The sequence below is a fragment of the Phaseolus vulgaris genome, chromosome 5, assembly GCF_051622355.1.
Source record: "Phaseolus vulgaris cultivar YP4 chromosome 5, ASM5162235v1, whole genome shotgun sequence".
NCBI classification, from domain to species: Eukaryota; Viridiplantae; Streptophyta; class Magnoliopsida; order Fabales; family Fabaceae; genus Phaseolus; species Phaseolus vulgaris.
In genome coordinates, this window is record NC_143502.1 from 43,222,257 (window position 1) to 43,283,204 (window position 60,948).

At 33.4% G+C, this 60,948-nt stretch overlaps 9 protein-coding genes across 14 annotated transcripts in view; 5 read left to right on the forward strand and 4 right to left on the reverse strand.

Annotated features, from left to right (window-relative positions):
- Positions 1 to 2,622, forward strand: part of LOC137836043 (PTI1-like tyrosine-protein kinase At3g15890) — a 3,029-nt gene extending 407 nt beyond the window's left edge. Inside the window, exons 1-4 of the mRNA XM_068644856.2 lie at positions 1 to 12; positions 439 to 586; positions 1,322 to 1,584; positions 1,662 to 2,622. The exon at positions 1 to 12 is cut by the window's left edge and continues 407 nt beyond it. Coding sequence (XP_068500957.2) covers positions 1 to 12; positions 439 to 586; positions 1,322 to 1,584; positions 1,662 to 2,307 — 1,069 coding nt within the window. The 3' untranslated portion in view covers positions 2,308 to 2,622. The remainder of the gene's footprint in view (positions 13 to 438; positions 587 to 1,321; positions 1,585 to 1,661) is intronic.
- A 475-nt stretch (positions 2,623 to 3,097) lies between these two features.
- Positions 3,098 to 15,184, reverse strand: SUS2 (Pre-mRNA-processing-splicing factor). The gene is made up of 26 exons (XM_068644857.2): positions 14,626 to 15,184; positions 13,939 to 14,062; positions 13,727 to 13,819; positions 13,248 to 13,638; positions 12,507 to 12,993; positions 11,610 to 12,400; positions 11,407 to 11,492; positions 10,443 to 10,625; positions 9,987 to 10,301; positions 9,589 to 9,893; positions 9,060 to 9,514; positions 8,842 to 8,968; positions 8,278 to 8,519; positions 8,079 to 8,202; positions 7,780 to 7,969; positions 7,551 to 7,658; positions 7,149 to 7,402; positions 6,406 to 7,022; positions 6,218 to 6,324; positions 5,775 to 6,029; positions 5,214 to 5,687; positions 4,911 to 5,072; positions 4,567 to 4,764; positions 4,207 to 4,485; positions 3,788 to 4,030; positions 3,098 to 3,628 (listed from the first exon to the last, which is right to left on the reverse strand). The coding sequence occupies exons 1-26, from the start codon at positions 14,895 to 14,897 to the stop codon at positions 3,434 to 3,436; spliced, it is 7,077 nt and encodes a 2,358-aa protein (XP_068500958.1). The 5' UTR covers positions 14,898 to 15,184; the 3' UTR covers positions 3,098 to 3,433.
- A 4,215-nt stretch (positions 15,185 to 19,399) lies between these two features.
- LOC137836045 (uncharacterized) lies at positions 19,400 to 21,819 on the forward strand. 2 transcript variants are annotated; one of them, XM_068644859.2, is made up of 6 exons: positions 19,400 to 19,871; positions 19,973 to 20,108; positions 20,535 to 20,758; positions 21,013 to 21,186; positions 21,394 to 21,488; positions 21,598 to 21,819. In XM_068644859.2, exons 1-5 carry the CDS (start codon positions 19,710 to 19,712, stop codon positions 21,478 to 21,480), a joined length of 783 nt encoding a protein of 260 aa, XP_068500960.1. In that variant the 5' UTR covers positions 19,400 to 19,709; the 3' UTR covers positions 21,481 to 21,488; positions 21,598 to 21,819. The 2 variants fall into 2 exon arrangements, with proteins under 2 accessions (XP_068500960.1, XP_068500959.1); XM_068644858.2 differs by having other exon boundaries at positions 21,394 to 21,819.
- Positions 21,820 to 25,104: 3,285 nt separating this feature from the next.
- Positions 25,105 to 32,383, forward strand: LOC137836048 (Molecular chaperone Hsp40/DnaJ family protein). 2 transcript variants are annotated; one of them, XM_068644861.2, is made up of 11 exons: positions 25,105 to 25,682; positions 25,908 to 25,976; positions 26,969 to 27,061; positions 27,302 to 27,423; positions 28,667 to 28,862; positions 29,200 to 29,375; positions 29,902 to 30,031; positions 30,690 to 30,850; positions 30,941 to 31,029; positions 31,249 to 31,369; positions 32,022 to 32,383. In XM_068644861.2, exons 1-11 carry the CDS (start codon positions 25,404 to 25,406, stop codon positions 32,065 to 32,067), a joined length of 1,482 nt encoding a protein of 493 aa, XP_068500962.2. In that variant the 5' UTR covers positions 25,105 to 25,403; the 3' UTR covers positions 32,068 to 32,383. The 2 variants fall into 2 exon arrangements, with proteins under 2 accessions (XP_068500962.2, XP_068500963.2); XM_068644862.2 differs by having other exon boundaries at positions 25,127 to 25,682; positions 31,252 to 31,369.
- A 708-nt stretch (positions 32,384 to 33,091) lies between these two features.
- Positions 33,092 to 33,748, reverse strand: LOC150027663 (homoserine O-acetyltransferase). Its single transcript, XM_090302374.1, has 2 exons — positions 33,495 to 33,748; positions 33,092 to 33,413 (listed from the first exon to the last, which is right to left on the reverse strand). The coding sequence occupies exons 1-2, from the start codon at positions 33,678 to 33,680 to the stop codon at positions 33,228 to 33,230; spliced, it is 372 nt and encodes a 123-aa protein (XP_090158500.1). The 5' UTR covers positions 33,681 to 33,748; the 3' UTR covers positions 33,092 to 33,227.
- Positions 33,749 to 34,886: 1,138 nt separating this feature from the next.
- Positions 34,887 to 38,592, forward strand: LOC137836047 (signal recognition particle subunit SRP54 2). Its single transcript, XM_068644860.2, has 9 exons — positions 34,887 to 35,192; positions 35,307 to 35,406; positions 35,565 to 35,718; positions 36,595 to 36,745; positions 36,823 to 36,971; positions 37,371 to 37,471; positions 37,588 to 37,745; positions 37,865 to 37,979; positions 38,094 to 38,592. The coding sequence occupies exons 1-9, from the start codon at positions 34,962 to 34,964 to the stop codon at positions 38,429 to 38,431; spliced, it is 1,497 nt and encodes a 498-aa protein (XP_068500961.1). The 5' UTR covers positions 34,887 to 34,961; the 3' UTR covers positions 38,432 to 38,592.
- A 584-nt stretch (positions 38,593 to 39,176) lies between these two features.
- LOC137836049 (Phox (PX) domain-containing protein) lies at positions 39,177 to 43,852 on the reverse strand. Its single transcript, XM_068644864.2, has 9 exons — positions 43,365 to 43,852; positions 43,179 to 43,277; positions 43,008 to 43,094; positions 42,798 to 42,906; positions 41,970 to 42,634; positions 40,617 to 40,781; positions 40,289 to 40,531; positions 39,842 to 40,057; positions 39,177 to 39,525 (listed from the first exon to the last, which is right to left on the reverse strand). The coding sequence occupies exons 1-9, from the start codon at positions 43,692 to 43,694 to the stop codon at positions 39,274 to 39,276; spliced, it is 2,166 nt and encodes a 721-aa protein (XP_068500965.2). The 5' UTR covers positions 43,695 to 43,852; the 3' UTR covers positions 39,177 to 39,273.
- Positions 43,853 to 49,413: 5,561 nt separating this feature from the next.
- On the forward strand, positions 49,414 to 53,340 carry LOC137836050 (zinc finger BED domain-containing protein DAYSLEEPER). Its single transcript, XM_068644865.2, has 2 exons — positions 49,414 to 49,543; positions 51,082 to 53,340. The coding sequence occupies exon 2, from the start codon at positions 51,102 to 51,104 to the stop codon at positions 53,076 to 53,078; it is 1,977 nt and encodes a 658-aa protein (XP_068500966.2). The 5' UTR covers positions 49,414 to 49,543; positions 51,082 to 51,101; the 3' UTR covers positions 53,079 to 53,340.
- Positions 53,341 to 54,785: 1,445 nt separating this feature from the next.
- Positions 54,786 to 60,597, reverse strand: MMH-1 (MUTM homolog-1). 4 transcript variants are annotated; one of them, XM_068644868.2, is made up of 11 exons: positions 60,265 to 60,586; positions 59,844 to 59,895; positions 58,998 to 59,055; positions 58,093 to 58,161; positions 57,877 to 58,002; positions 57,379 to 57,429; positions 56,519 to 56,596; positions 56,333 to 56,432; positions 56,178 to 56,264; positions 55,463 to 55,497; positions 54,855 to 55,370 (listed from the first exon to the last, which is right to left on the reverse strand). In XM_068644868.2, the coding sequence occupies exons 1-11, from the start codon at positions 60,491 to 60,493 to the stop codon at positions 54,999 to 55,001; spliced, it is 1,257 nt and encodes a 418-aa protein (XP_068500969.1). In that variant the 5' UTR covers positions 60,494 to 60,586; the 3' UTR covers positions 54,855 to 54,998. The 4 variants fall into 4 exon arrangements, 3 of the variants coding, with proteins under 3 accessions (XP_068500967.1, XP_068500968.1, XP_068500969.1); XM_068644866.1 differs by lacking the exon at positions 56,333 to 56,432 and having other exon boundaries at positions 54,786 to 55,370; positions 56,178 to 56,280; positions 60,265 to 60,597; XM_068644867.1 differs by lacking the exon at positions 56,178 to 56,264 and having other exon boundaries at positions 54,786 to 55,370.
- Between the last annotated feature and the right edge of the window lie 351 nt (positions 60,598 to 60,948).

Sequence of the window (60,948 nt, forward strand, 5' to 3'; positions counted from 1 at the left end):
TGGTTCGGATCGGTAAGACAGTGTTTCAGTAGTCTATAGTTTGTAATGATTTTGTCGTTATTGTTCTTTGGATCAGATATGAATAGTTGCGTCACTCACCTCACTTTCATTTTTTTTTTACTTTTTTGGGGGGAATTACTTATAGAAAGGGATTTAGATTCTGGTTTAGCTCAGATTCTAGGTATCAGTCAAGCTGTTTTCTGCAACAAAACTACTAAAAGTCGTTAGTTTGGTTGGTAAAATGTCAGGCGAAAATAGTGATGGAAGATTGTGAGATTGAGTTTGTTCTTATCACTTAGTTAACATAACATGCAAAGCTATCGTTGTTATGAGTATACTAAGGTGCAGATTTTTTTACTTCCGGTTTTAGATAGAAACTTTTTTGTGAATTATGCTGTTTTGGATGGATGGTTTTGATATTAGTCTCTTTCAATGCAGAAAAGGAAGAGGGAAGAAACAACCTCCTTGGCGGGTGTTTTCTTTGAAGGAATTGCACTCAGCTACTAATAATTTCAACTATGATAACAAGCTAGGAGAAGGGGGATTTGGCAGTGTGTACTGGGGCCAGCTTTGGGATGGATCGCAGGTAGGACTTTACATTTGTTAATTCTGTTTTAATACCAAATCAGCTTCGATTTATGGTTGTTCATGATCATTCTAGTTTTGATTATTATTGTTGTGTTCTTTGTAATGGTTAATTATGTTATTTTAATTCTCAATGGTGTGTCTCCAAATATATGGCTCAGTTGACATGCTAGTGGCATATAGGATCTGATTTCAGAGATTGAACGAACTCACTAAGAAATTCCTTTTAAATGACTTAGTTAAGATGGTTTTATCATGTAACACTGAGAGGGATCAGATTATGAGGAATTGGTTCGGAAGTTTTCTTCTCTCAATCAAATTAGGGATAGATTGGACTACACTAGAGTTTTTTTTGGCAGCAATTCAATGCAAGTACGAAAGATTTTTTATAATAACTTGTAAGTAAAGGAAAATCAATTTGGTTTGCCTTCTTAATAGGATCTCCCCTACTTAATTTGGTTGTTAATTCTAGTGTTGAGTTACGATGATTATTGCCTAAATCTGATAAAAGTGAACTAGTACGATGGATTTGCACCTATAATGCATTTTATGAAACAAAATATCAACTTTCAAAGCTGCAAAAAACTGTGTCTAAAACATTTTAGCTGGTGCCTGTGAAACAAACCTTTTTGTAAATTTTGCTGATGGCTGACTTGGTAACCTGTTTCCTTCTTCCAACAACTTTTTATGATGGCTACTTGCAATTCTATGCATATCTATGTGCGTACACATGCAGATTGCAGTGAAAAGATTGAAAGTTTGGAGCAACAAAGCAGACATGGAATTTGCTGTTGAAGTTGAGATATTGGCTAGAGTCCGTCACAAGAATCTTCTCAGCCTACGTGGCTATTGTGCTGAAGGTCAGGAACGGTTAATTGTATATGATTATATGCCAAATTTGAGCTTGCTCTCTCATCTTCATGGACAGCACTCAGCAGAATCCCTTCTTGATTGGAACCGGCGGATGATCATCGCAATCGGGTCTGCCGAGGGAATTGCGTAAGTGCCACTGTGGTTTTCCATATGCTCTTCCACCTCTATCATTTTGTTAATGCTATGATTCAATTTCCTTTCAGATATCTTCACCTCCAGGCAACACCACACATCATCCACAGAGATATCAAGGCAAGCAATGTGTTGTTGGATTCAGATTTTCAGGCACGAGTTGCTGATTTTGGTTTTGCAAAGTTGATCCCTGATGGGGCAACACATGTGACTACTAGAGTTAAGGGCACCCTAGGCTACCTTGCACCTGAATATGCTATGCTAGGTAAAGCAAATGAGAGTTGTGATGTCTACAGTTTCGGAATTCTCCTTCTAGAACTTGCTAGTGGGAAAAAGCCACTTGAAAAACTTAGTTCTACGGTAAAGAGATCAATAAATGACTGGGCACTTCCATTGGCTTGTGAGAAGAAGTTTAGTGAGCTAGCAGATCCAAAACTGGAGGGTAACTATGTGGAGGAAGAGCTTAAAAGGGTCGTTTTAATTGCTCTATTATGTGCTCAGAGTCAGGCAGAGAAGAGGCCCACCATACTTGAGGTTGTAGAACTACTGAAGGGAGAATCCAAAGATAAGTTAGTTCAGCTGGAAAATAATGAAATCTTTAAGAACCCTCCTGCAGCACATACTGATGATGAGAACTTTGCAGCTGAAGGCAGTTCAGATTTCATCTCAGAAGAGAAAGAATCAAAACCTGAGGTGGAAGACAAAACTGGGGCATGAACAACTATTTGAAAGAGATAGAACTTTGAATTTGATGTGTTAAATACAGATTGTGAATCTGCGTGTTTTTTTTGTATTACTATATTTATTACTTGTGCAGGGAAAGACTGGGCTGGGCGCCTATTTATTAGAGAGAGGGGGCTGCTTGTCTCTCCTTCCCACACTATGAATGTGGCTAGCTGTGAATCATGCAGAGTTGCTGAAGTCTCAAACTAGGAATTTGTTAAATACACATTGTGAAGTTCTCAAAATTTATAACTTTTTGTTTGGAAACACTTTCTTTCGCGGGGGTATAATGTATAGAGCCGTTGTCTATAGGTTGTTTTGTAATACTCATTACTCGTGCTCATAAGTAAAAGTCATGCCATAAGCAAAAATAAAGAAAGCGTTCACCTTACTAATTATTTTTAGATCCTGAAATTTCAATAAACTAAAATATTTTAATACTTTTATTTAAATATACAGCTTAACATATAAATTATCATATACTTTTTATGACTTTCATCGATGTTTATCACTTTGGTTTCTTTTAGGTATTTACACTCATTTATCATGTCAGAATTTCGTACGACTGCATTTTCCTTTTAGACTAACTTAATGTAACAGTTAAATTAAGCGAAAGATACGGAGTAACTTACTTGGACTTCACATTCTAAGTATATCTATCTCGTATCCCATGAATGCGTAAATACCTACGTAGTGCAAAATTACCAAAGCTTTGATTTTAGATATGAAATGAGACCATCTAAAAACACTGAAAAATTATTCATAACTATTAAAAAATAGATCCTGAAAATAAAAAGAGAAGTTTATATATTAGAGAGGATTTTGACCCTCATAATATTGTTCTAAAAATAATATTTAGCACGCGTACGAGTTCACAATCATCTGCTTGGGCTATTAATGGAGCTGCTTTTGCTTGGAAAAAATACTAGGCGCCATACATATGCCAAAGCAGGTAAATGTTGTGTCTGTTAACTATTTACAAAGCTATGATATACCGTTATTACAAAACCCCTAGGATCAGTAGGATGCACAAACAATACACAATACAACATATTCTGACGTGTTTCAAAAATGAAAGGATCTGCCACTTTGTATATTTTCGAACAAAAATATTTTTATCTCAAGAGAATGTATCCTCGCGATCTCCCTCGGCAACTGTCTCCCCTTCCTCCATATTGCTGAACTCTAAGAAATGAGTTGGTCTATGATCCTCGTGGTAATATTCCCTTGGAGTTCCAAGCTTCACTCCATATTTCATCCCCGACGCGTGTCTCACTCCCATGAAGTTATAATTCCATGGTCCATTATCAGGAACCTACAAAATTTTAACAAAAAAACACTAAATCAAGATGATGATGAACATAATTTTAATTAAAAATTATAATCACTTCTAAAAGATAATGAATCAACGTGATTATCTAACACAACTACACGCTAACAAACTAGACAAGTTCGAGCAGGCAGGAAAACTTACCATATAGAAACCAAGGAAGCGATCACTGAGAAGCATCTGCACCTTTTCATAATGAGTGGGAAGGTAACCATGTGGATTGCTTCCCGTATCCTTATTGACACGCCCCCATTCATAACCAGATGGAGTGAGCTTATATGCAGTTAAAGAACAAGAACCAGGAGTAAAGCTGCAAGTCAATATAATACATTTCTCCCCATCCCATTGCTTATTGTTCTCTAGGATCTTGGCATGTGAAGTGAGATCCTGCAAAAAGATCAACTCTCAAGTGAGATACTGTTACCATGAAACATATTCCCTGATAAGCAAAAGATAGGGGAGGGGCAATTGTTTCAAACACTATCATCATATTTTAAAACCCGTTCCTATATTCCAAAAGGAGAATTAAAACAAAACAAATTGCAAAATTGATGAAAGCAAACCTGAGGCGACAACTGAGGAAGTTCATTTGGTTGCGTATGCATCCATCCCAAAGGCTCTAAATCATTTAAGAAATCATGCTCTGGAAGAGCCGATGGCAGATGAACTTGTTGGTGAGTCCCCCATTGTGGTGGCATCACAATACAGCGAATTTCTTTAACCTGAGGATTGTCTGGAGGACTTATGCCATACATGTAACCAGAAATTTGCGTTCGAAGATCTGCTATGCATATAAACTTTTTCAAAATATTCTTTGGCATAATATAGGTGTATCCAGTTTCCTGCAACACAAAATCTGACATTTAGCTTCGGAAAAGAATTGCAACAGAATTTGACCTTAAGGATAAAAACTTAGCACAAACCTTTATATCCTCAGAGTTCACATATATATGGTTCACACGAAGATATAAATTTGTGGCAGATATTGCCCTGACACGCCAGTCAGTCTTAGAACCAAAAGCGGCTTGCTCATAAGGACTAGTGGTGGTAACTATGAGTTCTTCACCATGAACATTTGTAGTTTTTGTTGTTACAGCTGTCACCTGATTTGCTTCATGTGCCTGCAAATTAATAAAAACAGAACTAAGATAAAGTAATTCGTGTTCCAGACGAGGAGAAAATCAAGTTTAAGAAATGAAAAAGAATAAAAAGGAGAAAAAATAGTCTTCAAATTTATATCCAAGAAGCAACAAAATTAATATATAACCTGTTTCTCAATCTCTGCAATCTGTTGCCGCTGTTGAGAAGGTGGAGTAATCTCAGCTCCAAGTATAATATCACGGATCTCAGATTGAGTCAAGGCTGAAGTATTCACGTTATTTTTCTTGGCATAATCTGAAAGTATAAGATCTCTTAACGCAACCTCCACCTGTCAATGCATCAAGTTTTAAGCCATAAATACCAAGAGGAAATAGAAAGTTGCAGAATCAGGAACTACAGAACTTTATCAACAAATAACATTCAAAATAACAGGTTTTTTAGCAACCAAGAGTCTAAAAGCTAAAACTACCTTCATCCACTGGTCATCACTTAGAGAAGGCCAGATGTGATGAGGTTCGGTGACGATGGTTTTATCAGGCTTCAGTAACATTTTTGCCTTTTCATTATTCACGTGAAGTGCACGCAGAATCAGAATTAGCCTAGAGAATGCAGTGTATGAAGATATACTCTTCAGCCAGTCATCATAGATGTTGAACAACACCATTTGTGGTTCTGTGGCCTTCAAAATAAGATCCCCAAATTTTTCAATTTTCAAACATGCCTGGAAAGGAAGTTGCAGTTCACTTCCTTTAATAACAATGTTGGGGAAATCCAACAAGTGAACCTCCAATGGATCCAACATTCCTTTTCGAGTGACAATGATTTGCTTTGGCTGTTCTTCCACAGGCAAAGACCTTACAAGAGCAGCAACTTCCTCTGCTGTTTTCCACTTCGCCAACTGCCCAAGACGCTTCTGACCAGCCCACACACTGGTATGAATAACCTGCAAACAAGGTAGGATATGAAAGATCAATAACTTGACAACAAATGTTAGAAACACCTCAGTAAAGACTGCGGAATGTAAACAAACCTTGAGAAACAACTGTCCAGTCCTCGGATTGAAAATAAATATAGCACCATTGATGGGCTTCGTAGTAAGATTTCCTTCAAAAGTCTTGTGAATAGTAACACGATACACATTTGTGTCATCAACAAACCATATGATTTGGTTGCTGAATATCTCTCCATAGTTTTGAGAAGACAAGTATGGTTCAGTGGGCTCAGAAGAGTACAATTGCAAACCTTTCCTTATCCGTTCCCTCAACACATATAGTGCAGGATTGGACTGCATATACACAACATAATTAGTTTAACGACTGTTAGATAACATAATACACTTACGTTCACACTATGGACACCATAGCTTGGTGGAGATGGTGTGAATATAGATTAAAACAGGTCATTAAAATTTTAATCCCCCAAAAGTGTAAATCAATATATGCAAGTTATATATGATGTATGATGGTTTATTACCTTCATGATCTTATTCATGGCCTGTTGAAGTAGTGGTTTTGACCCAGGGAACCAGTTACCAAATGCAGAATGCAAATTATATGCCAAATCAATGCCAATCATTACACCTGCATGGAAAATAATGTAGTTAGCTCTACATACAAAAATACATATAATGGAGAATAGAAAAAAGGTAGGGATATATATACCAGTAGGAGATGGATATATGGACATGTTATCTGTTGTATAATCCATAAACTTAGCCCTAGTGTAACGTTCAATATCGTGAGAGTCGTAATCACCCCATCGTAGTTGAACATCAATCCAGTACTTATTGCTTGCCTTCTGATCAAAAACATCCTTAGATTCGGCTACAAGACTGGGCTTCGACATTGGCCATCTATGAGCAGCAAAGAGAAGAATATCAGCACAAGAACTGTTCATTTTGTAACTTTTCCTTGGATGGATGGTTTCCTTCTGAACGGTTTCAATTTCCAAAGCATCCAACTCTTGATCCAAAACCTGACAGAGATCCATAACAACACTCTCATGGATTTTCTGCCACAAATGAGCTCGGAATATCTGAATAAGGGATATCTTCAAAGTTGGTATTTTTCCATGCATGAAAATACCAGTCAGATCTAGCTGCACTTGGAAACCCACATAAACATTGGCTCTGTTAATGGTTGGCGACCACCACAGCGTAAATCTTCGGTTGGGTATTTGGTTGAGACCAGATCTCTGAGCATTGGTGAGCTTCTTATACTTCATGGATTCTTCAAAGCCAGATGCCTTTTCCCAAAACAGACCTTCCCAAGTTGGAAAACTAAGGGTGAAAAGTAACAATAAGTCAATTAATTAGAGCTCTTTCCATAGTAGGCTAGGCACACGATACAGAGAATTAAAACCTGAGACAAACAGCAAAACAAGCTCAAAGGCAAGTAAGACTTACTATGTTCCTTTGAATAAAGTATGTTCGAGAATTCCTTCAACTCCTCCAAGAGCTTGAATAACATCAGTTCGGTAATTGTTCAAGTTCCACAACTTCCCATCATGCCTCTGATGTGTCCACCAGAAGGGGTTTTGTTTGAGAACTTGGTACTGCTTGAAATCAGTCCGCACCCTCCATCCTTTATCATAAGCCAAAGTGTGTCTATCCTTTTGAAACAGAGTGTTAATACGTGGTATACCTCTATCCCAGGAATCCTGCAGAACAGATTAACATAACTTAGTAGGGAAATTAGTAGATTTTTCCCAAGGAAAAACACATGCACATTACCACTGTATTATCATGAGTCCCGAAAATTACCAAAACACAAATATTAAGATCAATAAAAAGTCAACAGAAACTCACTTCCAGATCTTCGAGGGTCAAACGTCTGTTTTGTGCCTGTGCTTCCTGTCTTTTCAATGCATATTCAGCCCAGACACGCTGTGAATCAATGAACTCGCTCTCCCAAGGCTACATGATCCAAGAGAACATAAACATAAAGTTTATTGAAATATATGACTCTTCATAAACCACATGACAAGGCAGATGCATACAGATTAGTACATATAAGAGGTAGAGAATTAAGGTTCACCTGTATATAACGATAAAGGTTGGGAATCAGTTGGTCCTCCTCATGACTCATTCCACTCCTGAAGTGGGTTACTCCAACATCTGTCTGCTGACTGTATCGAAGATCACTTTGTGGAATCAAAATGTGACCCATGGACAACATTCCAAGCCCTCCTATTTCTTTAGGAGTGTAGAAAATGACAGGTGGGAACCTGATAAAAGATACAGTGGAGCATAGATTTTAACATTAAAACCCACTATTTATGAATAAAATATTAAGAAACAACTAATATACCTACCATAAAAAAAAGAATTAATTACCTGCTAGGCATCTTTGAGTTGAGCCCAATCTTAATACGAGTCTGAATTTTATTTTCACATTTAACTAGCAAATCTAACAGCTCTTGGGTATGCACAGTTGCCTCTCGAAAATAGGTCATAAGCCCTGAAAACAAACAAAGACCATGAGCAAACCAATGATGACCTCTTCACAGACTATCCACAATTCAGTTTCACTCACCAATTAAAGCTGTATTCCACTTATTGACAATTTTCGTGAATGTAGTGGAACCAGAAGACATAAGAATCTGTCTCACACGATTCTCAAAAACTTTCATGTGTTCATCATCAACTCTTAAGAAAGCAACAGCTGTCCTTTCTTTTGTCTGTTCATTCTGGAGATTCCAGACACCATCTCTTGTGTTACTGAATGCTTCTTGGGTCATTCTAATTTTAGGAAGTATCCTTACTTCAAACCCGCACCTAAAGGTGATTGACAGATGTAAGTAAAGATAGCTTCACTCATTGCATACAATTCAAAAAACCCAAAACGATATGGAGTAAGATATGACAAATAGGTATTAAGGAAAGTACAAAATAGAAATACAAAGTTTCATACGGAGAGTAGCATGACATGTATAGTGAAAGCAACTAAAAGAACTAGACCATTTAAAACTATATTTTCAACCATAATCATGATAAATTAGACATCCAAGGCCAGTTAAATATTCTTAAAGGCTTGAATGCAATGCAAAAAGGGAAAGATAAAAAGGAATGGGTATTGCCGAAAATAATCAACACTCACATGCTGAAAAGCAAGTTTGGATTATCCTTGCTGTAAACAGAAACAAAGCTGTTCTCCCACTCCAATGTTGTGATGCTTCGAGGAAGACGATTCTTCATATCCCAAAAGACACTCCTCCCCAGATTGACTGAATTATACCAATTAAAATGTCAAACAAATTAAGAACCAAACATCAATATATATAAAAAACATACAAGGTAAAATGGAGAATCCATTACCATCATGTTTCATGAGCCTCATTCTAGCATCTCTTGGCCAGCACTTTTTATTATTGTAGCCCACCATGTTCTCATTGTTAGGATCAGGGTGCTCAGTCAGATACCGCTGAATGAGGTCCCGAGCCTCCTCATGGGTGAAGCGAAATAATATATGAACCCGGTCTATATACCTAGAATAAAGCCTGATCGGATGCCTAGTCTCAACTTTTGTATCCCAATAAGTAATGAATTCGTTTGGCATCTGTGGTGGGCCAGCAATCTCACTGGCTCGAGTCAGTCCAAGAAGCAAAAGATCTAATACCAATCCATAATACTGAACTACAAAGGAAGCAAACTGAAGACCACGGATAAGACCATATGAATTTGTGTGGCTCATATCTTTGTATGACAACACAACATTGTTCTTTGCAGTGACATAATCAGCAATATTATGGTCTAAAACCAGCCGCAGAAGCCTGCATCATCAAAAAATATATTTAGAAGAGAAAATAGCCAAGTAAATTCACAAAATGATCTACAAATCACGTACCTGTTCAGCATTGTTAAATCAATCTTCTCAAAGAATTTTTCAAACTTAGTTTGCAGCATCACAACACACTGACCATCACTGGTGTCCCATATACCTTGCAAATTGTTTATACCTTGACACCATTTGTAAACCAAAAGGGGAGGTGGCTCTGAATCTGCTGGCTTGATCCAGTTGGGAAAGAGATGACGTTTGTCACCTTCATACCACAGGTATTGATCAAGATATGCATCTGTAATTTTCTCAAGAGGCTCTATCTCATAAACTGGAATCAAGTAACTATATAAATCCATAAACTCTATGCCAACCTGCCAAAACAAAAAACAAAACAACATATTAAAGCTATCCTGTAATAGGAATGCACATCCTAAAGCTAACTAAATTTAACTATATCGGCATACTTCTTTGAAGGCACGCTGTGTGAGCAGGTGACGTTTGATTCTTGATAATGCCTCGTGGGGATTGTCATAAGCTTGTTCAATCAGCCCCAGCTCCTCTCTTTGCAGTTGATTTAACCTCACCGCAACACTATAGGATTCTTTCAACCTCTCAAGTGCAAGGATAAGCAGCTTGGTGTCATGCTTGTATGATAAAGGTGGAAATGGAATAGGGGAGAACTTCCTAGATTCCAACCAATGGACAGTTGTTGTATAGATTGCAACAGCTTCTTCAGGAGTAACATATGGACCATCTTTCAAATAATTGTGTTGACGTTCCTGCAAAAGTTATCAATAACAAGGAAGTGACTTCAAAGATATTTATTTAAAAAATCATAGAACTAAACTAACTAACAACAAGTCCTTGAAAATAGTGAGCCAGCAAAAAATCATATCAATCATAGAGAATACTAAACACACCTGTTCTGCCTTCAACCAGAGGCGTGTCAATCTTCCAAGATTTTTTCGACAGACAGTCTTATCCACAGTCGCACCTCTTCTTATACGCTCTCGATTATAATGTGCAACATTTGTCCACCAGTCTGCTTTTGATTTCACATATCGAAGAATCATGTTCTCAATTGGAACAGGCAGACCAGGAACCTACACATTATGAAATATATCAATAGCAAGACAATGAGGCAGGAAACCAAATTCAAATGAGGCTAAATAAATATTTCAGAGCAAAAGGAAGACATGGCTTCTCTCTAGGCTATAATATTATGAAAGATATTCCAAAAAACATTCAGAGCCAAGTTCCCATTGCTTATTGCGCCTCACTATGCTAAGGTCCTTGAACAGCTTATAGACAAGCAATTTAGACATCTTTCGAGTTTTCTTCAAACCTAATACGTGCTTATTCTTACTATTAACCAGCAATATAATTTACTACATGTTTGGATTGCCTTTTCTTAAAAAAAGGCATTTTATCAGCAGCAATCTAGGACATGAATAACCCAACCATGTTTTTAGTTTTACTATTTCACCAGCAGTATCAACACACCAACAACAAAGATTTATCCCATTAATACAATTTAGTGTGTGATTGGATTAATTTATTTAAAAAAAATACACACTTACTTCAACATTCTAAGATATTGGGAATGTTTGGTTGTGCTCGTTTTTTTAACAAGTGTTTTTTTAATAAAAACAAAAATATTTCTACTTTTTTTATGTGATTGACTATTCTACTTATTTTAAAAATAAGAAGTTTTCTGCTTTTTCTATTTAGCATATTCTATCTGCTTCTTAAATTAGTGATTTTTAAAATAATTGCTTATTTCATAAATATCTATTTGAAGTTTAAACAAGCTAGTCCATTAGTAATCCACAATTGAGCTAACGATGCCATATATCAAAATATTACAATCAAATGGTCGTTTACCTTCCAGGGAATATTTGCTTTCCAGCATCGCCAAGCCTCACTCAAATGCTGCAAAATAGTTCTTGCCTTGTTTTGCTTTATACCCTCTACAGTCAACAAGGAAAACACCATAACATTAGTAAATCCCACAGGAAAAGTTACAAAAACCACTACAAGAAAATAAACTCAATCAAAAGCATATATGTTAAATAAAATATTATTACCTGGCATGGCATCAAGAACATCATGCATAACTGCTGCACGAAGCTCTAAGTCAAAGTGGCTCTCAACACGCTGTTTAGTGACAGTCTTTGCCACACCTTTTGAGTGACGCCCCTCAAACTGGCGTGCAAGTAGATTGCCCAGCCACCGTTCAAGAAGAGGCACAATACCACGAAGAAAAAATAACCAAACCCTCCACATGGGTGCCCAAAACCCACATCCAGGTCCCTTCCCAACAGGCCCCGTATTAAAACGATAGTAAATCAAGTGCTTCAAATCCTTGCACATTCTTATTTGCCTCATAAGCCTGTACTTATACCGATACATACCGGTCAATTGTCCAACATGTGAAAAAGTATACTGTAGACCATCAGCCAACTGGAAAGCATCCACGTTTCCCAATCGGAACTGAACATTAGCATCAACCACAAGTTTAGTCAGACGGAGAATCTCACGACATAGATGGAAAGCATTGCCAAATCGTGATTTCTTCCGCTCTTTTGTAGTCAAGGTTTTCACAGGCTTTAGATTAAAATTATAATCAAGGTGAAGGTAGTTCAAATTTTTCCTGTGTATTAACAGATTCAGCATGTTATACCCCTGCCTACAAACTTGAAGACCTGCCTCTACCCAATCAAGTTCTGTGGTTTGGAAAAACTTTGTTGCTTGGAGAGAACGGAATAAGTGCTTCTTTTTTTGAGCCTTGGGAGGTCTATGATGCAGCTCGTTCAACACAAAACATTTCAACAACTTTTGGTAACTGACCCGAACTTTGACTGGATATGATGGAGGACTGTTGGGCAATAAAACTAAAACAGTTAATTCTTGTAATGCAAAATGCCATGTGCATAATTGAAAGACACAAGAAAGAATACAGGAGAGATAAAGCTACAACTTACCAATGCTCCTTATACCACTCTGACACGAGAGGAATATCCTCTGACCGCCTCATCCGACCAGATCTCATATTAAAAGGACGAGGAGCAAACAGCAAGGAGACTCCAGCAGCTGTAGTGTCTGTATAAAGTTGTGTATCTTTAAGCAAAGGCTCCACACCATCTGGTAATATCCAATCATCATCATCATCCTCTTCATAAACTCTCTTCTCACGTCGGTCCTTGTTAGCGCTGGTTATTGGGTGTATCAAGGGGTCATAATAAAATGCGGGTAGATCAGGATCTTCAGCTTTTATGTACATTATCATGGGAGTATGGTACACACAAAGCTTTACTTTGCGAGGCCTATTGTTATAAAGGTGAGGAAAAGCAATTCTATACTCTGTCCGAAGTGGTGACCTTATAATGAGTTTATTGATGTCATTAAACTCATTCCAGTCCTCATCTCCCTTCTCCATATCACGGTAAAGAGGCTCAAATTTAGGTCCACCTGGATGGCACAAATAAAAAGAAAAGAAAAATCAATCCACGATTTTGACTCTCCCCATAATTCTAATATGCTTAAAATTGTTCGCAAAATAACTTTATATGCCTTTTACAGCTCTTTATAAACTGCCTTGCTATCCAGTTTTTTATTTTGTAATATAATGTTCAAGGGATCAATATCAGACCCAGTTCTTAACAAGCATGAATACTTTTTAATACAAATAGCAATGAATATACGTATGAAAGAAATCTAAGTACCAGGTATGCACATGTTCAAAGCCTTTGCTGTAAAAAATGACTCCATGTCAAACAAGTAGAAATAATTGCGGTCAATTAAATCAGACAGAAGTTGGCCAGCTAATCGATGTAGAGTTGCCATTATAGGGAGGGATAGATGCCATTTCCGGTAACTAGGACCATTTATAAGCTTTGTTTTCACCAGAGGTTTATGGTCATAAAACCAAGTATACACAGCAGAATCTTCCTCTTCATCTAGCTCCAGTTGAATAGGCTCTAGAGGATCAACATCTAAAAGATTATCGGCATAGTCTAGTGGAGGTTCCTCATCATCAAATGGTGGAAACCGCATCCTCTTAAAATGGCGACGATCCCTTTTCTCCCTTCTCATCATGATCCACATGGTACCCCACTGCACAATATAGAAGACTTTATTTTTTACTGTAAAATCAACGATAAGCTGCTAATGTGTACAGTACAACGATATTAGAATAACAAACCTGAGCAAGATAAATAGGCTCAACAACCCATGGTATTTCATTGACAAATGTGATAGCCCCAGAAATATGATACAAGACCTTCACATCTCGAACCTACATTTATCAAAAGTAAATTTATAGAGGTTATTAATAGGTACAAAGAATCAAATTAAAAGGTGGAAAACTAGACAGCCAGTTTGATCAAACGTGAGGAACTGGAACATAAAGAGAACCTGCTCCCATGGCATAGGCATATTTTCCAGGAGCTTGTAAACTGCATGTGGTATGAATTTAAGTGCTCCAAGATAAACACGTTTGTCATGACGATATTTCTTTGAGGACATGTCACCATGATCCCTGAAATAAGCAACAGAAAAGATAATTACTACTGGAAACTATGGTAGAAACACCATGATTAAATTAAAAACCTTACAGGGAAATATATTTAGTTATTACACGATACAAGGTCAGAAACTCAAAGACATTCCGATCATTGCCAACAAATAATCACCCAATAACACATTCATGGCATCAACCAACTTATACAAAACAGTGAAGGCTCTTTATCAGAACATCCTTCTACATCTATGTTCAAGCTAACCTTGACCATCACGAAACTTAAAACACAGAAATGACGTTCAAGTAACTTAAAATCATTTCTTCAGTATCAAAAGGGAAAGATATATTAAGCGCATCACCTTACAGAGATAGAATTATCCTTTCACAGTTCATAACACAAAATATAGATTCTAATCAGCTATCAGCTAGCCCTAACCTGTCTTAAAACCCGCCATCCTTTCTACCCAGCAAAACAAAGCAATTTCAATCTCACTTATAAATTCTAAATAACGAAGCACTTGTAGCAGCAAATCGTCGAAAAAAAACATCCACAGCGAGGCGTGAAAGAGGATAACACTTGCCTGATGATTTTCCTGACATGTTCAGGAGGCATGTCCTCTTTCTGCGTCTCGACAAATCCGAATTTCCTCTTGTCACTGTAGCGCTTCGAATTGAGCTGCTGCCATTTTCTAGCCTTCTCCTCGAGCCGCGCCTCCGCATCGGCCTCGGTCTCCATAGGTGCGGGAGGCGGAGGCGGCGGTGGAAGCACCGTGTACGACGGTTGCGCGGCCGGAGGTGGAAAAATCGGGGGAACGGAAGTTCCAGGCGGCACAATCTGGCCGTTGTTCCACATCTTGAAAAACACTACTCCGTCGGAGCTTCAAGATTCGGAAATTGGATGAGCTGGTGTGGTGTAAATGATTGGAGATAGCTTCAGAGCATGTCGTGTGTGGATTGAACGACGAACCTTGTAGGGCTCTCTGCAGAAGGATTTGTAGGTTCTAGGGTTTATGAGTGAGAGATAAAACAAACAGAACTGAGTGACTGAGAAGAGGAAATGGAACGATAGTGGGTGTTCGAAAATTGCTATCACGTGCCGCGCCTCTTTTCTCATACCGCCTTCACCGTTGGGTTACCTTTACTTGGGCTCCATGTTTCAGCCCAATTGTGATATCCCCGACTTTTGGGTATTTCTTCCTACACCTCATACTTTGGCTTGCACCCCATCAATATGAAAAATCTTTATTTTGTCCTTTTTATTTAAATTTTTTTTTTATTTTGTAAGCTGAAGAGCTTTTCCTTTGTGTAATCCATAATTCAAGAGTATCTAAAGTCTTGTTTTGCATAAAAGAAAAAAATCATATGAAATGTCTAAATTACATACTATAAAAGTAATTTTTAACATATTTTTTTAAAAATTACACAATTTAAAATCATCTTTTATTATCGAATTGTAAAATCAAAAATTTATTTTTGTTTGCATATTTTTAATAAATTTTACAATCTAAAATATATTAATAGATAAAAAATAGATTATAAATTGTATAATCCAAAAATATATTAAACGTTACATAATCCATAATACATTAAAAATGTATGTAATTCAAAATACAGATTACATAATATGTAAATATATTTTACAATATACAATTTAAAGTGTATTTTTAGGTTTTCCACATATTGTAAACATTATGTCATGAGTATTACATAATCCCTTTAAAATTTACCTATAGTAACCTTAACAAATTTCATGCATACAAATACAATATTACAATAAATTCAAACACATAGATATTAAAATTAGTTCTTTTATGTGATTTATTTCTAGTACTTCTTTTTTATTTTCCTTAGTATTTTTTTTCTCCGAAAATATCATTTAGAAATGATAAATTTTTTTTCTCCACCTACTTAATATGTTAAAATTATTATGTTACTCATTTGAAAATATTAATCAAGTTTAGCACATTAGATTTCTTCTTGTATACACATATCTAATGTGACTGAAATAACAAATAATGTAATAATATTTTTTTTTAAAAAAATCAATTTAATTTATATCATTAAATCAGTTTCAAAGGATTAAATCACAAATTAAATTGAACCAGCTTTAGGAAAAAATCCAAATCGATAAAAAAATAACTGGTTATAGTTTATTATCAAAAAATTATTGGTTGGATTTTGGAAATGATTACTAAATCAGAACTGTTAAAACAAAATTTTAACTTATTTAAAAATAACAATATTATGAATATTTTATAACAACCAAACTTTTCTTATCTATAATCAAAATATTCCTTTTACCTTCATGGATAGGTCAATTGTCCAACCTGATCTAATGTTCCTTTGCAATGTACTTCATGAATAATATTAAATGTAAAAATAAAAATCAAAAGACATCATCAATATCAATCAATTAATATTATGTATACACAAATTGTTGAGATAGAAGAATTACGAACTTAATGAGTTTAGGCTTCCTCAAAAACTTAAAGGACTTCCCTCTTCTATTCATAACCAATAATAAAACAACTTATTTAATATTTAATCAATTATATATATATATATAAATAAAATTGTGAATTGGTCATTAGTTGATGGTTCTAAATTACATGTCTTTTTTTTTAAAATGACTCCTTTATATGATTTAGTTAACTTTAAGAATTATAACAAAAGTCATTGAAACATGTGATTGAGATGGTTGTACTTATGAACAAATCATAATAAATGCATTATTTTGTTTGTTGTGTATGATATATCTGTGAATGAAAGTATGGAATAATGAATTTAGTTTGTGTTTACACCATGTTAACTTAAATGTATGGTTCTTAAAGCCATGATGATTCAAAATTGCAAAGATTGATGAACAATATTTGTTTTAAGAGTTCAACGATGAAGGTACAAATATTTTTGTAATTAACTATATTAAAAAAAAATCTTAAAAAATGTAATTTAAGTATAACTCAACATTTGTTAGGTAAGTTTTGCATCTATTTATATATTACGAAATATTCTTAAATTTTCAACATCTCACACGTTGAAACCTACCAACTCGTTCTACATGATTATGATGTCATAATAAATAATTAATTTTAAACTTAAGTTAATCCTATAAAATATGTTTATAAGGTGAGAACTGCACTCACTTATGTATTAAGAAATATTTTTGTTTCTAATCGATATAAAATTTCCAACTCTTATATAAATTTTTCAAAACATGTTGATTTTTTTTTTCAATATTCAATTGCATTTTAACATATTTATTACTATAGGAATTCAATCATTTTAACACCATGAGTCAATTTATCCATATTTTCAACATTTTATCCCTTATGACGTATTTATTATTGTTGGAGAAACTCATGAAATCAGCTTATTTGTATTTTTATAAAGTATTATTCACTTAAATTGTGAATGAAAAAAAATAACAAACCAAAATTGCGAAGGCATCACAAAAAGTCAATACTTTTTAAATACAATAATGTTTTTCAATTTAATGTTTTCTTTTATTTAAGTGTTTACAAAAATTGATTATCAGAAATGAATAACAAAACAATTTATCTCAAATTTGTGGACAAAATTATCATTCCATTAAATTTTTGTTTGCCTTTTGATAACCAAAAGTTGAAATTTGCATAATTGTACTTACATTGTAACAATGAATTTGATAACAACAGTCAAGTGAAAATTGTGTTATTTATAAATTTTATATGATTATGATTTTAATAATGAACTTATTAGTTTGTGGTTGCAGAGATGACAACGGTTATGATAAATTATAGTTTATTCATTGCATAAAGGATTCAATTCGATTTTGAGGTATGAAAAGGAATTGGAATGTAATCATATCGATTCATCCAGATACAAAAGAAAGAGTTTTCTACTGATTCAAATGTTCTACCTATGAGGATAGAGAAAGAAGAAAAAATTGAAGATTTTACATAGTACTTTTATCAATTTTTTTTTTTAGATTTTAATAACTTGAAGTTGTGTATATTATTGTCTACGTCGTTTTTTATTAATACTGATTTTGTCACTTTTATTAATAATAACACAGTGAAATAATACAATAACATAATATTGAAATAAATTATATAAATTTCATTGTTTTAACTAAGTAATGTCTTAAGGCCTGTGTTGTCAAATTTCATATTATCCGAAATGGTAGATAAAATTGTTACAACAAATCTCACAGTAATTATTTCACTATTCAGTAACTATATACTCTATGATTTTCATTGATGGAAAAGAATGTGTATGTGTCCTTTGTTACCGCAAATAATTAATGCAAGACATTATTATAATTTAATTTTTGAACCAATCAAATTTAATATATTTATATACGAAAGTCAAAAGCATTAAAATAATTTTTTATATTTTAAAATCTAGCATATTCACATTAGATTATATATATGCTTATTAAAGTGACGAATTATCATAAAATAAAAACGAATCTTTAAATCATTTTAAAATTACCAATGTTTAATGTTATTGGACAACACCATTCATAAAATTTATATCCACACTGAATATTAAACTATAATAAAAACTATCATATTTGTATTCTATCTAATTTTTAGTATATCTGAATTTATTCATTAGAGGAGAATGTAGAAAACATGTGACAATAAATTACAATCATATCAGCACTAATTTATTAACTTATGTAGTACTTATACGATACAGACATAAAAATGAATATAATCTTTAAAATATAAGATATTTAAACAAGTTTTTATATATTATATAATTATAAATTATATAAATTAATAATAAATATTTATGTGTATAAGTATTTTTAATTGTTTTAACATAAAAATGTTTTTTAAAGTTGGTTTAAAAAATTTATTCCTTGTTTTTATAATCATAATGAAAAATTATATAATAAATTTGAGTTTTTAGAAATTTACTGTATTTCTTCTTTTTAAAGTTGTCTTAGAATCGTGTTAGAATTATCAGAAATTCAACAAATATTTTTTAAATTTGACATTTCACCTATACATGTCGTATGGGTGTTAGTGTTCGATACGTGTGTCTAATACATCAGATTTCATCAAAATTCCGCAGTTAGACGTGTTTGGACGATAATAGTATTAGAGTGAATGAGTTATTGAGAAATCCTCGGATTATACATCTTATTTTTTTAAAACAAAAAACACGTGATAAAGTAATTTAAATAAATACACTTAATTACAAAATATTTGGGTGTGCTTAACGATATTAAAGAAATTCATTAAATATATAATTGTTGTGTAGAAATTTAATCTGAAATATTGAAATTAATTTTTGAATATTGTTAATGAAGGATTAATGCATGATTTTGTTTGATTAAATTAAAGATAAAAAAAATAGGAAGATGAATTTAGGAGATGAAAGTTTTGTGTAGATGGCATGGGTTGGGATTTGGAATAGGACAGAAGAGGCCGTAACGTGACTTGTTTGTTGGGAACTTGACCTATCGAAGAGACGAATATCACACGAATCGATATAAACCCTCATTCCCTCATTCATTTCCTCGCATTGCTGTTCCCTTCTTCCCCTTTCAACCCTAACCGAACCCTATCTCGTGCGCAATTGAACTCAATTGAATTGGTATTATTATTTGGGGAAGAAAAAGATAGAATAATAAGAAGAAGAAAGCGGGCACAATTGTTGCAATTGAACAACGATGTCTGCTGCGGTGTGCGGAACCAAGAGATCTTTGTTCGAAGAGCTTCCTCCTTCTCCGCCAGTTTCCAAGAGGCTCCGCTGTTCCTCTTCCCCAATTCGCCTCTCTCTCCCTTCCCTCGTCGATCACCTTCGCCCTCTCTTCCCTCATATGGATGATCAGGTTTTTCTTCTTTCCTTTCTTCTTTCTTTCTCAATTCTTAGTTAATTGATTGAATTCAAATTCATCGCTAATTCTGCTTTTTGTTTTTTTTTTCCTCGTAGATCCTCGAGAAAGCCCTTCAAGAATGCGGTAATGACCTAGATGCTGCCATCAAGAGCCTCCACGGCCTCCATTTGGGATCTGCCGATGATAATTCTCAGACTGCTCCTCAACCCCACGCTAGCGTCGTCCACACAGGTACAATCGGGTTATTTAAATCCTCACCCACGGATTAAAGATTATCCATTTTAATTTATAGCTGAATTGACATTATTCACAGGCTTTTGAATTTCAATTGGTATTTAAATCCTAACCAAGAGATTAAAGGTTATCCCCATTTTAGTTTATAGCTGGATTAACGTTATTCATAGGCTTTTGAATTTCAATTGGTATTTAAATCCTAACCTAGAGATTAAAGGTTATCCATTTTCATAGGCTTTTGAATTTCAATTGGTATTTAAATCCTAACCAAGAGATTAGAGGTTATCCATTTTAGTTTGTAGCTGGATTAACGTTATTCATAGGCTTTTTGAATTTCAATTGCGTGTTTGTTGTGTTGTGTCTTGTTATCGGCTGGAGTTTCTTTGATGTATGGGTTGATTAAAGGATCTGGATGGTTTGCAGGTGCTTTGGAAGAGAATGGGGATGCTGCTGCATCTGCTTCTGGGGATCAGCCGGCGGACAACTTTCCTGCCGATGGAGCAGAGTGGATTGACTTGTTTGTTAGAGAGATGACGTGTGCTACCAGCGTTGATGATGCCAGAGCTCGTGCTGCTAGATTACTGGAGGTTTTAGAGAAATCTATTAGTGCACATGCCAGTTCTGGGGCAACAACTGCCCTTCAAAGGGTATATCTCTTGCTACAATTATTTGTATTAACTCTATTTGTTTTTGGAATTTGGGAAGGCTGTTGTTCTAGATTAGAATAGTTTATTTTTCATGTTACCGAGTTTGCCTGATAAGTATCAGGCTTGTAGTATGTGTGTATGATCGTTGGCATGTTCACAGTGCATAGCGACATGTTGAAGTAGCAGTTTGGTGAAATTATTAACTGGTGCGTTAGTTTTGGTTGTTGTAACTCATAAGTGGTTTTTACTTTCAGGAGAATTTGATGCTGAAGGAGCAAATTGAAGCCTTGACTAAGGAGAAAAATTGTTTTAAAAGTGCATTTAGAATCCAGCTTGAACGTCTTTCCGATTACGAGAATAAAAACCAAGAGTTGCAGCAGTTGAAGCAGTTGGTGTCTCAATATCAGGAGCAGATCAGAACTCTTGAGGTACTGTTTGGTCCTGGTTGACTTCACGGTCGCACAGTTCAATTTTGATAAAAACATTTCAATGCTTCTTGTATGTATTTGGGATTTAAAGTTTGGAATTGAACTGTTATCTGCATATATCTTGTATCCCTTTCCTTTGTAAAATTGAAGAGGAAAGGAGAAATGCCTTTGTGTTTTGCTGATGAATGCTGTGTGCTTTGTTGACAGGTGAATAACTATGCTTTGCGAATGCATTTGAATCAGGCACAACAGTACAACTCTTTTCCTGGGCGTTTCCCTCCTGATGCCTTCTAGGGTGATCTGTATGTAGAATATTAATTGAGGCAGTAAAATAGCTGCACCTCGTTAATTAATTATCCCAGAGAAAGTATGCGTGTTGCTGAATTGTTGCAGTTTGTGTTCCTCCTGTAGGTCAAGGAATGCTAACTGTTCCCACAGTTCAGGGGTGATTTGGATAGAAATTTGACACTATAGATGAGAGTATTCGTCAGTTAATTCAATTATTTATCACTACTTTAGCATTGAGATTTGGGTGTACTGTAATCACTAAGAATGTTAAGATCACTTTGATGTACCACCACAACAGTCTACTACCAATTATGTTTTTAATTCTGAGTTTACCATTTTCAATTATCACTATTGCAGTGGTTATTCCATACATGATAATATTGATTTCCATGTAGAGATGATATACTAGCTCCAAGTTTTGATTGGTTAAACGATTGAGTTTGTGCTTTCTACATTTTTTTTTCTGGGAAAGTTAGTTGCAGATGTGTAACTTAAAGTTTGTTTTTCATATAGAAATGCTTGTGATCCAGATTAAGAGAATACAAAAGGAGATGATGTCGCAACAATTTTTTTGGAGACGATGATCGTTAGTACCACTTATAACAGCATATTTTGATCAGTTTATTTTATCCATTGTTTTCACGAGGCAATTTTTTAAACTCAATATGTAGAAATACATAATAACTACAACGACTGGTAACAGAGTTTTTGATACCAAAAAGTGTTTATTTATACTATTAATTATAAAATTTATGTTGAAATTTCTGCAATAGTGTTTGGAATGATTTTAATTTTAATTTGTTTTTTTAAGATAAGCATGGTAATTTTCTTTGGAAGTGTTGTTCAACATCGCTTAAAAGTATTATTTAGTATAAAGGAACATATAAATGGGATTATGATATATTTAGCCTAATTTTTTTATCAGCAAATAATAAATAAAATAAAATGAGGCTTAAGGTCAACTTTTATACAAATAATTTTAACATAATTTCTTTGATCACATAACCACTGGGGATCCAATCGACGTTACAACACATCAGTCACATTAACATACCATATCAAGATATAATAGCACATCAATATACAATTACATCAACCCTCTAAAACACATTTAGAAGACAAGACACAAAAGTCTTACAACTAAACTCAGTCTTGCCAACAAACATAAGTAAACCAAACACTCAAGCGTCGAACCCATCAAAACGACTATGCGATGAGGATACTGTAGCCAAAAAACCTTCACAAAACACACAAGTCTTCCAAAAACCAAACACTCAAGCGCCAAACTCATCAAACTGACCATACTGTGAGGATATAGTAACAAAAAAACCTGCACAAAATACACCACGTCTTCCAAATCAACAATAATCACCAAACATCAGTCTATCAAATATCTCTTGTAACATAAAGGTTTCAAACACCAATCCGAATAGGGGGTAAATCAACAAATCTTTTCTTTACTGTAACCCAAGACCAAAATCATCAAACTGAGCCTGTCAGGAAGAAACAAAAGCCAAGAAAATTTGTACAAAACACACCACAACTTCCAAACCTGGACAAAACGTTAAACATAAAACACCAAATATCAATCTCTCAAATATTTCATACAAAGGGGTTTCAAACACTAATTCGAATAATAGAAATCAACCAATATTTCCTTTACCGTAATCTAATATCAAGTCTTCCTTTATACCATAGTAAAAATCTCAACAAGATCAACACCATAGCCTAAATGATTTAAATATTATTAGTGAGTGTGTTTTAGTTAACGTCATTGTAAATGGGTTAATAACCAACATTGTTTTTCCGTTTTTAAAAAAAATGTTAATAATTATTTCCAAGTTTTTAAACAAAATATTTTCAAGTTGAAAATTAATCAAAACATTGAGAAACTAAAGGAAAAATATTAATTTCCTCTCTCTATATGGTTAGATTACTAGATCTTATTAAGTAATGTGATAAGTTTAGTAATGCAACAACTTAAAATGTCAAGTTTAGTAAATTAATAAGTGGAGAGAAGTGGATTGATGCAAATAGATCATTTTAAGAAAATTCCTTATAATTTTTCTTTAAAAATTATTTACACAACCTTTTTTTTCATTATTAAATATTATATTTTTATTTGTACGAGGCTTAGATAATGTACTGTCTAGGCCGAAAGGTTGTACCAAAAGTCTCGACCGAAAGGTTGACCGAAAGGAAATCCGAAAGGTAAACATCTTCAAAAAAAGAAAAAATTATGTTATTCAAGACTCTTACTAGATTCAACCAACTCTTTATTCAGCTTCAAGATCTATAGCTTCTTCACTTGAACTCATATCACTACTAGCTTTATTCTTCACAACAGAAATGATGGCAGATGAAATAATTGAATGAATATCCTCATTCATCTCAATTACTTTCCTGATAGCCTCGTTACTCATGTCCAAAAATTCTGTAAATTCATCAGAAATAGAAACAGAGCTTGAAGAAGACATTATACCTTTTGAGAGTATTCAGTTCAATCTTTCTGAATCAATAAAAACAAAAAACCCTTCCAAACGAAGCGTTATGATATCACAATTATAACTCATCATGTCAATCGGCATAATCAAGAAAAGTATACGAAACAAGGCAATACTTTGATACGAAAGGTATTAAATACAAAATTTGTCCTTTTCATTAGGCATAACGTCTTTTTCAAATCCTCATGCCTGGGGGGCTAGTGTACTGTCTAGGCCGAAAGGTCAACCGAAAGGTTGTACCAAAAGTCTCGACCGAAAGGTTGTACCGAAAGTCTCAACCGAAAGGTTAAATATAAAAAGTAAATAAGTAAAATTAAATTAGTGATTATAGCAAAGCCCATAAGATGGGCCCAAATATACAGGTGTGTGTTTTCAAAATGTTAGGTGCAAAAAGAAAAGACCCAAGTAACTCTTAAGCCCAATAAGAGAGCCTTATAAATAGAGGTTCAACTCAAGAGGTAAGGAAGATTCAATTGATCTGATGAACATAAAACTATATCTGACTTTGGCATCGGAGCGCCTTGCAGGTACACACACCCACCTGTGAGGAGAAGAAGCCGAGAGCCCAACCCGAGAAGAAGCCGAGAGCCAAACTCGAGTAGGAGTCGCGAGAGCCCAACTCGAGGAGAAGCCGAGAGAGTCCAGCCCAAGTTCGGAAGATTTGTAAAGGAGTTGATCTTATCAACCTTATTCTAGTGTTCTTGATCCTTGTTGTAAGAACAGATAATACTTACTATCGACTTGAAAAATTGTGTCTAGTTCCTCGATCGCTCTTTTTTTTCTTCTCGTATGCTCTTTATCGTCCTGTTCTTCTTTCTTGTATTTGTTTTATAGTATTTGATCTAATCCGCAAAAGATTGTCTACCCTTTGTTTATTATACATTGAATTGTGATTCGTTTAATATTTATTATACACTTTATTGATATTTCATTTGTTAAAATTTACTAAGTTTTCGCATGCCTCTTGCATAATTACGAATATTAAAATTTTATTTTAATTAAAATAAAAAAAATTCAAATAATTTTTCATGTTTCGATAATTTTACATAATTCATATTTTTTTTCAAAATAAATTATTAGATAGTATAAAAAATAATATATTGATAATTTTTTCTCCTTCTTTTACGAAACCATGTCAAAAACATTTTGTAATAGCTTTTGATCAGACCACACAACTTATCTTGTGGGTCCAACGAAGTCTCTCCCTTTCTGGTTCGTAGCAATAGCAACGCCATAAAAGCTGACCTTTATGCTTGACACACCTAGCCTAGTTCCCACCCACACACACACGCGCGCGCAGACGCAGAGTGGGTAAAGCAACAAAAATCATGAACAAATTCCCAAACAGAATTTCCCCACTCTCCTTCTCATCTTGTTAGCTATCACCATTCTCTCATTCATTCTCTCCATTTCCACATTCTTTCAATGGCCGTTGCATCGCTCTCTCTGCTTCCTCCCTCCACTTGTCCATGCTTCTGCGGCACCGTTCATCTCCGCTCTCACAGCACCTTCATTTCCATTCATTCTCCTTCTTCTTCCGCTTCCTCTTCCTTCTCCTCAATTTCCAATCCCAACCCCGCTCCTACGCGCCGCCGCTTCCACACTGTCTTCGCCGCTTCCTCCGACTACTATTCCACTCTCGGAGTCTCCAAATCCGCCACCGGAAAGGAAATCAAAGCCGCTTATCGGAAGTTAGCTCGTCAGGTACGTATCCGATTCCGCTTCTCTATTAAAATTCGTTACGAATCCGAAATTGATTCTGAGTGGCGAATTAGAAATTGCTAGGGAATTCGAGTGCTTATTCTGTTGTCCGATGCGGATCGTTGCGATTTCGTTGCTACTTGTGGAACTTGAACTGTGCAATGCGCCTGATAGTGTATTCAGATATTGCTAATTAGCCTGATTTTGTGTTCGTTGTTTTCTCTTCAGTATCATCCTGACGTGAATAAGGAGCCCGGGGCGACTGAAAAGTTCAAAGAGATTAGTGCTGCGTACGAGGTTTGCATGGAAACTACAGTGCTGAGTATTATGTTATGCTATTCTTGTCTTGTTTACTAGACCTGTATGCATGTTTAGCATCACTTTCGAAAGCAATCCACTGATGTTTTGCTTTAGCAAATGAATGGATGTTTTGTTTATGGTGCTAATACGTGTGCAGTTTTCTTTTATTCTTTTAGTTTTCTGTCAATTTTAAATTAGAGGCACATTGGCTTTGGTCTATGATTAACAATAATTTGTTTTTTGAATGTAAGCTCTAGGGCTTCAGCTGGCTCTGGCTAGATCCGATATTTTTTTCCTTTTAATTCTAAGATTTTCGTATCGGAATGCATGTTTGCTTTTGAAATATTTTCATCCATTTTCTTGCATTTTGTGGTCGAATCTATGACAGCCAATATAAAGCATCTTTGGGCCATTAAAAAAAGGGACAAAACCTAGATGCAGTTCCTTAGGTACTCTTAGTGTTGTTCTCCATTTGAACATGGAGTTTCACTTCGGTAACCTTTCAGTACCTTTAATGGAAATCTTTACTATGCATATTATTAAAATGAAATTCCATTTCTAATTGGGAAACTGTGGGAAAAGTACATAAAGAATTGCACCTACATTTTCTCTGTGAAAAGTGGGCTACTATTCTAAAATATCTGAATGTTTTTAAGAAGATGACAGATCAAATCACAACATGTCACATTTCAAATGATAGATAAGAAAAATGATTACCGCCAATCATAGGTGTGTAGTGTGTAGTTCAAACTCATACTCTTATTTATTTACCTTTTTATGTGCTGTCTCTTAAAGGCTCAATATCAAAAGTTTTATGACAGGCTTTACTTGTTACTATTTCCTTGGAAATGTCTGAGACTTCTAGATTATTCTGGAACAGTGGCACGAACCTGTCTTTGTAGTCATACATACCCGTATACCACTGAGTGCAAGTTATTTTAAATTATATTTGTGATCAGTTTTTGAATTATGAATCATAACATTGTCAGGTGCTATCAGACGATAAAAAGAGGGCTTTATATGATCAATATGGCGAGGCAGGACTTAAGAGTGCAGTTGGAGGAGGCTCAAGTGCCTATACGGTATTATTTTTTATATAAGTTTTGGGAGCATTACATATATGAAAGGATGAATCACCATAAAATAATTCGCTGGTCAGCAGAATTTGTGGTTAATACAGTGATAGCTCCAATGCACATAAGTTGTCTTATTTTTTGGGAAAAAAACGGAAATGCATGAATTGAAGTTGCTTCTTACTTTATCCACTCTTCTTTTGGTGCTTCTCTAAGGTAGATTTATATTTAATGATCCTTTTCTTGCAGACAAATCCATTTGATTTATTTGAGACATTTTTTGGGCAAAGTATGGGTGGCTTTGGTGGCACGGATCCAACTGGATTTGGAACTCGTCGTCGTAGTACCGTTACTAAGGGTGAAGACATTCGGTGAGTTGAGGGCTGTTGGTCATTCTTTTTTACCACTTTAGTCAGGTGAATGATTACTATATTTAGCCAGTTAAAATAAAAATTGGTAGTGCATGAAAAAGACCTTCTCGGCACAATTTGTATAAACTTAATTTGTATAAACTTTTCAAGAAATACTTATAAGAAAAGAAAATAAGAAGATAAAATGAATCAAACTTTTTCCATAATTTAAAATCAATTTCCACTTCAACTTATTAGTTATTTTTTTCTATCTTCTCAAAAAGTTGAGTGCATCAGTTATTTTTAAATTATACCATAAGTTTGGGCTCTTATTCTACATTGATTTTTTGAATATTTAGTTTTTGTTGAGCTCAATGGACATTGCTTGATTTATATATAGCTAATTCCACCTGGTGAGGCTAGACTTGGTAAAGGAAAATACAAACGTGACAACAACAATAGATGGGTTCCTTCATGTTCCTTTTTAATCTCCATCTATAGTGTACCCATTTCATAGGGTTAAAAATCATTCAACCTTCTTTCCTGGTCCCGTGTGAGTCCAAACCATCTTAATCCATTTCCTGTCATCTTTTTATCTGTAGGTGTCATACCAATATTTCCAATACAATATATTCTCTCTTTTTTTTCTCTTACTTTGTAATGGTCCTCCTTAAGGACTGAAGGTACAAGGAACAAATCCACAAAGAGGGAAAAGCGCTAATGCTTTGGTTGGGGTAAGAGTATTGATTAAGGGCAATGATTCTATGTGAGACAATTAGTTGACGCTCAAAACACTTGTACATATGATACGAACCAAGAACAGAATTGGGGAAAAGAAAAGAAAAACTTTTGGTGATAGATTGAGATTGAACAGAAGAGATCTCTCTCCTCCAATGGTTTTCCCTTCGTAGACACTGATTTTCTCCTTTCACCGAGGAAATCTCAATCTCCAAAATGGCAAGATAGAATGCATCCTTTCCCCTCACACCCTCTTATTTAACTTCCTAACCCCATATTAACTAAGTAGTTCTTATCACTGTCCTAACACAAAACATATAATATTAATAACGGGAAAGTTAAAAAAAACGCAATAATTTTCTCCAATTATTATTTGATGAGTTGAAATTTTATTATTTAATAGTTTATATTATATCCTATCCTATCAATTCTGCATTAAGAACATGTGACTTGATAGTTCTACTTATGGTAATATTATATCTTCCAAACTGTGATTTTCGATGATTTGTGATTCAAATGTCAACAGGTATGATTTTTCCTTGAAGTTTTCTGAGGCAATTTTTGGAACAGATAAAGAGTTCGATCTTTCTCATTTGGAAACATGTGAAGTCTGTACTGGTACCGGAGCAAAAATAGGCTCCAAGATGAGAGTATGTTCAACTTGTGGTGGGAGGGGTCAGGTGATGAGGACTGAGCAAACACCTTTTGGGTTGTTCTCACAGGTAATTTTAGTTCCTTCCTCATGGGTCTGTATATAATTTTTTTTCCCTTTAATTTTGTATACTACTGTACTATTGTGTCTTCCAAATAAGTTTCTCCATTGGGGGCAGACATTCTGGATGTCCCTTTGTAATTTTCCATTTCTTTTCAAGAATTGTAGACATACTCGTGCTTTACTTCTGAGAATTATTGATTTATGTTGCAATTGGTTATATTACTTCATCATCACTCATACATTCATCGTCATTTTGTACATAGTTTTCTTACACAAGGTCAAAACCTTGTATTTCTTGTCTGCCCGGGAGTACTATTCTAATATAATCTCTTTCTCAATACCAGGTTTCAGTATGTCCAAGCTGTGTAGGGGATGGAGAAGTCATATCTGAATATTGTCGTAAATGCAATGGTGAAGGACGAATACGGGTTAAGAAAAGTATTAAAGTTAAAGTTCCTGCTGGTGTTAGCCCAGGCACTATTTTAAGAGTTCCTGGGGAGGGTGATGCTGGACCAAGAGGGTATGCTATTTTGTATTAATGTCTGGTATTCTATTGTGAAATTCTTTGACCAACTATTGCATAATAGTTATATTGAGAATTTGTGTTTTGCTTTTATTGTAAATGTAACATGGAATACACGCTTCCATCAGTGAGTAAGTTTGTCTTGCTCTCTGATGAAGCAAGGATGGATCTTCAAAGTAAAAGGGGCATTAGTATGTCCTGCTTAATCTAAAGAAACATAAATAAGCAAAGGAAAGACATCCTCACAAGTGTAGCTGTCCAGGGATGGTCAAATGCCCCCATCAAAACTTGAACACATATCTATAGTAAATGACTCTTAAGCGTGGGATGCAAAGAATGCTGCTGTACAACCTACTCCATATGTAAATACCTAATGGGAAATGTATGTAGAGAGAGAAACATATTGGTCATAAACTATCCTAATGCTTCTTTAAATGGAGATGATTTACTTTGTATGTGAATTTAGACTATTTTATTATTTCAAAACATGATCTGGAAGTTGCTTTATATCTTGTCATAGCAGGGGCCCTCCTGGAGATCTTTACGTCTATCTTGAAGTGCAAGAGATGCCTGGAATTCAAAGGGATGACATTAATCTCTGCTCAACATTATCAATCAGTTATCTAGATGCAATACTGGGGATTGTTGTGAAGGTAAGTTAATGTAGTCAGTAGTCTTGCTTTGAGCTCGAGTATTTTTTGGGTCATTTCACATAGGCTGGACACTTTTAGTCCTCTTAATTTCAGTGGAAATAACATTATGCTAGTAATTTTCATTGTTATACATGTTACCAAATGTAAAACTTGACACCTAGCATAGTTTCCCTTATCTATGGTATTCTATTCAAGCCTTGACCTTAAAGTTTTTTTTTTTTTGTCATAATAATACTATATCTGCTCATATAATACTTACATTCATATCATCCTTGGGATGGAAACTGTGGCATGATAGATAGAGATATATACGGAGGATTTTGTGTATGTTTCTATGTTGGTCCTTGAATGTAACTGGTTCAACAACACTTTGTTCCCCCAGCTAGTAATTTCGTTGCCTTGTGAGTCTCATAAAGAGTCAAAACTGATGTTACCAAATGACATTTTTGCAAATATGTTTGGCTAATAAGATTTTGCATGATTGAATATATAGTCTTCCCCTTTTTTTTTATATATTTTATGATATTTATTGCTTTTTATTATTGAATGTTAAGTTACAAGGTTTAACATATACTAGATATTTAATTTTTTTTGCTGGTGTGAACTTTTAATAAATTCTGGCCTCACCATCGATGGATTGAATTTGGTACCTAAACAGGTAAAGACAGTTGAAGGCATTTCGGACCTACAAATACCTGCTGGTACCCAACCTGGAGATGTCCTCGTCCTTGCAAGAAAAGGTGTACCAAAATTAAATAAACCATCAATACGTGGTGACCACTTATTCACTATTAAAGTTTCGATACCAAAACGTATTAGGTAATGAGTCTTTATGTATTGTTCTTTTGTACATATCCGATGATCTATATCAGAGGTTTGATATCAATTGCCTCTGCACTGCATCTTTAGTACAAAGGAGCGTGAGTTGCTTGAAGAACTTGCTTCTCTAGGTGACACAAGCAGACGTTTAAAATCCCGGCCTAAGACCCACTCTTCAAGTAGGTTGTTTTTTTTATTATTGACATATCTGTTAGTCTTCCACCCTCCCTATTCTACAATCTAGAACATTTAGTCATTTGACAGCTTTAATCTTTTATGTAACATGACATTTGGTCAGGTCTTTGCAACACGTTTTCATGTTGCAATAGAGAAATCCTACAATGCAATGGGTAGACATTACATTTTTGAGCTGTGAACCATATTTTTACTTTCTACAGCAGGTGGTACGGAAATTCCTACACTTCGAAAGGATGAAAGTCCAACAGCAACAGTGGAAGAAAAAAGTGAGAAATCAGAAGACGAAAACGATGTATGGAAAAAATTGAAGGGCTTTGCTGGGTAATAATTTTCTCATATTTTCTTTTAATTTTTCCATCCACGTGTAGGGAGAAGGGAGAGCTTTGGATTTTCATAAGCCAAAATCTTTAATTCTGATTTTAATACCTAATTTTTGAGAAATACTACTCTTTTTATAAAAATAATCAAATAAAGCATTTCAGTTTTAGTAGGACGGGATTAAAGAATCTCCATAATATGCCATGAGCTCTTGATATACCTTGTAGTTCTGTCGTATATAAGTTTGAACATAATCTATATCAATTTATTTCCGTACTCCAATGCTATTATTCCACGTAAGAAATGATTCTTAGTAAATGAGTGTCTTTCTCATTGAGTTGATGCATCGAATAGAGATTTTTGCTTCAATGTTTGATCGTTGATGCTTTTTACTATTGTTTGAGTCCTCACAAATGGTTTGACAAGAAACGACGTGCTGAACTGGACTGGCTTATCTACGCAGATAGATAGATTGTTTTAGATTGCCGTTTATTGTAATTCTATGGGATGCTAAATTTCCGAAAAAAAATTGTTTGTGCTGGTCCTACTGTTAGATTGAAAGTTTCTTCGGTCATTGATATTTAGTAATTGTTCCATTCACGTGTTTGTTGAGTTGACTGCAATGTCCGAAACTTACTGTCACTAAAACCTGCAGATCTGTGGCAAATGGAGCTTTAAGGTGGCTGAGTGATAATCTCTAGTCCGATGGGGTTGCTGGGCGGAGCAGAGTCTTCAAGATGTGGTGTACCAAATATGTGGTTTTGGAGTTCTCATGATTTCAGCAGTTACTGAAAGGAAAGGAACTAATAGAGACAACATTATCTTCAAATGCTTTAACTGAATTTTAGCTACGCGGCAAAATCAAACAAGTAGTGATGCTTATTCTTTTATTTGTAAAATTTTTGGAACAAGGCGATTTATACAGAATAACTTGTTCAAGGATCGTCAAATTGTACTCTATGAGCAGGTTGTACTAAGAAAGCTAGTATACATCTGAAATAGTGGTTAGTAAGTGAATCCTTTTGTGTCTAGTTCCACTTTTTGCATATCTGTATTTTTTTTATGAACACATTGAACAACTAAGACGTTAAATTTGTTTCTACATTCATACTTCTAAAATGAGAAAAATAACATTCGATTATTGAAACTCACTATTAAATTATTTCAGTTTTTAATTCTAAGTAGCCATCAATTTGAAGTTTGACTTGGGTAATTATCAGTTAGTTTTTTTAAAGTGCATCATTTAATGAAATTATGGGCCAAATCAAGTGACGATAGTCAAATTTAATGATTAAATGGGTCATTATTTGTCAAATTTATAGGCTAAATTAATTGACTTTATATTCTATTTCGGGTTAAAAATTCAAAACCTAAATCTAATTTTTTATGGGCAGATAAACTCGCCGAGTTAGTGGAATTTGGCCTACTTTTGTCACTTCTACATTACTAATGCATTTTTGTAAATAAAATTTTAGACATCGTTATGAAAAGGAAAAAAAAATTCTAGTTACATTTCTGTCACCTATTCTTTTTCATTATTACTTTAATATCTAAAATTGAGTATTTTGAATGCAAAATTAGTTATACAAATATTTTTTTTGAATGTATAACAGAGTGTCCTTTTTTGAAGAGAAAAGGTAGAGTTTCCTTGAAAAAAACAGACTACCAACTGCAGTTTAATGTTACTAATAACTCGATATCGAAAATTAACTACTTCATACTTGATTTCTTTGGCAACATGTCCAATTTCTTGGGATGTTCATTGCACAGATAAATCACTCAGTCGCAGTACATAAAGTGTATCAGTATCTCACTGATTTGATTATGATTTCATACAAAAATAAATAAATAAACAAAGTTGTTATTGGTTTCCACGACTTTCCTTGATCAAAAGCAAGACAGCAACAAGCACAGGAGTTAAGATGATGATAAGAGCAAGCACAAGGTTGGGAGTGGTTATCTCAGGGAAAAGAGCACTACCATACTTGATTGCACCACCACCAGCAAAAGAACCCGCCATTACTTTTCCCACGTACACTAAATCCTCCTATTTTACATCAACAAATACAAAAATATATCATTAATTTAATTGCTTGTAATAATTAAGAAAAGGGTTTTTTTCTTTTACTTGAGAAGAAGACGTGGAGTTTTGATCCTCCATTTTGGGTTCCAAAGCGCGAGCAACAACACATGAAGAGAAGCTGGTGAAGCCAATTGGCAATGGGATTTGGAGGAAGAAGGGCGTGTTTGGCTTGCTAAATCTGTGGCTGTTACACAAAAGCCTCCAACTCCAACCTATCTCTGAAACTGCCATATCTTCTATCTTTTCCCTCACCACACCCACCACAAACACCTATTACCTATTAACATAACATGGGTGTTTCTTCCTACAATTTTGCCCTTTTAAAAAATGGCTTTCAAATTATTATTTTTTGGAATATTTCCAAAACATACTTTTCAGAATTAGTAAAATATATTCTTAAAAAACGTTTTCAAAAAAAATTTCAAAAACAAAATTTCTACAGTGTAATATGTTCCAGAATGTGTTTTTTGAATAAATTTTTCAACATATGTTTTATAAAGAGCTTTACAAAATAATGAGGAATTGTATGAAATATTTTAGTCTGTTTACCTAATTTATGGGGGTAGAGGGAGAAATTTGACGGGTGCAGGAAAAAACATCTCTACGTTTTTTTTCTTGTATCTCCACAATGTTATGCAAAGACAAACATATTCTTAATATTTTCTGAAAATTCCAAAATGCACCCAACACCCACATTCTATTATTTCTTTTTCTTTGTCATAGATTACGCACAGACAGATTGCATTGCTTCTTCAACGGCGGCGTTACTCCATCTTTTGGCAGCGGAGAGTGTTTCTCTTGATCTTTTGGCAGCGGAGAGTGTTTATCTTGATGGTGATTAGTGGTGTTTTCGGCGATTTGGTAGTGGTTCAGTGGTTTCTCTTGACGGTTTTTTGTTTGAAGAAGAATGTAAGTAATTTTGTTTTGATTTTCGAATCTATATTTTCATTTCCGAAGTACATATATTGTGATTCTAAACACTAGATTAATGGAACAGAAAATCTACACTTTGTTTTTTATCTTCTGCAATATTGAATCCGCAAAACTCCTGGATTAGGACATCCGTAAATCTTTCGGATTAGTGAGTCTGATAATCTTTCAGATTTGCATATCAGTAGTATGTTTCCAGATTTCAGAATCCATAATGTAAAAAATACATTCCATCTTCAGAAATCCGTAATTCAAAAAATGCAAGTGTCCTTTTTAAACAAAAAGTCAAGGATAGTTTCAGAATTTTAAAATTTGTGGAGCTGCAGGAAGAAAAACTGGGGTGCAGGAAGAAATTTCCCATAGTGGAAAGAGACACAAGACGTGGGCTAAACAAAGGCCCTATACAGCCAAGGCCCATTACAGGTTATAGTTTTTTCCCTATAATGCCCCGCTCGTTTTACCGGCGGGGGAAGATACAGTCAGGGAGCAAGAGAGCAATATCTGAATCTGAAACCGTAATCTTCTTGGTCCTGTTGCCGTGAAACCCTAATCGGAAGCTGAATCGTCGAAGAGAAGAACAAGATGGTTCTCGCGGAGTTAGGGGGGAGCATTTCGCGTGCTCTCCAGCAGATGAGCAATGCCACGGTGATCGACGAGAAGGTGCTCAACGATTGCCTCAACGACATCACTCGCGCTCTTCTCCAGTCCGATGTTCAATTCAAGCTCGTTCGCGACATGCAGACCAACATCAAGAACATTGTCAACCTTGACGATCTTGCTGCCGGTCACAACAAACGCAGGATCATCCAACAAGTAATTTTTCTTTTGTTGATTCTTCTAATCATGTAATTGATTAAGTAAATGGTGATGTGTTTGTTACTATTGCTTATGCCAGTAACACTTTCTGGATTGTGTTTCTGTTTGTAGGCTGTGTTTAACGAACTCTGCAAGATACTAGACCCTGGGAAGCCCTCTTTCACTCCCAAAAAGGGGAAAACAAGTGTTGTCATGTTCGTTGGTCTGCAAGGTCTGTTGTCAAATTTTAACTCTATCAGGCTTTTTGGTTTCTTATGTTATGAGTTATCCTCAGGAATTTTTGGCATTTTTCAGCTTCGATTACTTGTTCCGTCAACTTTAAACGAGCTAACAAAAATAAAAGTATATTATAATTTCAAATGAATCCAGGTTCTGGGAAAACCACAACCTGTACAAAATACGCATATTATCATCAGAAGAAAGGCTGGAAGCCAGCTCTAGTATGTGCAGATACTTTCAGAGCTGGTGCATTTGATCAATTGAAGCAAAATGCAACCAAAGCTAAGATCCCTTTCTATGGAAGGTACTTATTGTTGGTTACTGATTCTTGTATGTAGGCTCTGTTATAGTACTATTGGCTTGTTGATGAGAATTTGATGGGGAGGATAGTCAAAATAAATTCTAGATTGATTTTTTGTGTTTAGTTATGCAACATCCTCCTTCATGAAAGCAAATCTTAGTAATATAGATGTTAATGAGTGCAACTACACTTTTATCTGTATATGGCTTGTGTCTTGGCTTACTATAATTTTTATGTTAATTTTGAAACTGAGGGGAATAATCTTTCAAGGGATCTGACTGGTTCTGTCTGGAGATGCAATTTGAAGGTTTACTTCTAGAATAATTCTCTTTTGGAATAATTTTTTTTATAGTGAATAATGCATCCCAAGATCTGTGTTTACTTATGTTCTTTTGGCAAATGTTAATTGAGGACAAACTTAGATCAATGATTATTGTTGAACACAATCATCTTTAACAATTTTGAGTCTGAGGAATATAACTGGTGGCCTGATAAAATAAGAGGGGGGAAATGGAAAAAGTAAATTGCTGGCCCCTTAAAAATACTAGGTAATTATGCCATATCTTACCACCATGGAGCAAACTTATCATCTGCCAAGAGGATATCTGTGTAGCGTTGTCTTCTGAGTTCACACTTTCCTGAATCTGTATAGTGTTGTCTTATAAATTCACACTTTCCTGTCTTTAATCTTTACTTTTTTGAAAGGGGGCATCCGTATTGAACCACTGTTTATTCTTTTTCAAGTCGTTGAAGGTTATCTAGAGTATGTGGTGCTTAATATTATCTGTTTACGAACCTTCTATATTAGTTGCATTTTCATTGTCTTTGATTTTAATGTGTTAGTAATTATTTCAATGTTGTGGCTCCATTTCTCTGCAGCTACATGGAATCCGATCCTGTAAAAATTGCAGTGGAAGGTGTGGAGAGATTCAAGGAAGAAAACTGTGATCTTATAATTGTTGATACCAGTGGGAGGCACAAACAAGAAGCTGCTCTTTTTGAAGAAATGCGTCAAGTTGCAGAAGCAACGGTATTTCCCCTTTTTACTGTGTTTGATATTTATTTCCAAAATCCATTAAATGCTAATATATTTTCTATGTTGTTCAGAAACCAGATCTTGTTATATTTGTTATGGATAGCAGTATTGGTCAGGCTGCTTTTGATCAAGCCCAAGCATTTAAACAGAGTGTTGCAGTTGGAGCTGTAATAGTTACCAAAATGGATGGCCATGCAAAAGGTGGTGGTGCTCTTAGTGCGTAAGTGTTATGAGGATAATTGTATAATATTTACTAGCAACGTTTGCCTTTATGAACAAGTTAATTTAATAGGTAGTAATCTTATATGCAAATGAACTCTCTGTATAAATGAAAAAATTTAAGCGTTATGAACACTTTATACAAGTTAAAGCTTTACAAGTGCATTGCACTTGCACTTGTCTAACATTCATAAACGCAAGTGTATTGCATAGTTTCCAATCCAAATTTAAACTACCCTGGTGATGTAAAATATTACATATGCACAACAGAAATTAAAATTTATATCATGTAAAGGATTTGGAAATTAATAATATAAATTGATGTGTTTGTATTTAAGTGCCAATATGTATTCTCGGGTGGTCTGGATACCTTACTCTTGTTAGTTTTATATATGTGCAGTGTTGCAGCAACAAAGAGTCCTGTCATATTCATTGGAACTGGAGAACATATGGATGAGTTTGAAGTTTTTGATGTTAAGCCATTTGTCAGTCGTTTATTAGGTGTGCATTTCTTTTTTCATTTTTTCCATATCTAATACAGTATTATTCATCAAGAACGTGCTGTGGGTTTCTATACATATTTAATCTTTACTCTTGTCAAATGGCTTTTGAACTAGGAATGGGTGACTGGTCTGGGTTTATGGACAAAATTCAAGAAGTTGTTCCTATGGATCAACAACCCGAATTACTTCAAAAGCTGTCAGAAGGAAACTTCACCTTGAGGATTATGTATGAGCAGTTTCAGAACATACTTAAAATGGGTCCTATCAGCCAGGTTATTTACTCATTATACATTTGATGAAAGAGACAATAACAAGTGTTTCCTTGATCGTTCCTATATAATCAACTTAAAAGGGTTGCTATATCATTTAATTAACTTCTTGGTTGATTTAGGTGTTTTCTATGCTTCCCGGATTTAGTGCCGAATTAATGCCAAAAGGCCGTGAGAAAGAAAGTCAGGCAAAAATAAAGCGTTACATGACAATGATGGATTCAATGACAAACGAAGGCAAGCATTATGTTTTTATTGTTGTGATGAACTTTATGCATACATGATTTAGGTTCTCATTGGAATTACATACCCTCACGTTCTAACCATTAATTGCTTGCTGATACGTTTCAGAGTTGGATAGTTCGAACCCAAAGCTCATGAATGAATCACGTATAATGCGGATAGCTCGAGGTGCAGGTCGTCAAATTAGGGAAGCAATGGAGATGATGGAAGAGTACAAACGTCTTGCAAAGATATGGAGCAAAATGAAAGGGCTTAAAATACCGAAGAAAGGTGAAATGAGTGCCCTGTCCCGAAATATGAATGCCCAGCACATGAGCAAAGTCCTCCCTCCGCAGATGCTCAAACAAATCGGTGGCATGGGTGGCTTACAAAACCTGATGAAGCAGATGGGATCTGCCAAAGACATGATGGGAATGGGAGGATTATTTGGTGGTGCTGCTGATTAGTTATGTTCATTACCTTATCACCTCTTCCATACTCATTTTACTTCTTTTCGACTAGACTTAGTTCAATCATTTTTGTAAAATTAAATTGTTTTTTCCTTGTGTGTGTATATTATTTGTTTATACGGAGCAATTTTCGTAATCTAGTAACATTAAAAACAAAAGCATGTTGCTGTTTTTTTTATATTGATTGGGCTTTATATTTGTAGATTACATCGATTGATGCATGACCAATAACTGCATTGACTTCAACCTATGGGTCGGACACACCATTTAAGGCGTGTTCGTGTTCTCTGTGTATCAGAATATTTTATAGGACGTGTACGTGTATCGCTGAAGTGTTATTCAAAAACTTTTTATTAGATTTTTTTTATGATTTTAATATGATTTTAACATAATTTTATAATTTTAAAAGGAAAAAGTAAATTACTTTTTTAAAAATTTAAATTTATTATATAATTTTTTATTATAATTTTAAAAAAATCTTTTTAAATCAGTCATAAAAAAAAATATTTTTGCTATAAACAAAAATTAAAACATATGCACCGTGTTTTATTATATTTTAAAGATTATACCTGTTTTTATATTTTAGATTTTAGAGATTATACATGTTTTTATATTTTAAAGATCCTATATTTTAGAAATTAAACGTGATCGATTCTATATTTTAGAGATTAAACATGTTCCTATATTTTGTATTCCTATATTTTAGAAATTATTCGTTTTCGTATGTGAATACTTCAAACGGTTGAAACAAGCAGAACACTTATTTTTTTTGTTCACTAACTATGATGAAAAGATACAATATGTAACTCAGTAATAGATAAGGTGTTGGATTGAACATTCTATCTTTCTAAGAACTTGCTTAAGACAGTTTTCTGCAAATGGATTTCTTCCTCTTCAGAATTGGCATTTGCATTTAGAGCACAACGAATAACTGAATTGACTTGTCTCCTTAAACTGGCATTGTCTACAAACATATGTGCCAGCATCTTCCTCAATTCATCATAAGTTTTCACAGTACTGTCGGTAGTTGCATCACGGGTCTCTTCCACAGCAACAACAGCATCCTCTACATCTTGTGCTAAGAGCTGTGCCTGTTATCATGTAACCAAAACAGTGAGTATAGAAGGGGCAGAATGCAGTAAACAAAGAATAATCCAAATGATAATTGCTACGTAACCACAGCCTGTATTACTCTGGATGCTCATGAGAACAGATGCCAATGGAGTGCAATGTCCAATGACGGAGCTAGAATAATTTTCAAAAGTGTGACAGATAAATAGATTTTAAACGCATTTAGTAAAATGATGATCACTTACAGAAGCATAATGCATAAACGCAAAGCATAAAAACCAGGTGAATGTAAATATGAAAGGACAAAATTGTTGGTCAAGGTGCATATCATAATACCTCTGCAAGCAAGAGCCCAATCCGATTATCTGATGTTGCTAATAAATCCAGAGCATCAGATGGCGAAGTGTCTATATTTAGCTTATCTTCCTCTTCAACAAGGAAATTTACACTGCACTCGCTAAGCCTCTTCTGAAGGATTGCACACTCATGCAGCAACTTCGTATTAGCATTATGTGAATTTTCCATTCTTTGCTTTTCCTTCTGGAGAATTCTCTGAATAAGTAAAAACAATACCATGAAAACAATTGGATTTCCAAACAGGATCTAACATATTTAAACCACTTTTTCATTAAAAAGGGTATCAAATAAGAAATTTCAATTCTTTCGTTAAAAAAATGCAAATATTCTGGAAGGAACTAGTCAAAATTGATAGTTTTCTAGTCTAAATGTATAAAAAAAAAATCAGTACTAGTTGCAACGTACAACAACCAGAAAGGACTATACCTCCAAATCTAACTTCTCCTTGATCAATTCACTGAGCTGCTGCTTCAGTTCTAACTCACAACTTCTAAGAGATTTTACCTCCTTGATTAGAACCTTCATATCTGTCTTTGATTTCATCTCAAAATCATCATGATGTTTCTGCAAGTTCTCAAGTTGTTCTCTAGCTACATCTAGTTCTTGCTGCAACATTTCCTTCTCCTGAATGACAGATGCTTTTGTAGATTCTGCTAGCAGCCTTTCATCCTAAAACAGTATAACTTTCCACTAAAAGCCCACCACAAAATGCAATGATGAGAGATGTTGACTAAAGTAAACTGTCACAATATACCTCTTCTAACTTCCATTTCATTTCTGTCTCCAGGCATTTCCTCCGAAGTTCCTCTATATCCCACTGCATTTGTGTAAACCTTTCCTTTTCAGCTAAAACAGCCTGCTGCATGTTTTCTTGGCAGTTCAGTCGAGTTGTTTCAAGTTCAACTTCCAAATCTTTAACCTACAAGTAAAATGGAATATTTGAACATATAATATAACTACAAATGCCCAATAAACCATCATCACTTGTCATTTTTCTATCACTGAGGAGAGTGAACTTGTTCCAAAATAACTAGCGATTTCTACTCAGTACCAGTTACCTTATGAAAAAAAAAGACAATAAATATAAATTTATCAGAAAACACTCAGCTGGGGAAAGATATAACCTAAGTTATTTTATTAAAAAATGCAAATATGTTTCTTTAACAAATATAGCCCCCACAAAAAGAAGATACTTTCAAAATCACAAATTCAATTGTTAATTTTTCAGAACTATAAAAAATCATTTGTGAAATGCAGAGAAAATATAATATCATGCCTTTAATTTTAATTATATCATTATTCCCCATTTCATTATCCAATGTTAGATCTAGGGAGAAAAATTAATGGGAAATACTTAGAAACTTGACAACATTATTATATGATTTGTTATTAAATTCAACAGATACTTTTTTATTTTATGATAGAAAGGTAAATTTGACAGATACTGAAACAAAGATAATGGAAATCATGGACTTCTGGGATTGAAAAACTGCTAACATTCATTTTGAACTTCCTAAAATCCTGTGGACGATACTTAGGACAGCTCATTCTGCATACTCTAAAAACAGTTTTCTGCTGATGTACTCGTTTGCACATATAGTCTTCCCAAACTTCATCTAATTTTGTAAATAATAAACTTATTCTTCAGACTTCAAATATAGAACAAGATATCAACATGAGTGATTCAAGTTATTCATTTGCTTATTACTGTACAAGATTAGAGGTTTGATCCATAACGAATCAACAACATAGAAGATAATTTGGCTGGTAAATGGCAGTTTGATGACTTGATGTACACTACTGCCACAAAGGAGTATTGAATATCATACAGACTATAAACTATAAAGATTTAACAGTTATGAAATTCTGTCTTTCTAATGGCAATGCGCTGAATATGAACCATAGGCACATAAGTAAATCTATGCATAGTTCAAGGTTTTAATTAAAGGGCAGGGAACCAACAATATTCTGCCAAAGAAAAACACCATACAAGTGAAAAAGATTTGTCCTAAACACATTCGATAAAATGGTAAAAGCAAGTCACAAACAAAAATCTCCATTTCAAAATTCAGTACTTAAAGAAATATCTTAAGCATATGCAGCATACCTTTGTCACAAGATACTGTCTTGCAGCCATTTCTTGATCCAATCTTGCTATAAGATCTTCGACATCTGCTTTTGCAGTGACCAGTCTCTGTTTCTGGGTATTAAGAATTTTGTTTAACTTGTGACGCTCATCAAATGGAAAAGTCAACAATAAATCCGAGTTTCTGGAGCCTTCATCATTCCTCCCAGTAAGGTCCTGTGCAATATCCTGAACCAAAGTGGTCGTAGTTGTTTCAGTATTCTTCAAAGAAGTTAAGTCATTTCCAATGCTTTCCGATGAGAGTTTCGTAATATGAGCATTCAAGTTATAATCTCGTACAGCAAGTGTAAACTCAGTTCCATCCAGGTTGAGAGCTATAGCATCTTTGTCTCTACCATTATCCCTAATAACTAAGTCTTTGCCAGATGTGGCATGATCAACAGATGTTTCACTTTGATTAATTAAGCCATGCTCTAATATTGAATTATCCATGATTTGATCATAATGCTTATCCTTTCCATGGTGTGGTGCTCCCAACTCAGAAACTGTATCATTACCAAAAACAGATGCAGCAGACGAACCATGTGCTATTACAGAACCAGGCGAGTTATCCTGAAACACTTGTGCAGGTGTGGTACTATTATTAGCAGAGGTTTCATCCGGATTCTCGTTGACATCATGGAAGGCTGCAATACATCAGCAGCAAAAGGGCATGAAATATTTGTGGAATATCATGATGAACCGTTTATTATACTCTTCAAGAAATGAACAGCTGCTTAAAAATTTGAAGATAAAATGACAAAGTGTTACTATATTTAGGTTTACGAGAAAAAACACACACACACACACATGATCTAGCAGCAGCTTCTAGCTCGAGGAATATTGCCACCGGAGCACTTCTTGATACATTAATGTCCGATAACAACTTCTCGATCCAATTTTCCAGTAAGCACCGTCGCTGAAATTAGGAAATTTATGAGTATGAAACTACATAGAACTAAGAGTCATTTCTCAAAAATTAGGAAATTAATTGCAGTGATAATTAAGCTATATACCTACCTCTTCCAAAAGAGCATGGCTCTTAATTCTGAGCATTTTTTTGGGTGGAGGTGGAGGTAGATTTTTCATGGGAAATTCTGTTTTCAGCTGCAAAAAAAAAAAAATTGAAATTCCTCCACTCCACGAAGGAAATAGCAGAAAAATAGAGTGAAGCGTTGAAAACACACATACTTCAGAAAAAAGGCTGACGAAGTCACTGAATCTGCGTAATACTAATCGAGTGGTGGTGATTGCTGCGGGGGATTGTACACCAACTTGAACCCTAAAAAACTGCATACAAAAACCTAATAAAGTTAATAAACGTCGTAAAATAAAATTAAGAGAAAAAGTGGTTATAGGAATATTCTAGATACTAACGACGACGGGATCAGAGGGTGGCGATTGGGGAACGGTAACCCACGACGGAAGCGTGACGCAGAAGCTCCAACCGGTGGGAGGATGACGTGGCCAAACAGTGTTGCGACCCGCCCATACGCGCGGCGGAGGGCTCCAATCCATGCCCAAGGGGAGAGGGGAGGTTCCGTCGTGGTGGTGGGACACAGCGGCATTGTTCAGACTGTGCAGAGCGTCGTCGTTTCGAAAGAGATCGTCGTCGTTTTGAAAGAGATGATGGTGGTAGGAGTAGGGATTGTGATTGTAACTGAAATTGGGGTCGAAAACGGGCACGTCAGGACCCAACCAATGCATCCTTTGCTTTGCTCGTACTGCAACTTCAACTCTCAACACTTTCAACCTTCCTCACCATTACCCATCCAAGCTTCAAACTTTTATTATAAATATTTATATTTATTACTCTAAAGAAATTTTCCCAACTATATTTTTAAATATATACAACTCTAAACCATAAACCCTAAACCCTAAACTCACTCGATGAGTCAGTCTTAGCTATATTAATCGATTGGCTGAGTGAAATAATATCTCAAGATATACCATAAATGATTGTAATTTTATAACAAGTTATATAATTTACATCGTGAAATACGTGAAAATGATCTCTGACAAATCAGTTAAATACTGATTAACTAAAAAATGATATAAATATTTTTTAAATATATCAATATATCTCCTTATAAATTACGATAAATGTTATAAATCAGGTAGCAACTGATATTTTGATTTATTATAAAGAGTGTAAATAAATCATATAAAGAGTGTACACTTTAATCAATTATCAATTTTATAAATAGTCACAGTACCTTTTTTAGGTCAACCAGAACTGAGCATCAGCATTCGTAGAATAAGACTAAAAAAAAATTATCAACCCGTCAACCATTAAAAACTCATTTCACATTCTATTTATGCCCTCTTTACCTATATAATATAAAATAAATATTTTTTTTTGGAACATGTGTTTTGTATTAGATTTACAAGTTATTTTTGTTTAATTGAAAATAGTCTAGAAAGTTCAAGAGGAGATGACACTTAACAATTATCTTATAATAGATTTTAAATAACTTAAAAAAATTAAAAATAAAAATTATATAATTACGAAGTATACGTTTAGTTGAGATTTCAGCATAACTTATTCATAAAAATAAATATATATCACTATATAAAGTTTTAAAGTTTAATATTTAATAACAATATGTATTATAAAATATCTTACTCTAAACATTTTATCCTAAATATTACTTAAAACAATTTATTTACTGTTTCCAACATTTATAATACATGCAACTAAACATAAATTTATATTGAAGTGTTTCGTCAAAAAATGAGCATTCAAAACTTAATTTCAACCATTAACTTGTGAATTCACCCAATCTTAACCTATAAGGTTAAACAAACTTATTTTTGTATAAGTTTAGGGTATAACGTGACTTTAATCATAGATTATACCAACTAAACCCATCTTAATAACTCTATTTATAAGAGAAATTATATTTAAATTTACAAATTTAAGGTCTTAGTGTTATAATAAGATATCTCCAGTAAAATATATTAATATAAAAGTTAACATCACAAAAAAAAAAAAATTGAAATAGTAAAAACAAAATTTAATGCAATTCAATAATATCCACCTATAATAAATTAAAACATTTGTTATAGGATAAACAATAATTATTATAACTCTTTATAAAATACAACTCTTATTATGATTTATCAGTAAAGCTGTTATAATTTTCCACAACTTTCTTTTCTCAGTTCTTCTTTAATGCTTTTGTGAATTCTACAGTCTCAATAAAGATTTTTCCTCTACCTTAGAAAATATCACAAAAAAACTTTTAAAAAAAAGTATTTAGTTTGGTCTTAGAAAATTATATTATTTATATTGCAAATTGATGAGGTTAGCCATGGATTTAATATTTGTCTCAGAAAATTACTGAGGTGATATTAAATACAGTCACTGCTACAGTTCAGAATAGCAGTATCAGTGTGTTATCTCTATATCATTTATGATTTCTTTTTCTATTTTCAACCACTACACTTTACTTTTAAAAAAATTAATTATATGGAATCAACAACTCACTGTGCCAGAAATCATATATAATATATAGTATCTAGATATTTTTTAATATAATATCAGATTTTATTTTTTTTCTATAACTAAACTGTTATGGTTGCTCCACTTTAACATACCCTTTCCAGAAACTCACAAGAAAAAGCATGCAACAGTTATGTTTTTGCTGCAGCAAACCTGTGAATTAACTACTATATACATATATATATATATATAAAATGTTGGTGACTTCAACTTTCATTGATATTGTTGGTGGAAATTCTCTGATAGCTCAAAGGGTGTTCTTCTCCTGATTCAACAGTTTTAGAAGCTCGTGCGTGGGACTATATATTTTTGGTGGTCCGATAGCGGGTGGCACGATAGACTCAACAAATATTTGTTAGGATAAGTTTTAAATGGCTCTGATAAAATCGGCTCATAAGATTGAGGTTTGAACCCACTTATATACAATGAAAGACTCTAATCTCTAGTCCATGTGGGATCTCCAACATACAGCTTTCTTGAACTTCTTAATTATACTTTCAGCATGATGAACCGGTATAAATAGCAGTTCAAGAAAACTGTAGAAAAAGATGCCAAATTATTAGGACTTGGTTATAATAATTTATGTATACACAGTTTTTCTTTTCTCATATATGATGCTTGCTATCATTTACCATGCAACAGGAACAAGAATGAGGTACTTTGAGTAAGACTGTTGCTACTCTCTCAATATTTTTTAAGTAAAACAAATGTAATTTACTTTTTTATTTTAATAATATATATTCTTTTAAATTATGTTTTAATATTTATTTTGTGTTATAATCTAGCTTAACCAATATAGATTTATAGGCTTTTTCACTCCTTTTTCTTTTCTTACTAGTCTATATTATTAAACTTATTTGTTCTATTTTTTAATGTTTTATGCTAAAATTATTGAGTTTAAAACCTTAAATTTAATTTTAAAAAGTTTTTTTTTAATTATAGAATTTAAGTTTAATTCAACTTTATAAAACTGATTCATAAAATTTGTCTCCACTTATTATGAAATGTCATTATTTTTAGTCGATGTTAAAAGTTCAACACACACCACTCACATCGAGATCTATCAATTAGTGTGAAATTATATATTTATGAGTTATCCAATAGTCTGATAACAGATAAAATAATAAATTTAATAAACTCTCACTAAAATAAACTATAAAATATATTTAATACCGTATTAAAAAAAATTACAATTTATATTCTCTATATACTATAAAATATTTTAATCTCTAATAAACAACCTCAACAAATATAATTTACAAAATGCTCCTTAAAATAAACTACTTAAAAGACAACACCATCGTATCACATATTAGAATGATTATAAAAGAAATTAATTTAATTGAAAATAATGAAATTTTATGACAATTAATCATTTTATTTTTATTTTTACGACAATTCTAGATCAATTATCGTCAATAAGATAATGACGACAGCAATCAATTTAATATCACATCAACACACTTTTGACAATATATACAGTTATTTTATATATTTTATATACTACTGATAATATTAATTTTATAAGATTTATTATTTTTAGATATTGTTACAAGAATTTTCTTATCTTTAGATTGACATTATAATTAAATTATATGACTTATTTTTAGATTAAATATATTTCGAGTCCTACGATCTTATTTTATTTTAGTATTTCTAAAAGAATATTTTTTTTGTCCTTACATTTCATCATAGTTATTTTTCACTATTAAAAATATAAATTATTAGTTAAGATGATACATAAAAATTTAAATCATTTAACCTTTTTTATTTTTATTTGTAAAAGAAAATCATCATTTAATGTGCTATGAATACAATAAAGAAATTATATTTTTGGAATTGCATAAGAGCTATATATGAAAATAGTTGTATTACCATTTTTAATTACATATAATATTTAATATATTAAATAAATTATTTAAAAAATATACCTATTTATTACCTGTTTTGCTTCACCACCTAACTTAAACCCACACTAAACCTCTTCATCTTTTCATTATTTATTTTTTCTTGAAAATGAAAAATGAAATTAAACAAGAATCCCACCTTAATTTTATTCCCAATTTAATTTCTGCCATTAGATAACCTTTCGGTTCTTATTCGTGTCAACATTTTAAAAAAATACTAAAATATTATTTTACTTTTTTTTTTAGAATGAAATTCATTTAATGACTATAAAAAATTTATAATCATCTCCATCCCATCAGAAAATAGATATACTTATACTCATTTTTTTAAAATTAATTAAATAATTTTTTTATAAAAAAAACTAAAAAATATATATTTATTATTAAGTATTTAATTTCAAATGAATATATATATTTTCAATATTAAATATAAATAAAAAATATATACTTGTATAAATATCAAATAGAAATACCAAATAATAATTTAATAAATGTAATGACTATATAAGAAATCAGTAAAATAATAAATAATTTAGAAAACGGACTATTAAAAAATTAATATAAATTTTGAGATTATTAAAAAATTAAGAATGTTATAATAGAAAAGAAAGGAAATGCAGTTGAAAAAAAAAAAGTGTTTTGCTATAATTTTTATTTATTTATAGTAACTACTTTTAGAGAGGGGAAAAATACTTTGAGAATCCAAATATTGTTTCACAAATATCCTACGACTCATTTTATTAACTTTTATTAAATAATTTAATTTGTATTTAATTAAATATTTTAGTATTAAAAATAGTTATCATTTAGTTGTTTTAAAAAAAGTTGGGTATGAATTTATCTTTTCTCCACTTATGCAGTGTAAATGTTTTAAAAAATATATTGTTATGCGATGTTTTAAACTGTTAATATATTTAACAATTAACTAAATAAATTTTAAATTGATACTTTAAGCATGAAATTGAACTCTTTGAAATAAAAAAAAGCCTTTAATAAAATTGAAAGTTATACATCATTTATATAAAATAACCATTTGAATAAAAGTGATCACTTATATAATTTAACCTATTTGTTATTGATTTGATTTATTGAAATAATATAATGAGTTGTTTTAATTTGATGATTAAATAATTACATATTATATACTTTCTACGTTTTCAAAATTAAAATGCTATTCAAATATAAAGTTAAGAGAAATGTTGATTGCATGGAAAACATTAAATTTAACTACATTTCATCACTATTTATAATTTTTTCCCTTATAAATTTTAAATATCTAATTAAATATATACATTTAGATTCTCACAAAATTTCAAATTAATTTAAATTAGTTTTCCTACGTATTAGATAAATATTTGTTTATATAAAATCATAAATAGATAAACATCTCTTAAATGTATAAGCTATGTTGTAATCAAAACTTAATATAATAAACCACTTAACACCTAAATCATTTATATTTTGTATTTAAAAACATTAATTCAAAAGAATCGAGAAAACCGTTTATATCCAATTATGAAAATATCAAGTTTCAATAAAAAAAATAATTAACAATATCTAAATTAAAAAAAAAACTCTTCAATATTCTTATTATATAATAAGTCGGAGAGAATAAGTAGAAAAAAAACTGCTGAAGAATTTATTAGTATTTTTACTGTAGAATATACAACACAAGTATTTTCATACAACCAAAATTTTTAATAATAATAATAATAATAATAAATATCTTAAATATATAAATTGAATTATACTTAAAAATTGCAAATATGTTTTAGACTTTACCATAAAAATTATATAAGGATACACGATTTTTATAGTTTAAAAAGATTAAAATATAACAATAAAATCAATCATATAGATTATTTGCAGATTTATGATTTTTTTAAACTCAAAGATATTGAAATATTTCAGAAAATCTTGAATGGTTTGTTACTTTGAAAGAACAAAAAAAAAAACATGTGAATAAATTGAAACGTGTATAATAATAATAATATTATGCATTTGAAACCCTTAATTGGGTTATTGGCGTTGCTTGGGACTGAGTAGGAAGTGGCGCTTCCATTGCATTGCACTCAATCTTTCGTCTTTCATTGCCAACGCCAAAGCCTTCTTTCACTGTTACCTTCGCCGCCGCAGAAAGAAAGGTTCTTTCTCTATCTTTCTACGTTTTTTCACATGGATTCTGCAACACCCTTTTCCTCTTTTTTGTTTTTTTCTTGTTCAAAACGACAAATGCACTACCTTTGGCGTCACTGTGATTGAATTCGTTTCTGGGTGTCTGCCATGGTTTTCGTCCTTGACGGGTTTGTGTATGGTTTCCCTTTTCTGTTTTTCTTCATAGGATCTTCTTGTTCTTGCCCACAGTAGCCATTTCGTGTCTGTTAAAAAATTGCATGGCATTTGGTGGAAAAGGGTCGTTTTTCTCCTTTTGATTTTATGTGGGTAATCAAGATTATTAGGTTTTGGTAAAGTCGTATCTGACCCTCCATTAGCGGTGTATCATCCTCCTTTCATCACGCGTTCACTGCAATTTTTTGTGTACTCCACTTGTTTGTGATAAAGAGTGTGTTAGACAAATTTGTTTCTTAAGTTGTAGCCTTTTTTAATAGTTCTTTTAGAAAACAAATTGGGGTATATCAGTAGTTTTCATGTACAAGAGTAACTGTGATGTAATGTGTTGTGATAGAGAAAAAATGGCAGGTGTTAGTGGGGGTGCTTACTAACCATTACTGTCCCTACACAGCCTTTTGGAAAGAGGACGCGGGATACAAGAGTTAACATCAACTATTTAAATATATAGTTATGTAAATCAGCCCTAAGCTGCTACAAGACTCAAATAGTGGAGTGGTTTTAAATAGTGGCTGCAATAACAGCTTTTTATGCACCATAGCAGCACTACTGCTTCGAAAACCCAATTTTTTGTACCCCTAGAACAACATTGTTTAGGATTTTTTTTTGTTGGGTTAAATTGTGATATTTACCCCGTTTCTTAATGCATTTTTTTCTTCAGAAACATAATGGGATTTCAAACCCTTCCTCCTTTACTGTTCTTCAGGAATTTACATTATTCCTTGATTCTCTTTACAACCTATGTTCTGTTCTTTCTTCTCCTCTTAGACTCAATTCTTTACATTTGCTAATATGTATTTAATTTGTTAAGTTCTTTTCCTATTAAATTGGCCATCATCTCTCATTTTTTGGCTTCATTACTGTGTTCTCATCGCTCCTAAGATAATGGTAATTGTGTTTGACTGGGTGTGAATTGTGACATATCGTGAATTTATTTAATTTTTTATTTTCTTTGACAATTTGATATTTATATGTATAGTACGAATTATTTAGTTTGTCTGCATTATAATTTCTAAATTTTTATCTGATTCTAGTATACAATTATTACACAACACTATATCTTGAAGTTTTTTTATCATTGTGTCTGAATCTTATAATTTCAGGATCAAAATATTATCTTGGTGATATCCTATTTGAATCTCAATTTCATAACCGTGTTTGGTATTGATTGATGACTGCTGGGAACCAAGAATTTAAATGAGAAATTATGCTCAAGACCACTGGCTTTTGTTTTGTCACTGCCTATTTGCCTTCCCGTGATGTAGTACTGGTTCGAGTTCAACCACATTTTGATTTCTCTCTTCTAATGATTTACTCTTAATTTGTTTTTTAGATTCAACCTGCTGTCCTGTCATGGAGTTAAATATATTTGAGTCAGAAACACATCAAAATAATAGGAGGAGAAAGAAATCTACTGTCTGGGAGCACTTCACAGTGAAAACTGATGGACCTGGATGTGCCAGGGCTTACTGCAAAAGATGCCAGAAATCATTTGCTTATCTCAAACATTCAAAACAATCTGGCACCAGTCATCTCAAGAGACACATTGCTCTGGGAATCTGTCAGAAAAATAAAAAAATCCCATGTTCCAATACTGATGCAGATCCACCTAAGAAAAGAGCAAGGGCAAAACCTTACATTGCTGCTATCTCATTTGATCAGGAGTGTTGCAACAGTAAGATTGCTAAAATGATTATTTTACACGACTATCCACTTCATATTGTAGAACACCAAGGTTTCATTGATTTTGTAAAGGCACTACAACCCCAGTTCAATCCACTAAGCTTTAAGGCTATTCAAGGGGATTGTGTTGCTATGTACATCAGAGAGAAGCAAAAGCTATTGAAACTTATTGATGGGATTCCTGGACGAGTCAACCTCACCTTGGACGTATGGACTTCAAACCAAACATCAGCCTATGTTTTTCTCCGAGGTCACTTTATTGATGGTGATTGGAACTTACATCATCCTATTCTTAATGTATTCACGGTACCATTTCCTGATTCTGCTGGTTCATTAAATCAAACTGTAATTAAATGCCTGAGCAATTGGCATTTAAAGGGTCGGTTATTTACTCTTGCACTTGATAAATTCTTCTCCACTGAGACTTTGATAGGAAATCTGAGAAGTCTCCTCTCTGTTAATAACCCTGTGATTCTCGATGGTCAATTTTTAAGCCAGAACTGTTATGCTCGTGTACTTAGTCACCTTGCATTGGATGTGCTATCTACTATGAGAGAAACTATTGATAAAGTTCGTGAGAGTGTGAAGTATGTGAAATCTTCTAAATCTAATGAAGCAAATTTTTTGAAGCTGAGGCAACAACTTCAAGTCCCCACTACAATGGACCTTGTTATTGATGACAAAAATAAATGGGACACAATCTACCACATGCTTGTTGCTGCATGCAAATTAAAGGAAGCTTTTGTTTGCTTTGATGCCTTTGATCCTGATTTCAGACTGACTTTAACACTGGATGACTGGAAGCAGGTGGAAACTCTGTGTAGATATTTGAATTACTTGTATGATGCAGCTAACATTTTAACAGTTCAACCATACCCAACTGCAAATTTGTTTTTCCTTGAAGTGTCAAAACTTCAGCTGGTGTTGACTTGTGCATCCTTAAGCCATGATCCTTTCTGCAGTCGTTTGATTATGCCTCTGCAAAAGAAGTTTGATCAGTATTGGAGAGAAAGCTGCTTCATATTGGCTGTTGCTGTAGCCATGGATCCAAGATATAAAATGAAATTCGTGGAATCCACCTTTGGTAAGATATTTGGTGAGAATGCTGAGTACTGGATAAGAGTGGTTGAGGATGGTCTTAATGAACTGTTCCTTGACTATAATATCATAGAAGTGCTTCCTTTCACAGCAAGAAGTGACAATGAAGGGGATGAGACTATGATAAAGACTGAGTCATTTGATGAAGCGGCATTTGATGGATCTCTTTTTGCGGCTGATGATGGACTCTCTGATATTGAATTTTATATATCTGATCTAACATGTAATCAGCAATTTAAGTCCGAATTGGATGAGTATCTTGAAGAGCCTCTAGAGTCCAGAGTACAAGAATTTGATGTTCTGAGCTGGTGGAGGATAAACCGATTGAAGTACCCAACATTGTCTAGACTAGCATCAGATATTTTGTGTGTGCCAGTATCCACCCTCTCTGCAGATGCTGTTTTTGATACACAAATAAGAAAAATGGACAACTACCGGAGTTCATTAGACTCCTTGACTCTTGAGGCCCTTATTTGTTCCAAGGACTGGTTCCAGTATAAATCATTACCCATCACTGTTCCAAATACACTTGTCAAAGTTGAGTGTTAGGTACAGCTTTCCTCGTTTAGGGATAGTCTCAACTAGCTCTTAGGTATTGAATATTTTGGTACTGTCATTCAGGGCAATTAATTTTTCTGATTGATTGTCCGTTTTGTTACTTGTTTATAGTATATAGAGTTAGCTTTGTTCTAATTATTTGGCCAAGCAAAATATAAATTGTACTACAGGTTCAGCCAAACCAGGAAAGTTTGCTTTTATTTGCCTTTTGAATAGATATGAGCCCCATGGTGAAAAAGAAGTTTTGTCGTCACACCATTGTTGAATCTTATCTTTGCTTTCCTTCACTGCAAAATTAATAGAATGCATGTTTTATAATTAAAAATAAATGATGTTAACAATGGTATAATAAATCTGTGTAAATAACTTTGTTCTGTCATCAAGTCTAGAAGATAATTAGTATTTATTAAGTTAAATTTTGAATTCATTTTAAGAAGAAGAACGTCGCCTAATCTGATAACGATGATCGGCTATAGGATTTCTCGTGAGAGATTCTGATTATACTAAGAAGACGCACACCCAATAGAGAAATTATATGTATATTTTTCGTATCCTCTTATTTAGGAGAAATGAAAAAAAAAACAATAGAAGGATATTTTTGGATGCTATGAAATGTGAGGGTGTATTAAGAAATTATGGGGATGAAAAAAACAGAGGTTTAGTGATGATTAAAATTATTGTTGATGAGATACATTAATTTACCAAAAGAATGGTAGAGGATATATTATTAAAATATCATGCTCTCCTACACCAACATAGTTGTAACAACCAGATTTAAAGCATGTAAAAGTAATAACAGACTTACAAGTGCCATATTTAATCATGTTATAGTAGCTATCAGTAACTCCACTAACTCAAGGCAATTTCTTACTGCACCTCCATGTTTTCCATATAAGAGATGAAATGACAACTTTACCCTTTTCTTTTATTGACTCTTTTTATGAATTCTAAAATTTACTATTTCAATTTCATATTCTAGAGTTCAATTTCATATTCTAGAGTTCAAGATATATTTACAGAATATTGTATTTTAAATTTTAAAATTCAAAAGTTATTCTCAATCTAAATATAAAAAACAAAATTATATTTCAAATTTTAGAATTCAAAATCTAAATATGAAAAACAAAATTGCATTTCAAATTTTAAAATTTAAAATAACTTTTCGAATTCAGAAGATCTAAAATTCGAAATAAAATCTTGTAGATTATACGATTCAGATATGAAAAAAACAAATCCTACACCTTTTTATTCAAGATAGTTTTAGAATTAAAAGATTTATTGAAGTCCATGAAGAAAATATGGGGTGGAGGTGGAGAAAGAAATAGTGCTGCACACGGAATCTATTAATAATAACGCAGTCACTGAAACTTAAATGTCTTGCATGCATCCGATCAAAACCCTACGAAGCTAACTCATTTTAACCTCATTGAAAAACTGTAAAAATGTACGTTCAAAGAAAATATAGAAAAATGATGCTTTCACAACCTCCTAAATTTGTATCCAATTCTGATGTGATAGCTGTAAATATAAATATATATAATAAAAAATAAATTTGTAATTAAATAATATGAAAAAATATTCAAATAATAATAATAATGAAGATTGTAATGTGGTTGTATAAAAAATTAGATTGAAAATATATGATGAGTGAAAACATAAAAAATACCTCGTAGCTTGTGGACAAGTGGGCATTAACAATAGTCACAAAAACTGAAGGCATCATACTCATGCCTTCCATTTGCCTAATATGGGATATTAAATTATCATACATGATATGTGAAGCAGAAGCAGGCAAACAGATCACGAACACAACCTATAAAACAGCAAACCTAAGTTGCAGGCACATAATAAACCATCGTTCTGCTGTTCTAGTGCGAACACAGCAGATAACAAAACTAACCCCCATATTTGCTACTTAGCTTTCCTTTTGGAACTCCTACCAGTTTGATTGCTTTGAACTCTTTTCTTTGATACCTTCTCTTCCCCAACTTGTTTCCTATTAGTCACGTTGCCTGGATTCTTCTTTTCAACTTGTGCATCACTGTCATTGTCTTCATCACTTTCTTCTGACTTTTTCTTTATAGCAGGCTTTCTGCCTTTAACCCCAGCCTTTGCCCCCTTCTTTGACTTGACATTTCCCAAATCCCCCTCTTCCCCATCTGTTGGTTTCTCAGTGTCATCATCTCCACTTACTTTCTTTGAGGCTTGCCTTTTAGGCTTACCAGTTTCTTTTACATCGATAGATCCACTAAGCTTTTGCAACTCTGGCACGTAAGCAGTTGTCTAAAAGCAACATCGTGTGTAGATCAGAAATGCACAAATATAATGATAAAAATAAAACAAATGACAAATTGGAAATGTTCAGAACGACATACCCTACCACCAGCAGTGATGAAGTCAATTTTGTTCCCTGCATCACATTATAAATGTTAAGATATAGCATCACAAACTTAGTTTTAAATTATTATTCTGGGTCAGTGAGCAGGGTACACTCATCCAATATGTAAGCAGAAGAAAATATACCTGAGTTAACGAAAAGGATTGAAGAAACTGTTTATAGATAAATATGTTTTGCATTGATACAACAGAAGAACTGGTGAATAAAAAATAAGAGTAATAGCCGATATATGAAAATCTGAATTAAAATAAGTTAAAATAATTTACTTAACAGGATAATCAGTCGGTTTAAAAATGGAGTGTTCTATTATGCATGGGCGATGCTTTCAATTTTCAAATTTGAAGATATCAATAACTTAATATCCATATTCCAATAGCACCCTCCATAGTAAAACGCACTTAAATTTCACTAATAATATGACCGTTCGTGACAAATAAGCATAAAAGAACTTATAGCTCTATATATGCAATCTCATCAGAGATGGAAAAACAAGCCTAGGATTCGGGTATAGATCAAGAAAAGTAAATCACACAAACCAACTAGGTGAGGAAGTAAGAAATATTCGCAATAAGAAATCTTTTAGGAAAATTGCACATGCAGTTAAAATATATGCAGTAAGAAATCTTGTGAAGATCGGCCACCATTCATGTAGCACCAAGAAAATGTTTATTTTTATAAGTAAGGAAGCAAACCATCAACAAAAGCCTTGTCAGGCTTTTTTTCCCGTGAATGAAATATCCAACTGTTAGGATACTGATTACTATCTGCTCCAACCTCAACTGCTTTTTCAATGACCTGTGAAAAGGAACTATTCGTCAACTAATACATATTAGAAAAGTATTCTCACCACTTATTTTTCCAGGCTTTTTTCCCCATCGAAAATGAAATAACCATTCAAGAGGAAAACGGCTACTGTCAGCATCAACTTCAACAGCCAATTGAATAACCTACAGATTTCATCCTCTATATTTTTTTTATTAAGTACAGATGTACCATAAACTACAATCATTTCAAGAAAAATCAGGACCCCCACCTCTTCAATGGATTTGTACAAAGTTGAGCAGCTAGCATCAGACAGGCTAGAAGCTGCCTGCCGTGGGTGAATTCTTGCCTGGAAATAAGGGGAAATAATAATTAACTATGTTTTGAAGCTCATGATATATAATGCAAAGGGAAAAATAAAATAAAATCTATAAATAACAGTACTTGTTAGCAGCTTAATTTCATCTAGATGCGCTTAAATTCTATATAACCATGCATCTGATTTGAAAAACATCAAGTTATATTCTAACAGAATAGCATTCATCCTCGAGAAATTGACAGGCTTACTTCGAATTTCTTTATCAAAATCTATGCTGCAACCATTACTATTTGGATGTTTCCCATTAAAATGCACCATGATATATATAGCTAAAAAGAAAACCTCATACAAAAAAAAGTAAGCATCCCTCCCAGCATATTTGTACATAACAGAACATCATGAGTCTGGATGGCATGTGGAGATATTTAACTGTTTCATATGCATAGAGACGGACCAATAAGAAACCTATGCAAAACATAAGATCAAACCAGATTTGTGCGGAGAGCATATTGATCATCTTGTACAAATAGTTGGGAGTAGAGAAATGGCATTAGTCGTTTAAAAAGTAAAGTGTACATTCATTAGAATCATTTCTTAAAGTTCAAGTGATCAAGGCTTTATCCCTATCCACTACGGGACCATGTATTGAAATAACTAAAGAAAGGAATAAATTGAGATGAATATTAATACTAAAGTTTAATAAGCCATAAATAAACTCTAAGGCTACATTTAAAATCTGGCATCTTCCACGAAAAATATAATGGGAAACATCAAAGATTCAAAATCAATTAGAAAATGAAGGTTGTACTTACTTGATACAGCACTTCATCAGCCACCCAATTTCCAATACCTGAAATATAGCTCTGTAAAGATTGAAATTTCAGATCTTTAATAATTAATACCATGTCATGATACACTCAGATGTAAAAAAATATATCAAATTCCTCTACATATATATATATATATATATATATATATATACACACATATATGTATATATATGTATGTATATATGTATATATATGTATGTATGTATATGCATGTATTTATATGTATGTATATGCATGTATTTATATGTTTATAAAAGACAGAATTAAAAAAAGAAAGTTCGGTGCCATGCACGACAGTGTAAAACAATGTTACAGTACCATTCAATCACAATACACAGTTGGTTTGACTTAAAAGATAATTATTGTAAAAGTCAACAAACTCACTATACGAAACATAAGCACCCATATATTCAAATGATAAACAAGTTAAAAATGAGTGAAATACAATGTAAGGGGAGTGATAAAAGAATAATTTAATACTTGATCAAGTAATAAAGCCTTGATTTCAGTTTTCCTCTTGTGCAAAGACTCTGTAAACTTCTCAAGTGTCATTGGTTCAAAAAGAGCATCAGGACCAAGCTCAGATATGGGTGGCACTGATGTCGGCTATATCAGAGGAAAAATATACAGTCAATAGAAAATTTCTTTATTAGAAAAATAAAAATGGATGGCAATTGGCAAGTAGAGTCACAATACATCTTTGAGAAGACGGACTTTGGCGAATCGTCTTTTGTCAGTGAAAGACAACTCTAAACCATCATCTAACTGCATAAATGTGATTTAATCTGATTAATAATGATATTAGTAAGAAACTCTAATGGACATACAGGCATGTCCAGAAAATTGAAAGATAAATCACCTTCACACAACTTTAAACTGATTATGTAATGTTATTATGTATGATAATTAAAGAATTTAATGTTTTCCTACAAAATTTTAAGAAACTGAATTCAATAAGAAATTCACGCTCTTCAGATTCCCAGTAATATCAAAAGTTTTATGCCGATGTTGATCTTATTCATCTTCAAGATTTTGAATTGCAGATAATGTTCTTTATATTCTTCTGGCGTGTATAAGAAAATATTAATTCATTTAAGCTTTCTATGTGTGTGTGAACTAATCTTATGGGTTTACAAAGTAGTTTATCATATTAACTTCATAGTAGTTTATCATATTCATCAAAGTTCCCTGCATGTGTAATCAGATTCCAAGTGTATCAAAGATTTATGGTAATGAAACAAAACAAACAATAAAGGACTTTCAATGAATACATTGCCATTTTATTAATCCCAAATCCCAACCTATTCACTCTCCCCACGTAAACATGTAAGCATCTCTTTCATGCCATGAAACCAAGCTTTATCGAAGCAAATAAATCAACCTACATAACATTTTTATGGTTGCCTGAACTAGGATCTAGCCCTACTTTAGCATATGGTCTAGTCGCATCTCCCAACTGAAAACAAATCTTATGAATCCACAACAAAATGAAGTTTAATTTGTTGTAAAATCAAGTCAATGGATTGAATCCCAACAGGTTACAAGACCAAAAGTTCAAATAATTCCAGCATTCCACTCATCAGTGAAGTTACATCTCGTACCTCGATGAAGAATTTTGAATATTTTGAGGGCCACTCATCCTCGTCCTTCACAGCTGACCTACATGGCACATGCATGTTTATGTCATTACAACAACCAGTAATGGGTAATCTATGTGTCAAATTACTACAACAAAATAAATAATAGAAACACCGAAATAGTATGGTATACGTTAAAAAAGAGTGGCATTATAATTGAGAAAATGAGGAGTGTTTCATGTAACTAACTGCTGAGTTAGCAAAATTGGGAAAGAATGATTCCGATGTATGCGGTCTAAGGCTAGGGAGTGAGAATTGGAAGGTGCCTAGAACTTTTTTCTTTCTAATTGTACTTCCCCAGTAGTTTTCACACAGTTGGGGTCTTGTAGCACCCTGGAACAGGTCTGATTTCATCAATAAGACAGTGAACTCTCATCAATACTCTTGCATTGCACATAATGTTGGCACCTACCCTTACATACAAAGCCGAAGCAGTTTTTCACATTGAGTTGAGGCATTGAATGTAAGGTTCAGTGTCAAAAAAATTGGGGAAGGATAAAGACGAAAACTGACTGTATTGAAAAAATTCACAATCACAAAATCATTTCATGCCAATTAGCATGAATTACAACCTTTTACCGCAAAAATCTTATCAAAGTATCCTATTTCAAAACGCTAACAAAAGAAGGATGCAGGAGAAATTGTGGCAATAAAGTCATGGTATATCAACAGCATTAGTGCGTGGGTGTGTAAAAATACAGTCAATTGACAAATGCAATAAAAGATTCTACATACAAAATTTTGAAACTTCGGCATAACTATTCAGTATAGCGAAACAAAGATTACTTAACCATACCCCATAGGCCTTACCTTTTGTACTTCGTTACTGCGACCCCTTTAATGTATATAGCACCAGCCATGCCTGAGATGGAGGTAGAAACTCGTAAGTAACAACAAATTGTAGCTATAAATTTATAGTAATAAACCTAACTATCGCCTTGTTTATCTTCTCATATTTCGTCTTGAACCCGTTTCATTTTAAAACCTTATATCGTATTTTCTGTGTCACTGTTACAACTGTTGTAAAAGCCTAAGCCCTAAGCTGCATGCACACAAATGGTTAACATGCATCACCAAAAACGTAAGAACCACGCCAAGTCGTAATGCGAACTAAGCAGCAAAGCAAACTGTAAAAGAAACGAAGGAGAGTTTCACGTGGTTCACGTTTTGAGTTAAAATGGAAAGCGAGAAGAACAAGCTAGGGTTTGAGAGAGAGAGAGAGAGAGAGGACCGAATTGGAAGGAAGGAAAAGGAGGGGAATCGAGCTGAAGCCACATGTTCTTCCCCTTCCGGTGAGCAGCGACGATGAGCTTGCCGATAACGGAAGCTTCGAAGTCAGAGCGAGAGACGGCGTCGATGACTTTGGAATCATCGGCGACAATGCATTTCGTTATCTTCTTGCCGACGCAGTTTTCCTCGACGGCCCTCCTCGCCGCCTCCACCTCTGGAAGCTCCGGCATTGCTCTCTCTTTCTCGCTAACTCCTCTGCCGTTTTCCCGCGTTCTTTTCCGGTCTCTTTCTTCACTTCTCAAACTCGGCAATTTTCAATTCGTGTTTTTGTTTTGGGCTCAAGGGCTTTTTATCGTTGGTTTAAATTGTTGGCTGCACCAAATCAATTCAAATCTACACCCAATATATTACTTAAAATGTCCGTTTTACCCTTAATAATAGTTTCAAAATTGTAAACTTTAACTCATTCTTGCAAAATTTTCTTTTATATTTCTTTATTGGTCAAACTCAATTATAATAATATGAATATTTATGATTTTCAATCAAGATCACGGTTATTTATGGTAGATTTTATACATATCAAACTCAATTATAATAATATGAATATTTATGATTTTCAATCAAGATAACGGTTATTTATAGTCGATAATAATTATAGTAATATTTATTTATGATTTTCAATAAA

Bases quoted from the DNA above. Each gene is read 5' to 3' on its own strand.
- LOC137836047 (XM_068644860.2), top strand. From the start codon at position 34,962: ATGGTTCTCGCGGAGTTAGGGGGGAGCATTTCGCGTGCTCTCCAGCAG. The intron at 37,472-37,587 runs GTGTGCATTTCT...CTTTTGAACTAG, and splicing joins ATTTGTCAGTCGTTTATTAG to GAATGGGTGACTGGTCTGGG. The intron at 37,980-38,093 runs GCAAGCATTATG...GATACGTTTCAG, and splicing joins GGATTCAATGACAAACGAAG to AGTTGGATAGTTCGAACCCA.
- LOC150027663 (XM_090302374.1), bottom strand. From the start codon at position 33,680: ATGGCAGTTTCAGAGATAGGTTGGAGTTGGAGGCTTTTGTGTAACAGC. The intron at 33,414-33,494 runs GTAAAAGAAAAA...GATGTAAAATAG, and splicing joins ACTCCACGTCTTCTTCTCAA to GAGGATTTAGTGTACGTGGG.
- LOC137836050 (XM_068644865.2), top strand. From the start codon at position 51,102: ATGGAGTTAAATATATTTGAGTCAGAAACACATCAAAATAATAGGAGG.
- LOC137836045 (XM_068644858.2), top strand. From the start codon at position 19,710: ATGTCTGCTGCGGTGTGCGGAACCAAGAGATCTTTGTTCGAAGAGCTT. The intron at 19,872-19,972 runs GTTTTTCTTCTT...TTTTCCTCGTAG, and splicing joins TCCCTCATATGGATGATCAG to ATCCTCGAGAAAGCCCTTCA. The intron at 20,109-20,534 runs GTACAATCGGGT...GATGGTTTGCAG, and splicing joins CGCTAGCGTCGTCCACACAG to GTGCTTTGGAAGAGAATGGG.
- SUS2 (XM_068644857.2), bottom strand. From the start codon at position 14,897: ATGTGGAACAACGGCCAGATTGTGCCGCCTGGAACTTCCGTTCCCCCG. The intron at 13,820-13,938 runs GTTCTCTTTATG...TGATAAATGTAG, and splicing joins TGCCTATGCCATGGGAGCAG to GTTCGAGATGTGAAGGTCTT. The intron at 6,325-6,405 runs GTATATATATCC...TTTTCCATGCAG, and splicing joins CATATATCCATCTCCTACTG to GTGTAATGATTGGCATTGAT.
- MMH-1 (XM_068644868.2), bottom strand. From the start codon at position 60,493: ATGCCGGAGCTTCCAGAGGTGGAGGCGGCGAGGAGGGCCGTCGAGGAA. The intron at 57,430-57,876 runs GTATTAAATTAT...CAATCTTTACAG, and splicing joins AGGCTTTATTACTTGATCAA to AGCTATATTTCAGGTATTGG. The intron at 55,371-55,462 runs GTATGTCGTTCT...TGTTGCTTTTAG, and splicing joins TCATCACTGCTGGTGGTAGG to ACAACTGCTTACGTGCCAGA.
- LOC137836048 (XM_068644861.2), top strand. From the start codon at position 25,404: ATGGCCGTTGCATCGCTCTCTCTGCTTCCTCCCTCCACTTGTCCATGC. The intron at 25,683-25,907 runs GTACGTATCCGA...TTTTCTCTTCAG, and splicing joins ATCGGAAGTTAGCTCGTCAG to TATCATCCTGACGTGAATAA. The intron at 30,032-30,689 runs GTAAGTTAATGT...GTACCTAAACAG, and splicing joins TACTGGGGATTGTTGTGAAG to GTAAAGACAGTTGAAGGCAT.
- LOC137836049 (XM_068644864.2), bottom strand. From the start codon at position 43,694: ATGCATTGGTTGGGTCCTGACGTGCCCGTTTTCGACCCCAATTTCAGT. The intron at 43,278-43,364 runs GTTAGTATCTAG...TTTTGTATGCAG, and splicing joins CACCCTCTGATCCCGTCGTC to TTTTTTAGGGTTCAAGTTGG. The intron at 43,095-43,178 runs GTATGTGTGTTT...TTTTTTTTGCAG, and splicing joins TCGTCAGCCTTTTTTCTGAA to CTGAAAACAGAATTTCCCAT.